Here is a 72,089-nt window from a genome sequence, read left to right on the forward strand (position 1 = left end):
CCCTCCCTCCCTCCCTCTCTCTCTCGACATATACCTTCGGTGGTCACCCCCCAGTCAGTTTTACAGGCTCCATTGGCTGTCTTGCTGGTGTTTCTCCTCACAGTCCATCCCGGTACAGGCTCCCTGGCGTCCTCACAGCTCAGTGAGATGGTTTCATGTTTGAAGAACTGACATCTTTCAGGGCTGACTTTCACTGACACTGTGAGGGGAAAAGGGGGGGGGGGCACAGGAATGACTGGGAGAGATCAAATACTTCTATCTGAATTCTACCTGTTCAGATCTGGGGCTTATTTCACGAAATAATTAGGGGTTAAGCATGGCTACAGGTGATCAAAATGTACTTAGAGTACCAAAAGTAGAAAGTAGTCATTATGCAGAATGTCCCATTTTACAAGTTTTCAAAATGTACAAATTGTATGAAAAGTGTTTTGAAAATAGCAGATCTACAAGCTCACAATTTGTCGCATTGCAACGCATTGTGAGCTTGTAGATCACAATGCTTGTAGATCAAATGGCCAAAATGTATATAGGGCTGAAGTGGTTAATGTATGTTTTGTAATAATAATCTAAATCTACAAAGTAACTAGTAACTAAAGTTTTCAAATAATTGTAGTGGAGTAAAAGTACAATATTTGCCTCTAATGTAAGTGGAGTAGAAGTAAAAGTACTGAAAACTAGAAATACTCCAGTAAAGTAAAAAATACCTAAATATTTTACTTAACTCATCCAGTGCCACATGACGTCAAAGACGTCACGAGGCCTGACGCCCTGAGTGCCAAGACGTCATTAAAAAAAAAAGTTCAGTTGTTCTGTATTTCTCATGTATTTCTGTTCTGTTTGGTTCTGGTTTTCTGTTACTGTTACTCTGTTGTTGCCTTGGTTTTGTGCATCTTATTTTGTAGTATTGTTCCCAGTGTTTCCTGTCTGCCTAGTTACTGTTACCTGCCTAGTCTTACCAGTCCTGTGATATTGTCAGTGTTTCCACCTGTGTCCTCTTAATCCCGCAGCCTATCCCAGTGTTGATTGTCTGTTGAGTTCACCTGTGTCCTGTTAATCCCTGTCTATTTAAACCCTGTGTTTGCATTCAATGCTTGACAGTTTCGTAGACCTATGTAAATGGTAAATGGTGCATTTATATAGCACGGTTATGAACAAATAGTTTGTGTGCGCGTGTGTGTGCAGGTACAGTGGGTGACAGGGATGGTCAAGGACCGGCGCCTCATGGTGTCGATCACGTCACCAGATGGTTTCCTCGTAACAACATCCAATGATGCTATTGGTACAATCAACTTTGAGACCAAAGAGACAGGTACAGTAGTACTAACAGCAGCCTCCTGTTTCATTACACCATGTTTAATGAGACCAAAGAGACAGGTACAGTAGTACTAACAGCAGCCTCTTGTTTCATTACACCATGTTTAATGAGACCAAAGAGACAGGTTCAGTAGTACTAATAGCAGCCTCTTGTTTAATTACACCATGTCTAATGAGACCAAAGAGACAGGTACAGTAGTACTAACAGCAGCCTCTTGTTTCATTACACCATGTCTAATGAGACCAAAGAGACAGGTTCAGTAGTACTAACAGCAGCCTCTTGTTTCATTACACCATGTCTAATGAGACCAAAGAGACAGGTTCAGTCAGGGATGAGCTGTAGGGGGTTATGGGGGGCTATGGGGGGTCGGCGACCCCTTAGTTCTGGCGCTGGCTGGGGGGCTGGGAGCTCCACATGCACGCGCGAGCACGCCACGCACCGTCAGCTGCGGTATTAACACCTTAAAGTTTAAACAATAGCCTCTCAAGGTTCGCGCCGTCAGCGGTGAGCCGTTCTCAATAGCGTCTACCTGGCTGCTTTGCATAACATTAGGCTACTCGAAAAAAGCCATGGACTTGAATTGAATGTGTACATTCCTCTCACAATGAGAGACAACAGTCTCTGCACTGCAGAGTGTGAAGGGGATCGCTTAGAAGAGGACCCAGTTCTCTGAGACAAGACAAAGACAAGTTGTCTGATTATTTTAACTCTTTGACTGCGGACGACGCGATAACGCGTCAAGTGCTACTTTGTCCAGTTGGCCGTCGACGCGCTCGACGCGCTGGACGCGCGTTCATTGTTTAATCTCTGATTGCGCTATGCTGCTTAATATTCAATGTTATTCTCGAGTTCCACTTACTTCACGGACATCTGCATCCGGTTCCATGACCTGGATTCCGTTTCCGGTTTTTGATTCTTTTCCCCAGTCATTTTCGTCCAAAATAGGTAAATAAACGGGTTTTCACACGGTATAACGGACAAACGGAACGGTTCTCTTCTATAATCTATGGTCTGGGTGACGATCAGTCATCGCCGTCGTATATCACAACGTAATTTTCGCCGATCAAAACAATGGGGGGGACGTCACATCCGTTTTCATGTTTTTCCTTGTCTAATCTATGAAGAAGGGTGAGAGAGACCCAACGACATGGATCAAGCTGTCATGTGCTGCGCTCTAGTGGCGGAATTGTGCTGGGTCTTTACATTATGTGTCCTTAAATTATTTTCATGAGAAAAATTCAAAATATAAAAATAAAAAAACACGAAAATTGCTGGCACTGGGGGAGTACTTTATGAAAATACTCTGGCAGTCAAAGAGTTAAGTACTTATGTGTGGGTGAGTCTATGTAAAGGGCTTTTATATAAAACTAAAAGGAAAATAAAATAATTAATTAATTGAAACAAAAATAAAAACAACAAATTAACAATGCAACTAAATAATAAGATATAATTACATTAAAAATCACATGTTGAATACAGTATTTCAACTAGCACTGAGCTGATTGGCTATGTGCACATGCGTGCGCGTGCACGTGACGTCAGAAAATATAGCCCCCCTAGTTCAAAAATCCACAGCTCATCACTGAGTTCAGTAGTACTAACAGCAGCCTCTTGTTTCATTACACCATGTCTAATGAGACCAAAAAGACAGGTACAGTAGTACTAACAGCAGCCTCTTGTTTCATTACACCATGTCTAATGAGACCAAAGAGACAGGTACAGTAGTACTAACAGCAGCCTCTTGTTTCATTACACCATGTCTAATGAGACCAAAGAGACAGGTACAGTAGTACTAACAGCAGCCTCTTGTTTCATTACACCATGTCTAATGAGACCAAAGAGACAGGTTCAGTAGTACTAACAGCAGCCTCTTGTTTCATTACACCATGTCTAATGAGACCAAAGAGACAGGTACAGTAGTACTAACAGCAGCCTCTTGTTTCATTACACCATGTCTAATGAGACCAAAGAGACAGGTACAGTAGTACTAACAGCAGCCTCCTGTTTCATTGCCACTATGTTGTATGTCTTTCTGCTCAAGGTTATTACAGTTGTTATTTTTATTTCATTTTGACTCTTTGTTTTCTATTACAGTTTAGTTTCAATTAGTTTTTTTTTTTTGCACTTCACTTTTATTACCATTTTTATACATTCTGTAATCACATTATATGGACATGCGTACATACTCAAAACAAAAACAGACACAAATAAAAATGGACAAACAAAAATTCAACATCCGTTTCAATTTGTTCTAAAGGGGGTTTTCCAGTTAATTTAGTTTTTCAAATAAAACAAATTGTCAAATATTTTCAAAAATTGTGCAACAAAGTATATATGGCTTAACACTTGAAGCCTAGCATCCAATAGCCAATCTACAAGAGCTTGTAGATCGGCTATTTTTGGCAAAGACATCTAGTGTAGAAAAAGGAGGTACAAGAGTCTGCACACTGCCAATCTGTGTCACATGCATTACTTCAGTAATGCATGTGACATTTTGGGATATTTTGAACCAGTCTCCTCCTTGACTGACGCCATCTTCCACCTTCCGGTATTGAGGTTAGTATGTGATTACATTGTTTTGTCACTGTGAACTCTGTATGGTAGAGTATTTTTTTTTATCTTATTGATTAAATACTTTATTAACAGTTTGCAAATAGTACAGTGGTACGATTATACAAAAGGATTATGTGCTAAAAGCCCTGAAGAAGCCCATTGTGGTCCTGTGTATTCAATTCATAGAGAATGTTAATGCAATATAGCCTACCTTATACAATTGGGGTGGTTGTGTTTGGTCTCCCTGCTCTTCTACTGAGACATTTAGATCCTGTGCAGTGATGTGTTCTACCGTGGTACGCTGTATACGCAGTATGCCCTGTAGATTTTTTTCGTCGCCACCGTCTACATCCAAAAACTGTTCAAAACAGCGTATCTGATACGTTGATACGGTCTGATAAGCTACTGCCCAGGAGTGGCTGGGGGGCAGCAAGAATGTGGGCTAACTTTGAGTTGATGGCTTATCATGTGTGTAGCTATTGTTCTTGAGGTGATAAGTAATGGCTGCGACGGAATTCACACATTAACTCAACGACGCGAATACTAATGAAGTACTCTAATCAGGCAGTGATTAGAGTACTTCATTAGTATTTGCGTATGCGCGTCATAGCACAGCATAAAAGGCAATGAAATGTTGGTTTTAGTTCAGTCTGCTCCTGACTCTTGGAAACGAAGATGGGACCACGACCACCGCCAAAAAGAAGCAGTTCTATCTGATAAGCCCAATCAGCATCTATTTATAACAATCCTTGCGCTCTTACATGGTAATAATCCTTGCTTTGCATTGAAAATGCATCTAAGGCTAAAAGCAGCTCGGAAGTGGTTGAGTTCAGGTGATTAACATCAGAAACACTAGAAAAACAGTACAAAGCATATTGCGTGTGGGCGCGCACGTGCACATTTTTTACATTAATTATAGACGCGCATGTGTGCATGCGGGAGGCAGGGAATAATCATATTATACCCACCAAAAAAATCTAGAACACACCACTGATCCTGTGTCTAGGTTGGACACAACCTTTGACACCATCCTGTTTCTGGTTTGACACAAATGTTGACCTGAATTTTTTGAACTTCTTGAACTAACTCGTTTTTTGTTTTTGTTTGCCTAATTGGATGTCATCTTTGTTCAGTTGAGCACCCTGAAGTTGCAGAACCAGATCATCCACATGTGGCGATACTACAACTACGCTCGAATGAGGAGAGGGTCCGACCACTACCTCCTGCTGTCCAACAACAGCTATGTGATGTGGTGGTCCGCGGCCCAGAGCGTGGCCATCGTTCTGTCTGGATGCCTGCAGCTCTTCTGCCTCAAGAGGCTGTTCCATACGGACACCCAGAGACCTAAATGCTGAGACCAGACACTGAAGTGGACATGAAGAGGCCTTTCTGCCCTTCTGGCCTTCTTCTAGACCAGTGGTTATCAACCTTTTTTACTTTTATAGTATAGTTTGTTGATTACTTTTGATGCAGTAATGGACTTTTTTTTGTGGAGGTATTAAAAATTTCTTAAAAGTCTTTAAATTGTCACTTCACTGTCATCTAGGGACCCCCCAAAAAATCATGTGGGGACCCCCCTGGGGGTCCCGACCCACAGGTTGAGAAACACTGTTCTAGACCAGCTATTCCCAACCTGTGGGCCGTGAGGTTGTTGCAAGTGGGCCCCCAAATAATTGACACAATTCTAAGATTTTAATGATGATATAACATTAATATTAAAAAAAGTAAAAACAAAAAATGCTAGTTAAAAAAAAACACTTTTAAAACTGAATTTTCATTGTGATGATAAATAAACTACTTGATCCAAGCTGGAACAGAATCGATTGATTGATCATTAAAATAAACAGTCTGTTATTGTGCGGCAACAGTCGGCCAGCACCACAATAACACTAACTGTAAGCTGTTCCAGGAAGAGTAAAAAAACACAAGAGGAAGTGCAGTTTCACACAGCAGATGCAAGCAGCAACGACGTGCTGCATGGAAATCTCCTTCAGCTGTAAAACTTTATTCAACATTTTGTTCAGCTCCTTTTTCTTTGACGTCTGTGATACGTCAAGCCTTAAGGTAAGATATTTTCTCTGTTTTGACTGATTTAAAAGCACATGTGATAAACACTACAGACTTGGGCCTATGCCATGGGTGTGCCATACGTAGCCTGTGTGTCACTCTGCTTGGTTTTATGCTTTATCCAACATGACAGCCATGTAAACAAACAAACAATGTCATTTACAACTAAACGTTGCGCTCAAGAATGTTTTTGAAAACATTTGAAGTGAGAAATGGACGATGCAAGAACCGAAAAGTGATTCTATTTGATCCACTGCACTTCCTTGTTTATCGTGGCACAACAACGGGGAATACCAAAACGCTCGCCCCAAAACACAGTCGCCCCGGGGCAAATCCGGCGGTATTACAGGCAAATCGGTGGTATATAGAATGGGGGGTGAGTGTGTTTTGGGGCGAGTTTTCCGGTTACCTTGTGGAATACTGTCCGCCCAGCCCAATACTTATGGAATACTTTCATTCCTGAAACCAAGGAAATACTTTGTTTTGTTGTTACTTTTGGGTAAATGCATTTATGTATAAGTAGCCGTGTAATAAGCGGGATAATGCATGGGGAGGTGGTCATTATTGAAATTTGAAGCCCTTCAGGGTGAGTATGCACCTCGGCTCCGCCTGGGTGCATACTCACCCTGTCGGGCTTTAAATTTCAATAATGACCACCTCCTCATACATTATCCCTTGCATATATTGGTAGTGAGCATAAATACTCTAATCCAGTTTTACCGCATCACTTAAACAGACTTTCTCGTGTCTTAAACATTTTTAAGTCTATTGTAGTTTATTATTTTATCATGACATACACTATGGGTCATATTGCTCCATTGAGCATGTGCACATATCCAAATATGTGTTGTTCCATATATCTATGTATAAAACTGAGACAATGTCGTTGCACTTGAAGTAAAAGTAGAGAAAAAGTTGTTTGGTTGACACTAAACAAAGTGAAAGTTTGGTTATACATCTGGCAACTGGAACAATGTAAATGAGTACATACTGCCATCTAGAGGCAAATCAGCACAACATTTAATGCCATGTAACCTAGAATAACACAATGTGGATTTTTGGTGGTAGAATATACTGTGGGCTACTGGTGTTGATGAATGGCACACAAAGAAGAATACAACCTCAAAAATAAGCTAATTGTTACCTATTAAATAACAGATTATTTATAAAATGATACAGAATTTTACCTCACAATTCTTTAATTAATTCCCCTATAAGCATCATTGGGTTATTAAACTACTGCCTACCATAAATGGAAATATAACATGTTAATTCTTGAATGGATGTAAAATACCAATCCCCTTATCTACACCACTTATCAAACACTCAGCATGTATTTACGGATGTATGCGGTATGCAGTTGTATGCACATACAGTACAAGCTGATTAGTATACAGTACGTACACAAACACATGCTTACTGTATGTATGTATTCCTAACTTTGTTCATCATCACAACAAGACTAAATTCCTTCTTTGCTTTTCAGCTGTGCCTCATCCAGAGAAGAAACAAACAATGAAGCATGCACATCCATTCACTAAATACCAGGTGCTGGACTGAGGTCAGAATCCACAAAGAAGAATAAAGTCTGCACACTGGGTCGTGTTCTAAGCTTAAAAATATATATTTTGGGTCCTTTTACACCATTGGACGTGATGTTTCGAGATATTTTCGTTTCATAATCCAGAGAAGACCATGGCTTCCACTCAGGTAGATACAAATAGCTACTCAAAATAAGGTGTACCTTGATCACATGTTATTGTTATGCTTTATACAAAAAACCTGCTACTCCCTTTGACAGGATCCCTCTGTGAGAATATTGAGATGGAACAAGGTGAAACTTGGCCAGTGGCTCAGCGCAGATTTCCAGTGCATTCTGCAGCATGCACACGCTAAAGAGGTCGTTGATGACAGAACGTATAAACGACTGAAGAATATAGTACTGCCAGAAGATGCTTGTATTGCCCTTATTGATTCACTGATGTTCAGAGGAGAGGAATCTTCATCTGCCTTCCTTGAACTTCTCAAAGATCCAGAGATTCACAGCACTTATAATACACAACTCAGGGACTGGATTCTTCCTCTTGAGCTGCCAGGTAATAATAATTAAAAAAGGTGAAATCTTTGTGCTGTCCGGCTTGGCCGTGTTCGGGGGAGGGAAGCCAGACTGGGAGGGTGATCTTTGTTGCAATGCTGGTGGTTATTTGGCAACGTTATTTGGCAAAAGTTATTTTATGCTTACACTCTGGTAAAAGTGAATCGGCCTGTTTATTTTATGGATATTGATATGGGTAATTGTATGGATAATTTTCAAAATAAAGTTTGGATCCCAAGGCTAGAATCCATAGGTCCTAAAGAAGCCTCATGCTAAATGTTACGCTTTTATCCACTTCGTATCATTAATTTTGCTAAGGTACCCCACTATACTGGGAGTACCAGTGACAACCAAGAACAGACTTAGTCCATGAGCCAGACAAGATTTCATTATCGAAAGAGTGGGCAAAACCAAACCTATATTAAATTGTTCATAGGGTCAATACGAGTAAATAAATATATGATAACCTTTCCACAGGAGCAGCTTTTTCATGGTTATCACACATTTTGTCATTTTCCCCATACGTACATGACAGGTGAAAAAATTACAAAATTTAAAAAAGAGTTATCATAATGAAACTTCCTGAGTTGATTACTTACATGAAGACAATGATTTATCGTATTACAAGTTTTCTGAAATTGTATATTTAAATATGCAAATTAGGCATTTAGTCCATGAGCCAGAGCCCCAAAATTGAGCCAGATATTGAATATTCCCTCGTTAAAAACCTTTGACTCCAACATCTTAACAAAATTAAATAAGTATGTTGACTCTGGCTTTGTCCAATGTTCCAATGTTGATTCTGGAAAGTTATGCAAATTTGGGCATATTTTCCTAATGCCTAATTTGCATATTTAAATATACAATTTAAGAAAACTTGTAATACGATAAATCATTGTCTTCATGTAAGTAATCAACTCAGGAAGTTTCATTATGATAACTCTTTTTTAAATTTTGTCATTTTTTCACCTGTCATGTACGTATGGGGAAAATTACAAAATGTGTGATAACCATGAAAAAGCTGGTCCTGTGGAGAGGTTATCATATATTTATTTACTCGTATTGACCCTATGAACAATTTAATATAGGTTTGGTTTTGCCCACTCTTTCGATAATCATTGCTCAATTTTGGGGCTCTGGCTCATGGACTAACTGCATGACGTCCACCAAGAGTGTGGTGACATCTGGAAACAACACTGATGATGTGTCCAATTTTGTGCATCAGTAGATGTTTGTTAACTAATCTTTCTCCCCTGTAGGTCGGAAACAGACTCACCCCTGTCCGTCCGTCCGTGAGTCCCTCCGTCCGTCCGACCGTCCATTTGTCTGTAAACCGCTAATCTCCGGCACCGTTGGCCCGGTCGCTGCGGGCAGGTGGGCAGGTAAGATAAAATCCATGATGTACTGAGTTCCACTGGATGCAATCAACTGCATCTGTCATTTTACTATGATAAAATAAAATGTAAATAATAAAATATATGTTTATTTGCTCTATCCCTTAAGCAACACTTTAATGCAATGTAACATTTTCACACTAGATGAACTTTCATTTTTATTATCTTCCATGTGCAGGTCTATATGAATGTATTTACTGTATGTGTCTTGTTCAAAATCAGGTTGTATTATGAGTTGCTGGCTGGAATACACTGGAATGTTTATGTTTTTGTTTTAATTGATGTGTCTGATAATCCTATGTGGGATGGGTCAAGAAATTGTCCGGACACAGAAATAAAATATTAATTAATTAATTGACTCATTCATACTGTAAGCTCCAGTCAACAGATTAAGAGGCCCTCAAGTGCAGATCAACACATGATTTTACTCTAATGTGTTTCAGTGATGAATCCGGTGGAAGCAGAGATAAATCCATTGGTGAATCCATCAGACCAGCCTATGTCATATTCAGGTAGGTCCTCTGTTTTATTTCCCACTCTGTATTCTGAGGTCCTAGGACTCAGTTCTACTGGTTGTTGTCTCCGCCAGGCCGAAAGGCATGGCGAGAGAGTATGTTTTACCCCCTGTCTGTCCGTCCGTGTGTCCGTCCGTCCGTCTGTGTGTCCATTTGTCTGTGAACAGCTAATCTCCGGCACCGTTGGCCCGGTCGCTGCGAAACTGTGCACACACACTCCCTGGAATGCAATCTGGCCCTGTTATAGCGCCACCAGGAGGCCAATTTGTGCAAAACCCATTTTTTTATATTACTCCTACAGATTTTATCCAAACATCACGCAATTCAGTACACAGTATCTCTATTGTCATGTGATCAACACGGATCTGTCTGATTTTCCATATTCCATCCTGATTGGCTAAGGTTGGCTTCCAAAGTTTGCAGGATTGGTCCGTTTTGAACTAAATGCCTCAAATCATGAATGCAGCATGCGATTTCCGTGAAATTTCACACGCACATTCCCACTAGGCCGAGGAAGAAATGCCACTTGAAAGTGTTCAAATCAGCCTCATGGTGGCGCTAAATAAGGCTGATTTGCGTTTTTAACTATAACTGCACCGATCTGCGTGAAACTTTGCACGCATACTCCCTAGAGGCCAAGGAAAAACCTTTGACCTGCATTTTTCACATTAGCCTTTTATAGCGCCACCAGGAGGCCGACTTATGTAAAACATTTTTTTTTAGATTAAGCCTTCAGATTTTATCAAAATTTCACGCAGATCTGTACACATGATCTCTATAGTCATGTGATCAAGATGGATCTGTTTGATTTTTCATATTCCATCCTGATTGGTGTGTGTGGCCCGTTTTCAACAAAATGCCGCAAATCATGCACGCAGCGTCCGATTGCGGTGGAACTTTGCACGCACATTCGCACTACGTTGAAGAACAAACGCCACCCTTTTAACATTGCCCTATTATAGCGCCACCAGGAGGCCGATTTTTCTTTTTTATATTACTCATACAAATTTTGTCCAAACATCATGCAAATCAGTACACATTATCTCTATAGTCAAGTGATCAAGATGGTTCCGTCTGATTTTTTATATTCCATCCTGATTGGCGAATTCCAAACATTGCTGGCCCACAATAACCTACCTGACCTGTCGGAGACCTGTGCTCCGAGGAGCACTTTTTCTAGTTAACCTTTAAGAGCAGGGAGATAGATATATAATAACAACCCCCCATGGGGAACAGAACCAAGCCTACAGGTGGTGCTGGGGTGGTGGTGGGAGCAAACGGCGCATGACAAACACCCATGACACACAAAGTGGACGGAACACAGATGTAAGTGAACTTAAATAACCCGCCCGATTGGACAGCAGACTGCCACGTCAGTGTATGACGTACTGTATGGATCTTGCGTGACGCTGTAAACAGCCATATAGAATGAGCATGCATGTAACCTCTCGAGTGTATACTGCCAGAACTAACTCGCAGGCTACGTATAATTTTTGGCCAATGTTTTTTGGCAGATGTATGCATCAAATGAATAAAATATTTGTCATAAGTTCCCTGGTTGTTTCTTTTTATAGATTTGAATCCATTTAGACCTGCAAAGCCTATGTTATACCTTTCAATCCAGGAAAGCATCCGAGTCATTTTAGATGATGTTATGTATATAGGAACCTGAGTTTTTCTGAAAACTTTGGTTAGGATTTAGAACACGTTTTTCATGTCTAAATGGGTTAATGCAATGAAACATAATGAATTCTATTTAATTGTAGTTGAAGGACCACACCTCTTTTCAACCTAGGTCTGTGTTCAATATGCTTACTTTAAATATATATATATATATATATATATATATATATATATATATATATATATATATATATATATATATATATATATATATATATATATATATATATATATATATATAAAATGGGTTATTAATTTAACCCAAGATTTTGGGTCAAATGAATTACCCATTTCTGTGGGTCTAAATTAAATAAGTTAGCTAAATAAAATAAGTATGAAATACGATGATAATTCTATAACTTTAAATGATGCAGCAATTAAACTTTCTTTCTTTCTTTCTTTCTTTCCTCAGATCTCATAACAAATGATGAAGACATTCGGATTGTGGTGGTGGGGAAGACTCAAGCTGGAAAGAGTGCCACAGGAAACACCATCCTCGGCCTTGAAGCATTTGAATCCAAGTTTGCATTTGAATCTGTGACATTGAGCTGTAATAAGGCCAGTGGTGTAGTAGCTGGTAGAAAGGTTTCTGTCATTGATACTCCAGGCTTGTTTGACACTGGGTTCAGTAAATATGTAACCCTTAAAGAGGTCAGAAGGTGTATTACTTGGGCTGCTCCTGGTCCCCATGTGTTCCTGGCTTTGATCCGACTGGGGACTGATGAGGAGAAGAACGTTTTGGCAAAGATTCAGAAAGAATTTGGACATCGTTCAGACAAATACACCATGATTCTCTTCACTCATGGTGACCAGAAACAGATTCAAAAAGCTGTGAACGATTCTCCGAAAATGCAAGAATTACTCAGCAAATATAATGGTAATTATCATGTCTTTAACAACGAAGCTGAGATTCCCTCTCAGGTCACTGAGCTGCTAAAGAAAATCAACAAGATGGTGAAGGAGAACGGTGGAAGCCACTACACCAACCAGATTTTCCAAGTAGAAGTAAGGAAACAAGGTGAGAGAAACAAGTTAATTATTCCTTATTAAAGGAGTTGTCATTGGAGGAGTAAATGGTGGGAGGGTGTTGTCCAGTGTTGGGCAGTAACGCGCTAGTTAATAATATATTACTGTAATATTATTACTTTACCCAATAACGAGTAGTGTAACTTATTACAGCTGCCAAAACAGTAATAGTATTACATATTAGGCCTACTGTAATGCTGCGTTACTCATTAAAATGAAAGTGTTTTTTTTGTGTTTCTCATCGAGATAAAAGCACTTTCTCTTCGCTGTATCGGTCTATGAGCCGCCGAGCCGGTGCCGCGTTGTGTCTGTGTCCAGCAGATAGCTGCAGATCCATGGAGCAGTACATTTAAACGGAAGAGCATAGGAGGTTGTCACATGCGTAAACAACGATTTACAAGCTATCAACACTTTGCGATGGTACAGGCTGTTAGCTTGTAGATCAGTTATTTTTAAGTATGCGCCATTGCGCAAAGTATATATATATTACAGTATATTGTATACGTGCAGGTCAGGGGTCTGACGCAGGACGCACAGGTCTGTGTTCCTCCGTGCGTGCATGGCTCTAAAACGAAGCCATGTACACATGGATACTTTCAACACTTGGAAATATTGGGCCTCATTCAGCCACCATGCATTCTTAAGAGGATTCTTAGACCAACTTAAGAAGTTTTTAAGAACATTTTGGTATACTTCAATGTTTTCTTAGCTGTGATCTGTAGGAACAGAATCTACACTCACTGAAGAGCACTCTTAAAGGTGGCCTTTGAGTTCTTAAAGGTGGACATACACTACGAGATAATCGGGCTAAAAAACAACCCTCACGAGTATCGGGGGGGCGTGTCTACCCCCCCTCCCCCCTTCAAAAATGTTTGATATTTCCTAACTGGATCGCTACTGTATGGAACACCTGGCGCGGGTCGGACCGAGAGAAATACGGCCGCTGTTCCAACACCGCAATGCCACACACACACACACACACACACACACACACACACACACACACACACACACACACACACACACACACACACACACACACACACACACACGTTGTTTATGTAGGATGGACAATCATGTGCAGCTGCGGTGGATCCATGTTTTATATTAACATACATTATTTTGATAATGATTTTATTATTTTCATTTTAAAATATGGACTGACAGTCCTATAGCTATAATGTCCATAGAGAATATATCCCCACCTGAAAGATGTGTAGCCGATGAAACACAACGGCTTTGCATTGATGACACCAGGTTTAAGAAACTCATGAGCGCACTGGCCAATACAAACTAATAGGCGAGTGCGCTCTGGTGCGCAATTTCCGAACGCACTGCTGCTGTCCAATGTGTCCAAATTCATCTTTAAATGCCCTGTTTTCAGCACTGTCACATATCTTTTACACATATCTTTTATACTCTTTATACTTTTGGATAGTGTCATTTCTCTTGTTAACTAGCAGATTAATGTTTAGCGATCTCAAGCAGTCTGTCTCTCTCAAGTAGCAGCTGCAATCCATCCAGTAACGACCAATTTATGCTTCGACGTACAACGGTCAGTGCATGGTGGGAAAAGTACTCAGATATTTTACCTAAGTAAAAGTATCAATACTCAGTTACAAATAAAAGTCCGGAATTCAAAATTGAGTAAAAGCACAAAAGTATTAGTATCAAAATGTACTTAAAGTACCAAAAGTAAAAGTACTAATGTTTGAAAATAGCAGATCTACAAGCTCACAATGTGTTGCGATGCGATGCATTGTGAGCTTGTAGATCGGCTATTTTCAAATAGCCTATGTAGGCCTATAAAATAGGGCTAAAGTGGTTAATGTATGTTTTATAATATAATAATTGATAATAGCAAAGTAACTAGTAACTAAAGTTTTCAAATGATTGTAGTGGAGTAAAAGTACAATATTTGCCGTTGGGGTGTAGAAGTAATACAATAGTACTGAAAATTGGCAATACTCCAGTAAAGTAAAAATACCTAAAAAATTGTACTTAAGTGCAGTACTTGAGTACATGTACTTTGTTACTTTATGACAACGGTGTTGCGCACCGAATATATTCAATCTGTGCTGCAGTGTGAGCTTGTGGATTTGCAAAGCGATCCTGATGAATCATGCTTAATAATGTGACGTGTGTAGCCTACGTCTGGCATTGTGGGGTATAATGAGAATAAAAGTAAAATCATTCAAATTATTGAATGACTATAATGAGGACGGTAGGCTTTGCTACTGTCAGTCTTGGAGGGGGGGGGGGACCGCTCGTTTACGGTTTATTATGCCACCTAATAATAGCTTACATTTTGATTCCTTCTCTGTGAGAGTATCACAAATGTGTGCCAAATATAAGGCGTTCTGTCTTGACTCTTGGAGTTCCAGTACATTTGTTAACTATCCATTTCTTAAATTAGCCTTTCATTATGTTCTGGCCCGCCATCTAATGCTTTAGAAAAAAAAAAATCATGTTGGTGCACCCTTCATAGTTCTTAAATCCATGAATTTTGCTAAATGTTGCAAGGGAAGTCTCTGTGCCAGCCAGGATTATTTTGTTCTTCGTCGCACAATGGTTTCGAGTGGTTAACATTATGCGATATTAGCTGTAGAATACAACTCTCGTAGACGTATTTATGATTCTGACGTTTTCAATCTACGAGAGTTGTAGGGTTCACAGGGACTTTCTGCACTATGCCCCGTAGACACTCCAAACATGTACAAATTGAAAATAAAGGTGCTTACCCCCACGCAGCAAATGTTAACTATCGCTACGGGGTAGTAGTTTAATGTAATAATCCATATCTTTCAATAAAGAAGTGTTTAATGCCGTCGGTGGCTGATTCTGTCGGAAGTTCCCAATGGGCGGTAGTGACGCGCCCGTCTGGTGAAACCCGGAATTACACTCAATGTAAACAGGAAGTAAGCGAGGGTGAAAAAATGGCATTCGGCCATAGACGGCATTAAAACACTTCTTTATTGAAAGATATGGATTATTACATTAAACTACTACGCCGTAGCGAGAGTTAACATTTGGGGCGTGGGAATAAGCACCTTTATTTTTAATTTGTACATGTTTGGAGTGTCTACGGGGTATAGTGCTAAAAGTTCCTGTGTCCATGGGGGGTGAACCCTACAACTCTCGTAGATTGAAAACGTCATAATCATAAATACGTCTACGAGAGTTGTATTCTACAGCTAATGCGATATACAAGACCACAAGTAGCCGGTATCAAGAAGACTCACTCCAAAACCAACTCACCCCATTGCTAGGAAAACTCACTCCGGAAAACTCACCCCACAGGGTAGGAAAACTCACCCCCAAGATTTTCGGGGGTAGGAAAACTCACCCCAGGACCGGAGAAAACTCACTCCGGAAAACTCACCCCAATGGGTTTTAACTTTGTGAGCTTTCCATTTTCACAGAATGCTTGGGGTAAAACTTTTTCAGTCATCCGCGGACTTCTTTTTTTCGCCGATAAAGTATAGTTTTGGACCATGACGGAGGCGCGCCGACTCAGCAGACCTTGAGGCTGAGGAGTTGCGCCCGAGCGCCTCCAGGCGCGAGTGCCCGCAACGACCAGCCGATGGTCTGCTAGTCGAATCAGCGCCGTCCGAGTTATGTACCGATAGGGACAGAATAGTAAATATTTTTGGTGGGGACTGCGTTTGCCCCACTGACTGCGTTTGCCCCACTGACTGCGTTTGCCCCAACTGCCACTCAAAGTGACTACTGGCCAATCACAGTGCGTCTCCCCCGGGGTGAGTTTTCCTACCCCAGGGGTGAGTTTTCCTACCCCCGGGGTGAGTCTTCCGGAGTGAGTTTTCTCAGGTCCTGGGGTGAGTTTACCCACCCCCCGGGGTGAGTGTTCCTAGCTCCGGGGTGAGTTTTCCTTTTTGAGTTGGGGTGAGTTGGTTTTGGAGTGAGTCTTCTTGTATTCCAAGTAGCCTACCGCGAATGAGACGCGTTGTGAGCTTGTAGATCTGCTCTGACGCAGTGCACCGTGTGTGTGTGTGTGTGTGTGTGTGTGTGTGTGTGTGTGTGTGTGTGTGTGTGTGTGTGTGTGTGTGTGTGTGTGTGTGTGTGTGTGTGTGTGTGTGTGTGTGTGTGTGTGTGTGTGTGTGTGTGTGTGTGTGTGTGTGTGTGTGTGTGTGTGTGTACGCGTGCTGCGCTGCTCAGGAGCGCAGCTGGCTGTCGGAGAAAAACACTGAATTGAAAATGAATAACTTTATTTAATATCAAAATAATATAGGCTACTGATATAATATCTTATATAATTATAATTATTAATAATTCATAATTATTATTTTTTAAATATATTTTTCTATTTATTATTGCTGTTCGCAAGCCCGAGAATCTGGATAGAATCTTGTAGTGTGGAAATAGCTGACAACAAGCTCACAACATGACATGTCGTGCGCTTGTAGATTACAAGTCCTACAAAGTGGTTAAAGCAATGATTTAATAAATGACTAATATCATATAGTGTTACCTCATGTACAGATCAATACATATGATTTTACTTTAAAATGAAGTGTCTCTGATGTTTCAGAGCTGAAAAAAATGATGGATTCATCGAACCTGACTGCAGCATCTTCAGGTGTGTCCTTTGTTTATTGAATTAACTGATATTCAGATAGACTTAGAATAAACATTACTGTTTACTAGTTCAGGCCACCCACATGCCTGTTTCGTTGGTATTGTGTTGCTGTTGTGTAGTTGTGTAGTTGTGTTGATGTTGTGTTGATGTTGAGTTGATGTTGTGTACTGTACTGTATTTGTGTTGATGTTGTGTTGATGTTGTATATTTGTGTTGATGTTGTGGAAAAGACAAAAGAATAAGACAAAACACCGCAATTGTGGGCATTTATCATTCTATCTTGACTTTGACTTCAGCGTACGGCCCGCTCAGATCTCACGTCAGGTCTGAGGGCGTGTAGACTTTGGCTACACCCACCAGTTTGTTCCATCGTAGACATGCGGAGCAGCATTGCCTGACCATCTGACAGGGATCTGGACACGTGTATCCACTCCAAAATGGATATCTAACACACTAATAAATAATCCCTGTGAAAATATAAGATTTTATAAAGGCATACATCATGGACATGCACGCCTATTTTATTTCTATTTAAATCTAACATAGCCTACATTTGCAAAGTTAGGTGCTGAATTATTCACTCATTTAAACAAACTGCTTTAACAGTCATTCAGATAAGATTGCAGATCTCGCTGCATTGGCTATTTAAAAATAGAAGATCTACAAGCTCACAATGCATCACAATGCGACGAGTGCGATAGATCTGCTATTTTGAAAATATACGAGCGCCTATGCGAGAGCATTTTTGGGAGTCGGGACTGGTGCCGCTGTAACCTTTTCATGGACAGTGAGGTCTCCAAACGTATATACAGTAGCGTGTCCTATGGAGTTATGTGAAACCTGGGTTAAGGATATAAACCTGAAGCTCAAACCTGTGCCCAGCGCAGCTGTAATTCTTCACGCTGTGGATTTATTTGGGCCACCGGGAGACCGGAGATATAACCATCCAGCACACACCAGCCTTCATCCATTAATGTTTATAATTCATTCTTCAATCACTCCATAAACGTTCAGATTATGACTGCCTTGCCAGGCTATCTCTCATTATCGTGGCGTCACGGCAGCCTGTGACTCATGGGAGAACGCGCACTGCTCCTAATGGGTTGTAGTAAGTTGTGTAGTCGGACGCGGACATGAAAGGCAGCGAGGCCGGCGGGGGAAACTCTTTCTTATTGGCTTTCCATACTTTGTTTGGTCGTATTCCGTGAGATGTATCAAAGGACAGACCAAATGTACGCTAGGATTGGCCATATAGGATCGCTTGATAAATATCTGGACGTGCGCGTAATATCGTTCCTGGGCTCAAATATAAGCTGGTTTGTACACTCCATTGATAAATGAGCTCTGGATGATTTTGTATTTTTGACAGCGACATATTGCTGTCTGTCCAAAATATGGAGACAGTTTTTTTCCGTCTGACTTCGACTGCGACTAATCAATGAAGGACAGAACAACTATCTCACCTACTTTTCATTGGTTCAATATTTGAAAAACCCACACACAGACATAAAGTGTGTTCAATAGCACTGATTCATTAAAACAAGTACAAAAGTTGAAAAATGGAGATCTGGCCTCTGTGGACATTTTTAAGAACAACCTTAAAACGCTACTATTTGAACAAGCTTTTGCAGATGTTACATGATTTTATTTCCACATTTGTGTTATTATTTGCTGTACTGCTTGAGGTGAATTGTACAGGATTTTTCTGTTTTAATACCTTGTTTTGTTTTTAATCTCTATATGTGAAGCACTTTGAGAGTCCTCTCTGTGAAAAGTGCTATATAAATAATATTTACTTACGGTAAGGTTCGACATAAGGTACATAAGGTAGGTACGTACATGAGGTTAGACGTAAGGTGCATCAGTATACTGTTCATGCTATTTAGATATTAAGTGCGTCTAATCATTTTTGCATCTGTTTTCTTTTTGTTATATTTCATATCACCACATGATGACCGAACAACATGTTGCCTGAAACAGATGAAGAAAAAGGTGAGCTTTTTCTGTCCCATATTTGAGGTAACCAGTGAGTAGGTTGTTGGCTGGTGCTTTTGTTTCCAGGATGTACATCCTCTATATCTCGTTCAAAAACTATAAATGTATCAGTTGTTACCAGAGCCGGCGCTCCATATAGGCGGCTGCCTAGGGCATATGGTGGTGTAGTATTCTGAAATGAATGATGACACTTGCGCGATCGGTATTCTATCACTCGTTTGAAAGTCACATCACTGTTTGCATGGGTTAATTAGTGTGGTTGCCCGAATAGGGCAACCAGACTATAATAATAATAATAATAATAAACTTTATTTGTATAGCACCTTTCATGACATGAAATGCAGCTCAAAGTGCTTTACAGAGCAAGAATACAATTACAGTTAGAACCAATTTAACAATAAAGCAAACAAAAATAAAATAAAATAAAATAAAAGCAAAGGCATAAAACAACATTAAAATAGGCAATACAGTGAGGAATTAAAAATCAACCAAAGAATCAGCTAAAAGCAAGAGTGAAGTAATAGGTCTTGAGCTGTGGAATACCAGAACAGATGTTGTGTTTGTCTGAGTCAAAGTTAGCTAGACTGACAAAATAGCTTCTGCCTGTTACTGTAGGTAAGAGTGAAACCAAGACAAGGCTGTGCCTGACAAACCAATCCAGTACTCCAAACGTTGTAGTAGAATTGTGTGATCAATCGTATCAAAAGCAGCGGTTAAGTCAAGTAGGAGAACAGATACATTTTTGTCATCAGTGGACACCCTAAGATCATTAATTACTTTTACAAGTGCTGTTTCTGTACTATGACCTTTCCTGAAGCCAGATTGGAATTTGTTATGAACCTTATTGTTCTGTAGGAACACATCCAGTTGATGAAAGATAGTTTTTTCTAAGACCTTGCCCAAAAATGGCAGTTTTGAGATTGGTCTATAATTACCCAGCACCAATGGATCAAGGTTGTGTTTCTTGAGTAACGGCCTGACTACAGCCGTTTTCAGTGAGTCTGGAAAGACGCCTGAAAGTAGAGAGCTGTTTACAATTCTTAGGATATCTCCAATAACACTGTCTAAAACCTCTTTGAGAAACGGGGTGGGTACTACATCCAGTGAGCAAGATGATGATGTCATCTGTGATATAGTTTTACGGAGTTCCTCTTCATTAATTGCGCAGAATGATATTAGGCTTCCTCTGGAGGGATCTACATTTTTGCACCATGCACCATTTGCCACATTTGCAGTGCTAGCAGCAGCATTCATAATACCAGCTCGAATGCTAAAAGAATTGTTTTCAAAAAAGGATGCGAACTCATCACACTTAGCTTTAGAAGCAGGGAGCGACTCTTTGTAAGCCTGGGGGGGGTTTAAGAGATGTTCTATGGTAGAGAATAAGACTCTGGCATTTTGCTTGTTGTCATTGATAATGCGTGAAAAATATGCCTGCCTTGCCAAGCGCAGTGCTTTGTTATAGGCCACTGTTGACTTCTTAAAGATCTCTAGGTGGACAGTGAGTTTGTTTTTTCTCCAAATTCGCTCAGCTTTACAACATTCTTTCTTGAGTGAGCGCATGTGCTCGTCGATCCAGGGTGTTACTCTAGAGTTAAGTTTCTTTTTAGTTTTCATAGGAGCCACTATGTCGAGAGCTGACTCTAATTTGAGATTAAAATGTTGAACCATATCATTCACTGAGGGAGCATCAAGTAGGGGGGGCACCTGCACACACGCCAGATGACGAGGAAACTCGTTTGCTGCAGATGAGCTCTTCCGACTTTATTCTTTCTAGATAAACTTTATTTTGACGCACAATTTCTCCCGCAGTTTATTTTTCCCACACTCGTGCCATATGTCAAATTGACCGTCTTCACCGGGACTCCACGGCTTGTACTTTGCTAAGAGATTGGTTACGTAGTTCAATTGATATTGATTTATTAGTGCATTAAATGTCCCCATCCACTTTAATGGGAAAATGAAAAAACTCCCATTCAAGTATTTTTTTCTCAGAAACCGTAAGGGCTAGAGTTACAAGACTTTGAGGGGAGGTTCATAGTTTAGTGCAAAATTATTAAAAAAAATAATTAAACCAGTCAGCCTCATGGTGGTGCTATAACAGCCCACTTTACCTTTTGGCTTATAACCCTTGAGCCGTAAGTCGTAGAATAAACGACTTTTCCCCTGGATTCCTTGGGTCATGACGCAACTCCCCGTAAAGGCCACGGCCATTTGCGTCTGGATAGATTTTCTGCCATTTTGAATTTTCTTCAAAACACACCTTTTCTCCACTTCTTCTCCTCCTCCTACAGATTTTGTCCAAATCTCACAAAAATCCGTACACACAATCTCTGGACCCATGCAATAAACATCCAGGTGGCATTTTCAAAGTTCTTACCGTTCGACCGTAATTGGCTTTTATTAGTGGGAGGGGCCCGTTTTACAAAAAATGCCAAAAATCACGAACGAAACGTCCGGTCAATCCCAAATTTGAAGCTCATGTCAAGGGTGGTTTACTCAACGAATCCCCAAAAGCATTTCCACTTTGATCCATAGGGGGTGCCACAAATGCGTAAAATGTAACCGTTTGATGCAAAAACATGATTTTTGGGGGGATCAGTTCTCTCAAAAAGAAAAGCAAGTGATCTCAGGAGTGACATGACGATGTCATTGGCCCGCTACATTTGTGGGAGGGGCCTGTTTCTTTAGTGGGAGGGGCCTATTTCCTCAAATCAAAACGGCACGTGTCACGAACGCGGGATCCGATCGGCACCGAATTTGAATCGCACGTTGTGCGGCCTCCGACGGTATTCCTCCAGGCGTATTCCTCGAGTCCTGGTGGCCGCGACCGGCGTCGGCGCAACCACACTTTGCAATTTCCCAGAATTGCGACGCGTCTAGTTAACCTTGTGATACTGCCTGCTGCCTGGAACTGGGAGCTGCAGACGGGAGAGGTGCAGGCACCTCTCCGCTCTCCACATAGTTGAACAGTTAATGCAAGTAAAACCAGTCAGTCAAACACACTATGAAATGCTACTACGAAATAAACATAATAATAATATGATGTATTATGATTTATTATCTTGTGTCCTTGCTTACTGTAAATCTCTCTGGATTAAGAGCGTCTGCTAAATGCCTTAATTGTAAACTGTAAACCACCACCAGTGCTACAGTTTAGAGGAAAGAAGGTGAGAAATGCGCGCTATCTTTTGTTATATAGTGATGGATCTGTTTTTCCTTATCACCCATATAAAGTACAGATAACTTTCAGAAAGACGACAAGAAAATCCAGACGGAGACAGGCAGCATTTTGGGTGTAATGAAATATCTTGTATTAACAGACAGAGAGAGTATTGGAAGGTTACATTATCAACAGGTGGCATCATCGGTCGACCTCTCTCTAACGAGAGGAAGAAAAAGCACTGGGTTTTAACATCACCCATTAACATATGACATCATGTCAGACTCATGAGCATCGGTCCGGTGGAGGTGGAATCCTCTCATTGGCGGAGAGTGATGATACGTTGATGAAGTCAGATGAAGATGATGATGGTAGATGATGATGATGACCCCGCGTCCAAGTGTCTGGGTCAACACTTTGACTTTGGTTCTTGACCGGTCACTCAGTGGCACTGAAAGAATTGTTATTGTATTGGAGGAACACACTGTTGAAGTGAGCTGAAAACATTCACTTCTAACTAGAAATATTATGAATTCCAGAAGCCGATAGATAGCAACACCAGCAGACAGAATGAGACATGTCTTCCTGTAGAGAACATATGTTATCAGACATTGAAGCAGGCACCCTGATATCAGCTAGTACAGTAAGCCCCTGGCTTACTGTATATGTGAAACATGTCAGGTTGACAGTGAGACGACATACAGTATGGAGCCAGGCTGAGTTAGGCTGAAATATGACACTAAAATATGCTATGATGACTGGTTAGATCTATTGTCCACAAAATACATTGTTTTTCACACCTATCATATAGTCCCCCAGGATTCTGCAGAGAAAAAGTCTTGATTCCACGGAGAACAATCCTTCATTCCGCGGCTTGATAGTTAATTTTCATTGAAAAGCAACCCAAAAATAGAATAAAAGACAATATGTCTCAAAACACTGGCTTACAGTTGAATTATTGGCAACTAAAGAAATGTGAATTAAGTTATTGCACATAGCCAAAATGCAATAATAATATTAGGCTTGCCATTCAGGATGTAAAATAAAGTTGTCCTTTTTGGGAGAAGTGGAACTTAGAAGTCACTTTAAGTTTAGCAAGAGGGAGAGGAGACCTATCCTCTACAGGGAATTATTTGATATCTAGGCTACAGAAAACATTCAGTTGGACAGCCTACACACATACACACAACATACAAGACAAGCGTTTAAATACAGCTGCCATTAATTAGTGCTGTTGATTGCCTAGTGGTCAAATCAAGGTCAACAAGCCATCGTTAAGTAGAGAGATTCTACTTGTTTTCTGTACTGTGCGGTGCCTTGTATTCCGTGGACGGCCGAGAAATCCATGGACGGACGAAAAATCCGCGGCAATTTACATCGCGGAATCTTGGGGGGTTCTAGTTATATGTATATACAAAATAAAGAGGGGGTGGGGGGGTGCGTGAGAGAAAGCTTGCCTAGGGCGCTAATGGGGCTAGGACCGGGCCTGGTTGTCACTCTACTATTTATCTGTGGCTGCAGAGATGCAGGAGCTTCATTTTCTGTGATGCATTTATCTCACCCACTCTTCTTTTTCTCTTCCTAACAGGACGTTTTGTGATGGAGCACAGGACTCAGTTGATTCAAAACGTTATACCTTCCACAGTCATGTATTTAGTAGACAGTCTAGGAACCAGGGTCCCTCCTGAGCTCTATGATGAGATTGAAGCTGCAGAGACGAGTGTGGACCAAATGAAGACACTGTACACATCACTGCTAGATGAAGGGGGAACACCTGTTAGAGCTGCCTTCTACAATGCTTTTGGTAAGATCCAGGTGTATTACTCATTTACTTATTTGTGTTTTTTATTAATATTTATTTCTTTATTTTTCAAAAACACAATAACTTGTACTGTAGTAGCATTTGAACACATTTGTGAGACTTAGGATGAAATAGCTTTTAAATAATGGCATTTTTAAATACTTTTTGTAATGATCTTTTTGATTTGAACCATTTAAAGTCAGTCACCCGAGGAATCCGCCAGGGGGCGTTGTGTTAGAGGCCAAGCAACATGCGAATAAAATGTGGTGCCGATCTGATCCTGCATTCATGATATATGATGCTTTGTTTTCAAGAAACCTACCACTAATTTTGCTAGCCAATTACAATGTCACATCACCCCTGAGATCGTTCGATTACGTAGTAACCTTTGTTCTCTGAGACTATCTCTCCACCCAACATTCATATGTATGGGGAATGACCCCACTTTGCTTGTGACATAGATATTTCTTTAAGACACACCAGTTGTACTGGCACACACGGGTAGTTAAGCACATACTGTATTTAACATATTTACAAATATGTTGAATTTTAAATATTTACAACCCCCGGGGCGGCTAGACAGCCAGACACCATCCGCCACTAAACGCTCAGGCGCAAGAGTCTGGCCAACCCAGAGTCTGGCCAAGGCCAGTGACCACAGGGGTGAAGGGCCACTCAAGCCAGCCTGCTGGACACAACTGACTGGTGAAGGTGACACCTACCGCTGGGTAGCACGCAAGAACGACTTCCCAAAGGGAGTGGATGCAGCCACGTTCAGTTGACCATGTCGCTGCTATGTAGATCTGTCAGAGACGCACCATTCCACAGCGCCAGGAGGCCACCACCCCACGGGTGGAGTGTGCCTGCACTCCAGGCGGCACTGGTACTCCCGCCTGCTTGTATGCCTGCTGGATCACTTCTGTGGGACAGTCTAGCCTTCCACAGTGGTCAACCCAAGCTCCTGCTTAAAGCACACAAGAGCTAGTCCCGCCATGTCCTGCTGTGGAGCCCAGCACACACTCAGTGAGAGGGGTGCTGGCTGCCACACTCATGCAGTAGAACCTGATAAATGTGGACAGCGTCGGTCAAGAGACCGTCGCACACATCTCAGATAAAGGGGCACCTTGTCATAAAGCCCATGAGGCAGCGAGGCCCCGTGTGGAATGCCTGTTGGGGCTGGCTTGCTTGCCCACCTATATGCCTGCTGGATTGTTTCACGACCCAATGAGGAAGCCCAGTCTTGGAGACCATTTGCCAAAGGCAGTTAGTGGACTCACCTCACTGATGGGCCCTGACAGGGCCCATCAGTGACTGCAACCCCGCTTCACCGTCCTGAGGAGGGTGGGAAGGGTGGAGCTCAATGGACTGACTGGCCTGTACTCCGATCAGGCCATCGTGTGGAATGCAAGGACTGATCCTAGCACCACCTAGGAAGCGGCAGCATCCCTCATGCACTGACAGGGACATTATTTTAACTACGAGGGGTAAGCACGCACATCCTAAAACAATTAATCGGGTGCTGGACAACAATATGTACAGGAAAGGAGGGGAAGTCCGCACACCGTTTTAAGCTCCCATGCATAGCAAGTGCTACCAAAGTGTTATTTATTTAGGCAACGTTTGACCGTAAATGGTCTTCATCAGGTCTGATACATGGCAAGGCATGTCAAATACAGGAGGAGAGGTTCGATACAATCAAAGGCATATGTGGTAATTAACCTACAAACACACCCACCAGATCTACAGGCTCAGGCTGAGTAGAGTGATGCCATACAGAGAGCTTGTAGATCTAGGGAAGAGCAAAGGGGGCGGTAACGCCAACAAAAAAGGAAATCATTTTTCCAAATAAGGGCATTCAGGGTGGACAGGTTAAAGGGCCAACACTAAAACGTTCATTTGCAATACATTACCATTCACGGCTACTGTAAATGGACACATGAAAATTTAAAGTACCTCTATAATAGAAAACGCCTAAAAAGTAACGACCACTAACAAAGTATGGGTGCAGCAGATGCAATGCAAAAAGTTAATAATAATAAAGAGCAGGGCCGGATCTAGGCATGGGCAAGGGGGGGCAATGCCCCCCCAAATGCCCTGACTGCCCCCCCAAAAAAAATCTTTAAATATTTTTTTTTTTTTTTTGAAAGTTACATTTATGTCATGATATGAAATGTGAGCTTACCATAATCAAAATAATCCTTAATCATATTCCATCATGTATCATTGCACAATTCAAATAATCCTCTGCCCTGATTTTCCATGGGCAGTGTTGCCAGATATTGCGAGAGAAAGAAGCCTAGGAAAACAAGCCCAAAAGAACAATAGGAAGCAGTAATACACAAACAGCCGAAAAAACTGGAAAAAAAATGAAATTATAGGTCTAACTGTGCCAAAATGCATAATTTCCTATGCATATTTTCCTACGCATTTGGGGGGTTTGGGGCCCCCGAAAACCCCCCAAATGGTTTTGGGCCCCCCCAAAAAAAATTGCGGCCAAAAGAATCACAGGAATGGCTTGACATCAAACTCTTCATTGAGCCCACAAGGAGACATATTATTGAGTGTGTATATATATAAAATGATTCTTATGCTAGTCTTGCCTATGTAAGCTAGCCCACACGGGCATTTGATGAGATAAACCACAAACGTGGTGGAGCATATGATCGCTCCCTGTATAGTTACTTCTTTACCACTGTGTGGATGTGTAAAAGATTTACATTTAGTGGTATATATCCACATTGTGCACAATTGGAACACTTGTAGTTACCAGGAGGAATGTCTGATAGGAAAGAAGAATTAGTGGGTGGTGTATAAGAGTGAACAAGTTGGTCCCTTGACCCTTAGATTGGGAGGGCGTCATTATTTTAGCTGACACAGTTAACAGCAAGAATCCTGTCTTTAAAGAAGCCATTGCAACAGTGTCCACAGGCTCAAATGGCTCATGCCACAAGGCAGAGAGTACCACCTCCCGTGGGGGGACTGCTGGCCTACCGTGCGAGGGACGAACCCTACAAGCACCCTTCGGAAACTGGGTAGTAAGGTCACACAACCTCCTGCCAGTTTCCGAGACCCAAAGCGGGCTGATTTCCATCTCCAGCCTTTTTATTCTCTTTTTATTTATTATATATATTTTTTTTTATTTTCACTGTTTGGACCGTGCTTAGAATGGGGAATTGTGCTTGAAACGTGAGATTGCCACAATGTATACAGCCTGCATTAACGAATCAAGGCAACAGGTACCCTAAGACATCCCCATGACACGGGACTCCCAGAGTGTCACTGGAGTGCTCCAAACGAACGTGCACGGATCCACAGCACAACAACACGATTATCTCGTGATGTAAAAGGAGCTTACTTCGTGGCTTCACACCGATAACCGTCAGCGGTATGCCCGTATAATGTGCTAATGACGGTTGAAAGGAATGTTCGACAGACCCCACGCGTTCTGTCTGTGTCACTGAGCCCAGATCCACAGACAGAACTACACCTGAACGCGGAAGCTGGCTGAGCCCGCCAGCAATACGCTCATACAGTAAGCCGAATGGACTGCGTCTGATTCCCAAGCTTGTTTGTTTACCTACAAACGAGCCGTGACAGCAACCCCTAGAGGAGGTACTCAACACCAGCTCTCTGGACTGCACCCTGCAGTGGATTAATTTGGCTGCCAACTCGTAAGTAGTTTACTCCAAAAAGTAACTTTCAAAAGACTCTGCTCTTTGATACTTTTGCTCTACACCTCTGCTAAGAAGACCCACGTGTTGGACTGCTCGGTGGAGATCATAAAAAAGAGTATTCACGCACACCTGGGCCTTATATACCCGTGGGTGCCAGTAGGACTGGTGTGTCTTCAGAATCAGAATCAGAATCAGAATCAGTTTTATTGTCACATCACAGGTTTACAAGGTAAAAAAGTGGGTGAAATTCTTTTTTGTACATCGTTCCCATCGCAACGTTAGTTTCCATAGAAAGAAGAGGGGGGGGGGAGAAGAAGAGGGTGGGGGGCAGGTGGGAAGGAGATCAAAAACAAGAGAGCAACAGAAGGCCAGACAAGTTATCTACATATTTACAAATTACCTGAGATAATAAATAAAACTAAAAAACTAAACTAAGGTGCCTGAGCATAGCAGCAATGTATTGTACTGTGCATGTTATACTTATACTGTGCATGATAGACAAAGGACGTTAGGGTGCTTAAGGAGCACAATAAACTTAAGCTGGCTCCAGACCAGACCGACTTTGGGCCGACTTGGCGTCGTATATAGTCGTCCAGTCGGTTAGGGGTCCGTCGGGTGGTCCGTCGGGACCTTTTCGGCCGACCCAGAGCCGACCGAACATGTTCAGTCGAATAATGACATGCCTTCACGGCCACAGTGGCCGTGGTGCCCCAGCTGCGCCCAGCAACTGATTTCACAGTTTTTCCTCTGGGCTTTGGTGCGCAACACAACCCTCGTTTAAGTGAATTGCTTTCACCTGCTGCTGCTGTGCGGAGTGTGCGCAACAGGGCATATCTCCGCCAAGCCAGGGTGACTTACCCAGGCCCATGAAATTCATATGCAGGTATAGTAGCCAATTAGAATGAAATCTGCAAAAACGGACTCATATACTGATACAGAACCATATATTGGCTATATATTATGGCTGTCGGGTGGAAATCTTGTATGTTCCTTTTTTATTATTATTTAAAAACAATTTAAAATCGTGAAAATAGCCAATCTACAAGCTGTAATTATTAATAATTAAGAAATACAATATTTTAAAGAGTGAAAAATCAACTAAAGTCATTATTAGTGCAAGTTCAATCACATTTCATTTGAATGAAAATAACTTGTGGGTAAAATACATTCTGTGAATCTATTTACTTGAGTAAAATAATTCAACATTTACTTGAGTAAAAGTACTAAAGTATTGGTATAAAAATGTACTTAAAGTACCCAAAGTAAAAGTACTAAAATGTTTGAAAATAGCAGATCTACCAGCTCAGAACGCGTGCATCGCAACACGTTGTGAGCTTGTAGATCTGCTATTTTCAAATAGCTTATAGGTATAAAATAGGGCTAAAGTGGTTAATGTATGTTTCATAATGATTTATATCTGCAAAGTAACTAAACTAAACATTTCAAATAATTGTTGTGGAGTAAAAGTATAGACAATTGGAAATACTCCAGTAAAGTAAAAGTACCTCAAAATTGTACTTAAGTACAGTACTTGAGTAAATGTACTAGTTACTTTACACCACTGCACGTCAGTGAAGAAAAAACGCTGGGAACATCCCTATGTACAAGTGACTTTGCAGGAAAACAAGCCCAAAGTCGCTTATAATAAGCAGACCTGGCAATGCTGGCAAGCTAATAGTCAAAAACAGCAGAGGGCGCTGTTTTTACTTTTTATTTCCCAGATTGGTCTGAAAGTTATAAATGAATTAGCACATGAATGGCCAGTCGGCTGACAGACTTAAATGCCAACTTTTGCCAACCAAATACCAGTCTGTTGCAGTCTGAAGTAGTCTGAAGTAGTCTGAAGTAGTCTGTTTGGTCTGGAGCCACCTTTAAAGAAATATCCACATCACAAGTGAGGTGGGGTCATTCCCCATACATATTAAATATGTTGGGTGGAGATATAGTCACGATACGCTAGAGAACTTTGTCCACACGAACGTTGGACCAATATCTAACCAAAACTTTGGTACAGATATGACAGTGGACCTGGGTGCTGCAAGTGCATAGCAGTGTTATAGCAGTGTTTAACACTTTAAATGGCCATACTTCGGTGACCATTGCTCTTATCAGTGCAAAATAGGACTAGCTTTGAAGGCTGTGTGCGGCGTGAAAATCGAATTATCTAAAATCCCAGTTGAAGAGAAGTTTGTACGCAAACAAATTAAGCCTCCATGAGCCAATAAATATTGCAGTTTTATGAAAATTATTCTACTGCCCCTAACTACATAAATTCAGTGTCATATTTTTTTCTTCGTATGGCAGTGTGGTAGAGAGTCATGCCAATAAGCGCTGAAACATATCTTCCTCCAATTGGCAAAGGGGGGTGCTATAGCAATTTAATGAAACTTGTTTACACATGTGCCATGACTAATGCCATGATTGAACACATTTGTCACGTTGACCAGTAAGCTCCACCCTTCCGCCATTTTGAGTAGTTTGAAAAACACTTGAATCTGTACTTCTTCTGGGATGTTTGAGCAATCTGTGTTAAATGTTCTACACACACTCTATGGACCATTATTTAATATCCAAGTTGAAGATAAAAAGATTAAAAAATTAAGCCTCCATGAGCCAATGAATATTGTAGAGGACATGGCTTCATAAAAAAACTGCTCGACAAGTGCTCCTTTCTCTCAATGCCAATTCTGGGCTTGCAGTAGCTCACTAAGTAGAGTGTCTACCTGTCAGTCAGAAGGTCCCTGGTTCAAATCTCGACTTATCCAGGTTTAATTTAAATTGCAACACAGAAATCATTACTTTTTTAATACTTTTTAAAGACAACATGAAATGACGTTTTGAAAGTATTTACTTGGCATGAAATTTTGAGTCATTGCAATTATGAGGATGTACAAAAGTAACTGGGTGTGGTAAAAGGCATGGAGATAGGAGGCAGTGCAGTCAGGCCAGCACAGCTGTGTGAAATATGTACAAAAATGTACGAAAATTCACCCAGACAAGGAATAGGTAGCCAGACAGAAAGGCCACAGAACCTTTACAGCTGGCCCACGCTGATTTAGCCGGTCCCATGAGAACCCCAAGCTTAGTAGGGCACAAATATGCACAGTCTTTTACAGACATCCAAAAGTGATGCAGTACAATCCACAGAGAGGTTTTTTAGACGGGTGACGTAGTCGCCCAGTCTCTTTAAACAAATTTAAAAGAATTCCAAGAATGCGGCTTTAGCCCCGCCCACCTATTTAGTTGTTTGGGAGTGAACGCCCACAATTCAACGTCACAGGCGCATTCCTTCCAAGGCAGCGAGAGAGGCAGTCGCATGTTTCTAGCAGAGAGGCGAACGGCCCTTTCTTAAGGAGTTTTTGCCAAGGGGGCGGGGGGGTGTTCTTTCATAACAGATAGGCTATACTCTTTAACCTTCGGTTTTAAAGTGAGGCCAATGCGTTGTAATTACGCTCCCAAATCCATATCGCCTGTGCTCTCATAGTTTAATGTTAACAGCCGATTGATACGTAACCAATCTCATGCGCAGCACTGCTGTTAAATACCAAAACACTCGCCCCAAAACACAGTCGCCCCGGGCAAATCCGGCGGTAGGCTATTCACCTGGCATTCAACGTAACCTCAGTAAACTAGCCTACTATGCCTAAACCTAACCTTATTTCTAAACGTAACCTCAGTAAAACGGTGCCAAAACCTAACCTTATTCCTAAACTTAACCTCAGTAAAACTATGCCTAACCCTAAACGTATTTCTAACCTTATCCTCAAGTAAAACGAATACAAGAAAATGGGGGCGAGTGTGTTTTGGGGCGAGTCTTCTGGAGGTTTTCTAGCAGGCGAAAAAAAAAAAGCCACCGGGAAGATTGGAAATTGGAACGTCGTCTGTGTGACTGTGGAGCATGTTTATGGATATAATCTGCGGGGACAGACGATATTATTTTCACCCGGTGCCAATTTCCTAAGTGATCCTGGGCGCTACACCAGCCCTACACCAGCACTACACCAGTCCCCCACAGTAGGGAGGCCAGGGCCGAGCTCATGCTTCCTTCAGGCATGAGAGCCAACTGACCTTCTTGTCACCTGACAGGGGAGAGTTTCCCTGGTTGGACGTAGCGCGTGGAAGGAACACGTTATTCCAACCAGTTCCCTTCCCCTCCATCAGGCGCCCCGGCTGTCATGGGGGAGGCGGTATAGCGACCAGGATTACTACATGTTTTTGTGAGGGTATTAACTACCCTAGGAGACACGGGGAGAACATGCAAACTCCACACAGAGTAGGCCCTTTCGCCAACCCCACCTAGGGTATGGGGGACAGACGATATTAAGTCGGCGAAATGTTCTCTGACTGTCTGCAACACAGCAGAATGCACACGACACAGTCTGTGATTACTCTGATGCGGCGGGGGGGAGCAGTGTGCTGACTGACACACATGGCTACCATGGTGATTTAAGCCATAAATGAGCTCCGGGTCCAGCACATGGGTATAATAAATTGGACAGTTTTAGGAAAGGTCTATATGTACTCACGTTGCCTGTTATTGTTCTATTAACGCGCTGCGTCATGTCGTGTCGAGAGCTTACAGATCTTTTGGGCATCATAAACAATGAGGCGCATGAGGCGTGCGCGCGCCACGGAGTAGCCTAACACTAACCCAAAAACATTACATTACATGGTCAACAACATACTAGACATGTAACTTGCTTGGAGCTTTTAATGCAGTGGTTCTCAACCTGTGGGTCGAGACCACAATGGAGCTCCCAACGCCTGGCGAGCTTGTAGATCTGCTATTTTCACAATATTTACAGCACGTATGGGTCTGAGACCCGGTCAGACCGGGTGTAGTACATTTGGATTATCCTCGGTTCGTTTCGGAACGGGTCCAGTTTTCCTCGGTCCCGTTTCGGGCCGGGTCCAGTAATTTAGAATGTTTTCTCGGTTCCGTTCGGACCGCTCCAATTATCCACGGGTCCGTTTCGGTTCGGATCCCATTTTTTGGACCCGTGCTACTTGCATCGTCTCCCTCGCGATTGAGATCATTTTGTTATTAACGAAAGCCTCTGCGCTTTATTAGCCCCCCCCCCCCCCCCCCCCCACACAAACACACACACACAACGCACGTACACATAACGTTTCTGGGTGTACTGCTTGCGTTTAAAACAAAGTCTGATTCACAACTTTTCACTGTTGATGCAGCTATTTGTCTGCTGCCCACAGAAGAGGGGCTATAGAGCTTACTTTATTCCTAAAATAGCAGACCTACAAGCTGACAACGCATCGTGGCTTGTAGGTCTGCTATGTTTTTAAACTACATGCCTCACCTCGCAAAAAAAAAAACTCCCACAGGCGTACAGGGACTGACCTGCTTCACACTGTCACCCGTCTACATATGACATCTTATGTCATACTTCCTTGTTACAGACTCAGCACCTTAAGACGTCTGCACCCTATTCATCTCACCAAAACTCCCTCTAACCCTCTGTGAAATGGGCAGACAAGCTGTGGAATTATGCTGTACAGGCAGCAGCCTACATAAGGAACAAGTGTTACAGTAGACGCACAAAGAAAACGCCATATGAGATGCTCACAGGCAAGAAACTAGATGTCCAAAGATGTTCAGAAATTTGGATCTGTGTGTTTTGCCTACACACAAGAGAAAGGGAAGTTAGATTCCAGATGTGAGCAGGGTATTTTTATTGGCCACGACAAACACAGCCCTGCTTATCTTGTGTACTATCCAGATACAGAGAAGGTCCAAAAACAAAGGTTGGTGTAATTCACAAACAAGACAGCAAAAGAAAAAGAAACACAGATACCTGGACCACACATTGAATGTCATGACAGAGAGGTACACCCCAGGGTCCTTGACAATGTTGATGAAAAAATGAGAAATGCATCAGGTCAAAGTGTTCAAGATGATGTTTATGAGGCTGAATGTGAACAGCCAAGCACTGAGAGTGAGGCTAGAAAGAACCCACCTAGATCTAGGAGAAAGCCAGTGTGTTTACAGGATTATGAGACTGAGGATACAGCAGACAAACTGGTATCCTGTGTAGACTCTTGTTATAGAGCAGTTTGTGACATACAGTACCACAAAATGACCAAGATGCCATAGGGTCAACCAAGTCACGGCAGTGGATAAATGCAATGAATGATGAAATGCAGTCACTTGAAGAGAATGACATTCAAAATCATCCAGTTGCCATCAGGCAAAAAGGCAGTGGGGGGGTAAATCGGGCTATATACTCTCAAAAGTGACACTGATGGGTCAGACAAATATTTAAGGCAAGATTAGTTGCCAAAGGTTACAGCCAAAAACAAGGTATTGAGGAAACATTCTCACAGCTGACATGACAACTGTAAAGGTCGTAACACGCGGCAAGCGTTTCACACGGGCGGTACCGCTCGGATCAGCGGTGATCGCGCCGCGATCACCGCTGTAGGTTGCCTCTCTCATGAAATGAGAGAGCTTCTTTCACTCAGACAGGCACAGTACCAGTACAGTAGCACCACAGGGTACTGTGCCTGTCTGAGTGAAAGAAGCTCTCTCATTTCATGAAAGACAAGAGAACAACCAACAGTTGTACTGTCTACTTGCGAGGCAGAATACATGGCAACAGCTACTCAGGGGTATTGATAAATATCAGTATGCTAAAACCAAGGTGTACGGTGACAACCAAGGAGCTATTTCACTAGCCAAGAACCCAGTAAACCGGCAACGGTGTTAACATGATGATATTAAATATCACTTCATACGAGAAACTGTGAATAGTGGGAGGATATGTTTGGTATATTGTCCTACTGACAACATGATTGCTGGTAAATAAGAACTGCCACTAAGCTATGTATTTGTTTACTTAAAGTGCAAGAAAAGCATGTAGTGTATGTGCCAATGTGTTTCTGTTTATTTTGTCAAGGCCAAAGAGGGAGATATTTTTTGTTTGTTTTATGTTATGTACCACTATAAGCTAAGTTTGAGTGGGGGTGTTAAATGTAGTAACATTATGTGCGCCCTTACTCATTGTGTCCTGTAGAGGGCAATGTTGCGTGCAGTGACGTCACTGACGCTACCTTTATACTGTAAAGTTGCTTGTAAATAATGGTAGTTGCGGTTGTGAGGTAGTTGCGGTTGTGACGTATATAGGTTTGAAGTGCTCATGTGACCTATAGTCGCTTCTTTTGGGCTTGTTTTCATAGACCTGGTTGCTTAATCCTCTTGCAAAATGTACGAGCAGATCTACAAGCTCTCAGCATGTCATGCTGCAAAGTGTTGTGGGCTTGTAGATCGGCTATTTTGATTTAAAAAAAAATTACATTCAAATCCCATGCCATCGAACAAAGCTTCAAAGCCAGAACCCCAGCTCAGGACCCCAACGGAAACAAGTCCGCAAGGACTTTTTTGGTCGGACCTTTTAGACAAAAGTATTATAAATGTAACAAACATAAATGTTCAATTAATCAATCAAAAGCTCCAAACTACTTGGGTCAGCTCTAAATATGTTTTTAAATGGCCATCGGCCTTCCGTATTCTCTAAATATACATACAAATAAAAAAAACACACCCAGTGTGAAGTGGGCGGTGTGGTCATCATAGTGGTCATCATAGTGATGGAAGCTCACTTCAAAAAAGAAATACATTTATTGAAAAGAATCTTTATTGGTCATCATAGTGATGGAAGCTCACTTCCAAAGAAAATTGATTTTTGGAAGTCCTTAATCTTATTTATAGGTTATTAATGTCATCATGTGTCTCGCTAGCCAATCACAGTGCTGAATAGAGTCAGCCAATAGAGTCAGCCAATCACAGTACAGCTAACTGGGCCAGCTGGGCCAATCACAGTGCAGGAAACTAATACTAATGAGATGTCCCAACCCCACTTATAGGGGCGGTTACACCGCCCAAAAAACACTAACGGCCACATTATAGTGTTTATACATAGTCTTTATTTTGTTTTATGTTAAACAACATCAACCTAATGGTTCTATGATTTAACATATTCCATCTCATCCATATGAGCACATTTTTACACAGACAATTCACTAATTAACTAACCCGGACAAGTGAATGGGAAATGTACTTGTCCGAAGGAAGGTTAATGTCAAGCCCTGACATTAACCTGTTCCGGCAGATGTTGTTGTGATTCAATACAGAGCGGCAGCACGGCCACATCTCTCCCGCCAGATAAAATAAATATGCCTATTGTAGGCTAAAGACAAACTCAGTTCTGTTCAATCTCCACCTCAACGCACTCCGCTTAACAGTCGAGTAAAACGGCATTTTAACACATTAAACACATTTGTTCTGTAAATCTTAATTAAACATATTTCAATTAGACAGTCATCAAAGGAAGCTAACGTCGGCGACAAGAATGAACTATTCAATATTATGAGACTGATTTTGAAACGTTATTTTATTTTGAAGTAACACGTATTGTCTCAAAGTTGGCTGAGTGGTATAATGTCAAAAGATTATTACCTGCACTGAATGGCACAGTTGTCAGAAGCACTTTTCATATGACTACAGTATATCATAGTTTTCCTGACCCCTCAATGCTTTTTTTTCCTTTTCTTCATACAGGTGCAAATATGCAGATCTATGTCAAGAGCCTCACTAGTGGCCAGATCTTCACATTTGAAGTCAAGCCAAACAACACCATTGAGAATGTGAAGGCCAGAATCTTTGACAAGGAAGGCATTCACCCTGACGAAGAGAGGCTGAAGTTTAAGGGCTGGGAACTGGAAGATGCCAAAACCCTGTCTGACTACAAGATTCGGACAGAATCCACCCTCCACCTGATACAGCGTCCGAGCGGAGGCGGAGGGGAGGTGCTCTTTGTCAAAGGCCTAATGGGAGACACCATCCATCTCTGTTATCAGTCAACCGACACCATTGCGAATGTGAAGGCCAAAGTCAAGGAGTGGAAAGGCATTCCCCCGGACCAGCAGAGGCTGATATTTGACTGTGAGGAACTGGAAGATACCAAAACCCTGTCTGACTACAACATTCAGACAGGATCCGTCCTCCTCACTGGAAAGACCATCAGCCTCGAGGTTGAGCCAAGCGACACTATTGAGAATGTGAAGGCCAAAATCCAGGACAAGGAAGGCACTCCCCCTCACCAGCAGAGGCTGATCTTTGCCAGCCAGCAACTGGAAGATGGCCGCACCCTGTCTGACTACAGCATTCAGGAAAAATCCACCCTGCACCTGGTGCTGTGCCTGAAGAGAGGCATGCAGATCTTTGTCAAAACCCTCACCAGAAAGATCATCCTCGAGGTTGAGCCAAGCGACACCATTCAGAATGTGAAGGCCAAAACCCAGAAGTGGGAAGGCATTCCCCCTGACCAGCAGATGCTGATCTTTGCCGGAAAGGTACTGGAAGATAACCGAATCCTGTCTCAACCACTCACTCACTACAACATTCAGACACTATCCACCCTCCACATGGCGCTGTATCTGAGAGGAGGATGGGAGGTGTTCTTTGTCACAACCCTCACCGGAGAGACCATCTATCTCTGTTATCAGTCAACCGACACCATTGAGAATGTGAAGGCCAAAATCCAGGAGTGGAAGGGCATTCCCCCGGACCAGCAGAGGCTGATATTTAACTGTGAGGAACTGGAAGATGCCAAAACCCTGTCTGACTACAACATTCAGAAAGGATCCACCCTCCTCACTGGAAAGACCATCAGCCTCGAGGTTAAGCCAAGCGACACCATTAAAAATGTGAAGGCCAAAATCCAGGACAAGGAAGGCATTTGCTGTCACAAGCAGATTCTGATCTTTGCCAGCCAGCAACTGAAAGATGGCCGCACCCTGTCTGACTACAACATTCAGGAAAAATCCACCCTCCACCTGGTGCTGTGTCTGACGGGAGTCATGGAGATCTTTGTCAAAACCTTCACAGGAAGGCCCATGGCCTTCGCCGTTGAGCCAAACGACACCACTGAGAATTTGAAGGCCAAAATCCAGGACAAGGAAGGCATTCCCCCTGACCTGCAGAGGCTGATATTTAACTGTGAGGAACTGAAAGATGGCCAAACCCTGTTTCACTACAACATTCAGAAAGGATCCACCCTCTACCTGGTGCTGAATCTGTGGGGAGGTGGTACGTGGATCTATGTCAACACCCTCACCGAAAAGAACATGAGCCTCACGGTTGAGCCAAGCGACACCATTGAGAATGTGAAGGCCAAAATCCAGGAGTGGAAGGGCATTCCCCCTGTCCAGCAGAGGCTGATATTTAACTGTGAGGAACTGGAAGATGCCAAAACCCTGTCTGACTACAACATTCAAACAGGATCCACCCTCCTCATTGGAAAGACCATCAGCCTCGAGGTTGAGCCAAGCGACACCATTGAGAATGTGAAGGCCAAAATCCAGGACAAGGAAGGCATTCCCCCTGACTGGCAGATGCTGATCTTTGCCAGCCAGCAACTGGAAGATGGCTGCACCCTGTCTGACTACAACATTCAAGAAAAATCCACCATCCACCTGGTGCTGTGTCTGACGGAGGACTTGCAGATCTTTGTCAAAACCCTCACCAGAAAGACCATCGCCCTCGCCTTTGATCCAAGCGACACCATTGAGAATGTGAAGGCCAAAATGCAGGTCAAGGAAGGTATTCCCCGTGACCAGCAGAGGCTGATCTTTGCCGGCAAGCAACTGGAAGATGACCAAACCCTGTCTGACTACAACATTCAGGATGAAGACACCCTCCACCTGGTGCTGTGTCTGACGGGAGGCGGTATGTGGATCTTTGTCAAAACCCTCACCGGAGAGACCATCCCGCTCGTGGTTGAGCCAAGCGACACTATTGAGAATGTGAAGGCCAAATTCCAGGACAAGGAAGGCACTCCCCCTGACCAGCAGATTCTGATCTGTGAACACCAGCGACTGGAAGATGGCAGAACCTTGTCTGACTACGACATTCAGGAAAATTCCACCCTCCTGGTATATCGTACTGGAGAACAGTAAATCATTCGAAACAAAGAGTCCGCCCTCCATCTTGTTGGGGAGGGCAGTAAAATTATTCCATAGTTTGAATTTTGTGAGGGGTTTTTTTTGATAAAAAATGTGTGCACGACTCAAAATAAAGAATTAAAATGTACTACTTATGTGCTTTTTTAAAAACATAATTGAACATGGTATTTGTTCTTTCTTTTTATTGTTGGTATGCTGTTGCAGGTGGTCTTAGATCCTGTAGCTTTTACATGAGGGACTCTGGGATATAGGCACGCTCCCGTCACTGAGCTAATCTGTACAGGGGCGCAGCCATGGGTGGGCCTGGGTGGGCCGTGGCCCACCCAGGCCCACAAATCATGATCACATATAAGAGACAGACATGGCTTTCAGGTCAGCCATTTCAACCCTGCTTCCCTTAACATTGGGTAACTTCGACCCCGTATGGCAGGGGTATTCAACTAGATTAGACAGGGGGCCAAAATTGTTAAATGAATTGAGGTCGGGGGCCACAGGCCTATGTAAACAAAAAAAAAATACAATTTTCATGGTTCATGGTTAACCGTTTAACCGGTAACTGTTAATACAGTTATAACCAGTTAATACCAAAGGTTAAATGGTTAATATATATGTTAAGTGGTGCCTGGAGGTGGTGCCATGTTTTGCAGTAAAACTATGATCTCAATTCTTCAATCAAAAATCTTGCAGTTTGATAACTGAGGCAATTATGTAGACTACTATGCATGATAATGCAGCATGGCAGATTAGTAAGGATACATTTCCTACCAGACAGAGTGGAGGATCCTCCCCAAAAATTCTGGAATACAGCTGCTTCCAATAATTAGGCTACATTGCACAAAAGTAGGTCAAATCAATTAAGCATGTGTCACTCCTCCAGCGCATGTCAGGACTGGGAAATGAATTGATAGTTGATAACAATACGATACTATTATTATTATTTTCCCAAAATTATCATCAACATTGACCATCATCTTCAGTTTAAAAGTACATAAACAAGTGGAGTAAGTTCTCATTATAAACCACATTGTTTCAGAGGACATATAGACACTAATAACAAATATAATATAAATTCTGACCCATAAAGATGAATGCCACTAATGTCATAGTCATATTCTTGTCATCTGGACTTTACCAACCAAGTGTAGCCTAGTTATTAACAACAGCTTTAACAAAATATCTATAAGCCAGAGAGGGTTGCTTGTAAAAAATAAATAAAAAAAACCTTTGGCTTTGATGCTATCTTAGACCTATAGACCCCTTAACAGACAACGTCACACTGATAAGAACCAGTATACACGCACAGGCCGGCACCAAATTCTGTCATGTCTCGCTAGGACGCGCCTCACTAGCCAACACACAAGAGGAGGTTGAATGAACTGAAACCATCGAAACCCCAAAACAACAGGTTGAGAATTGATTGCATGAAACAATCACCTGTGCGTCCAGTCTCAATGCTGGTAAACAAATAATTGGTCTATTTGACAGCAGAAGTTGGTTAGATGAGGAGATTTAGTAGGAGAGTACATAGCAGGTGTATCCTGTCCTTTGGGCAGGTGAAAGCAGATTACCACACAATAACACACAGGCACACGCGCACATATACAGTAGATTGCTTAGGGTGTGGGGGCAAGACTCTGCTGCAATACACACAGGCACATGCACACACGTGTGAGGCGCGAAGGCAGCCAGGGATACAGACACACACTCATATGGGAAAAGTACAAAATTACAAAACCACAGGGAGGTGAAGGAAAAGAATCTTGACTGTAATGAAGCAGAGTGGCAGATGTAATGCTGGACATGATGAAAATTATAATCATTTGAATAATGTAATTTAATCCACAGTATTGATCATGCTGAAGTATGAAACTAACTAAAATATATGTGTACAACATCTGTTCATGAACTGGAGATGTCATCTGTGATCTGATGCTTATATGAGTGATGTAATTACTTGTTTATTGTAATAGGAATGTGTAATTAATTATGACTGATTGTTTGATGTTAACAAAGGACATCTGCATTTCAGTTTGGTTAATACATTACCCTTTAGAGTGATGATGGGAGAACTAGACTAAAGGTCAGTCCAAAACTAGACATGGGGTCAGCCCAAAAAGTTTGACAAACAACAATTGAGGAACCAAATTGGGGGAATGCCAAAAAAACACAATTTGGACATATGAAAATTAAGACATGTAAAAATAAAGACATGTAAAAATAAAGACATGTAAAAATTGAGACATGTAATGTTGTAATTTACAGCGGAGTAAGAGTATAAATAGTCTGAGAGTCCCATAAGCAAATGGGACTCCCAGGTACCAGCAATTACACATGCATCTGGCTATGATAGGACTGCACAGGGACGCCATGGGTGTATACTCTCAGCCCGCATAGCAGTGGCTCCATCTAGTCAGTGGAGTTCAAACTAGCCAAGACATGCTGAACCAAATTGAAGAGAGTCCCCGATTTATCACTTTTTGATCAATCGTTAAGAGGCAGAACAGCGACTGATAGAGTTGGTCTCCTAAACTTTAAAGGGTAATGAGCTTTATTTTCATGATTCTGATCAAACATAACTATTTGAAGTTGAATCAGTTACATGCATCATATGTAAGTAGGACATAGGTGCTCTGAAGAATTTGATTCATTTCATCATTTATAATTTGGCTGTTATATTGAATTTGTACTGATTATTAATTATGCTTACTTCTTATTTTTCTGTATCGCATTTCCTATAATAAATGAACCTGCAGTTAAAGAAAGTTGTAATTATTTAACTATATCACCAAGATGGACTGAGGTCCACTATCGGGTATTTATACTGTGATTTGTAAAAACGTGGACTTCATAGTTAATGCTTATAATTGAAAATGGGTGTGGCCTCATGATGGAAATGTCTGTCAGCGAGCTGGAGTGAGTATCTTATGACATAGGCTTAAGTGCATTTCTCTGTGTGGATTTGTATTAATACACTATACTAGGAATATGACCTGTTGGACAGAGAACCTATACGGGATGAATGTATATTAATTTTCACATATCTACGACGTAAATTACCCGCTCGACAAAGTCCAGAATGTTTGGTGATAAGTGCCATTTCAGTAAGTACTGAGATACCAGATGATTAGTCTCCAGGCATTAACTCAAGTAAGCTTACTGGAGAGTAGGCTATTCTATTAAATGTTATTTAAATGATTACCTTTACATCTTTGTGAGCACTCATGCACATATATATAATGCATATATACATATATAATATATATATATATATACATATACATACATACGTTAGAATAGGACCCTGTTATTGTGCGGCACCAGTCGGCCAGCCCCGCAATAACACTAAGTGGAAAACAGGAAGTGGGAAAAAGAGGAAGTGTAGTTCCACACGTGTCAGATGCAAGCAGCAACCACAGATCTGCATGAGAATCTCCTTCTGCTGGAAACTTTATTCAACATTTTGTTCAACTTCTTTTTCTTTGACTCTTGTCTGTGATACGTCAAGTCTTAAGGTTAGATATTTTCTCTGTTTTGACTGATTAAAAGCACATGTGATAAAGACAGACTTGGGCCTATGCCATCGGTGTGCCGTAGCCTATGTGTCACTCACCAGGAAACCCCTTTTTATTGCCTATTACAACATCATATTTTGGTGACTGACAAGCATACATACTCATCCAGTTTTACCACATCACTTAAACAGACTTTCTCGTGTCTTAAACATTGTTTGTAGTTTATTTATTATGTTAACATGACATACAGTATGGGTCATATTGCTCTATTGAGAGAAGCATGTGCACATATTCATGTTGTTACATGTAGCCTATACAACACCGATAAAATGGCACATTCTGTGGTTTCACTTGAAGTAAAAGATTAGACAAAAAGTTGTTTAGTTGACAATTGAAAAACTGTAGACAGTGAAAGTGTTTAAGTGACACATCTGTCACTTCTGGAACATTCCCGTGAATGTAGATGAGTACATACTGCCATCTAGAGGCAAATCAGCATGACATTTAATGCCAGCACATAATATGCAACCTAGAATAACACAATGTGGATTTTTGGTGGTAGAATATAGGCTACTGGTGTTGATGTGAATGGGACACAATGAAGCCTCAAAACTAAGCTACTGTCGCCTTTTAAATTATTTATAAAAGAATACTGAATTTCACCTCACAATTTTTTTATTTAATTTATCTTCCCCTATAAGCATCTAAGCCCCTTTTCTACACCACTTACCAGACATTCAGCATGTACAGCATGTATTTATGTATGTATACGGTACATGCAGTTGTATGCACATACAGTACAAGCTGATTAGTACATACAGTATATATATAAACACATGCATAGGTATGTACAGTATGTATTTGTATTTGTAGTGTGTGTGTGTGTGTGTGTGTGTGTGTGTGTGTGTGTGTGTGTGTGTGTGTGTGCGTGTGCGCACGCGTGTGCGTGTGCGCTCGCGAGCGCGGGCGTGCATTGGTGTGTTTTACATGATTTCCACAGGTGAATGTCAGTCCTCCTGGACTACAATGGACTACACTTCATTAAAACAGGATGTGGGTCCATAAAACTACAATATTAATATTCTCTTCCCAGTTCATTCTCAATCCCTTTAGATATAACATGTACAAGAATTATATATATATATATATATATATATATATATATATATATATATATATATATATATATATATATATATATATATATATATACCAATCATATGCAGTTTATTTATTACAGTATGTTATATTTTCATTTGCTTAAAGACAAAGAGCTTTTCTTCAAAAAGACTCAAGAACTGTCAAGATTTGTGGTGCGTGAATGAGGGGCCCATCATTGATGACCTGCAAAGTGAGGGTACATGAGGAAATGGCCGCCAACGTCCATGCTGACAACACACTCCAAGCACTAGTGAGGAGGATCCTTGACAGTGTGAACAGCAACAGGGCAAGATTGCCTCGAAAGCAGATCTCGTCACCTAGTCACTGCAGGACCACAATCGAAACAAGCCCTCAGGGCTTATCCTAGTTTTAGCATTATTGTATAACTGTACCTATGTACTTTTTGCAAACTGTTAATAAAGTATTCAATCAATCAATCAAAGTAAACTTATTTTGATTATTTTGTTTCAAACAATTGATTTTGTTCGTAAATAGCTGTGGAATAATTGGGATTATGAATTGTGTGTCATTATTGGTCTTGGAACATAAAGTAACTCGACAGGTTGATTCAAGCCTGATGTTAAAGACCAAGACCACTTTGGTGAAGGTTTGGGTTGTGTACAGTAGTTACCTTGCCATGATGTAACTCCAAAGGTGGACAAGAAATAAAAAATAATTGCTCCAGTGATTAGAAATTGATCATTCAAAATATGCTCCTCATTGACTTACATTGGACTTGCATCGTACGTTGAAACAACTCTTGTTGATTTTGCCATTTTTATTAGGAAGAAAACCTCAGACATAATTTTTATTAAACAAAAAACTGTACTGGGTTTGGTGATGTTCTATAGTATCTGAATCAAATTGGTTTGTGTTTGTTTATGTGCTAAAAGAGTGACTTTGAGAGCTGTTTTAGCGTACAATGTAATGTCAATGAGAAGCATATTTTGAATTATCAATTTCTAATCACTGGAGCAATTATTTTTGGACCTTTGGCAAGGTAACACAACCCAAACCTCTACCAAAGTGGTCTTGCCCTTTAAGTGGAGCTCACCTCACATTTGTTTGTGGTACCCTATGTGTGTAACAGGTTTGCTATTACATACGTTTAAATTTGTTATCGTGTGTATAACATAATTTTGTGTATGGTGCGTTTCACAGATATGACTTGATTTAGTAAAGAACTTATTTTTAGTCTGCAGTTTAAACATGTAACTTCACATAAATGTAATTGAATTGGATTTCTGTCCAATCCATACTGCCAGGATTATTTAGATTGTAAAAAGGAGCACTTTGCTACAAATAAAGCCAGCCTTCCTTTTATGGACTTTTTGCTTTATTGTTTCATATTTAGTTTGTGCATGGAATAGTCAATTAACTGGACCAATAGCCAATTAAACGACTTTATTGCGACATTCCTGGTGCACAAAAATTTGATCAAATTTGTTCTACTGCTATAAGGATAAGGATAATTCCTTTTAACAGGACGTTCATGAAAGTCCTTGCGGGCTTGTTTCCAATGAGGGCCTGTGAGCAATTAGGGGTTAAGAGTCTTGCTCAGGGACAAATTTCATCGACACATATGCTGGCGTGGCCTGGAATCGTACCTGGGGCAACCAGGGCCTCTGGCTCCCTAGGCGGGCTCACTAACCACTCAGCTATGCCACCAGAATATGGAATGCCCTACCAACGGGCATAAAAAAGTATTACTCTCCTTCAAAACCGATCTAAAAGAGCACCAACAGGTGGCTGCAATTTGTAACTGGCCCCTGTAAAAAAGCCCCCCCCCCCCCCCCACCCCCAAATGTTTACTGTACATATTTTTCTTTTTTTTATTACTACTCATATATATGATGTTTTGCATATTATTGTATATTATTGTTTGTTTTTAAATGTCTTGATGAATTGAATACACAGGACCTCAGGAAACAAGCCCTGGACTTATTGGATAATCCTTTTAGCATTCTTTTGTATACATCTGTGCCACCGTGCCTTTTATGCAAACAAGAATGAAGCAAGAAGAGAGGGAGGGGCAGAGAGCATTAAACCAAGCTCTAGTTTCATTTTAGTTTCATTTTAGTAACAGTGTGACCAGGGTGTGTGAACAGGCGCGCTGCATCCACACTCACCACCACAGGTAAATGACTTCCTTAAGTTCTTGAATGTGTTTTATTGAAATCAGTTGAAGTTGCTAAGTCGCCTGCTTTCTTTTTATAATGTCCACAGGTTTGTCAGGGGCTTCAAATACGATATGAAGTTGTATTCGTTTCCTTTTTGCCGATGGTAGGAACGTGATTCATACGTCATCCAGTCAGGGCTATCTGTGGTATTCAACAACAGTGGTGGACAGTAACTAAGTACATTTACTTAAGTACTGTACTTAAGTACATATTTTAGGTATTTGTACTTTACTTGAGTATTTCCAATTTCCAATACTTTTACTTCTACTCCACTACATTTCAGTGGCAAATATTGTACTTTTACTCCACTACAATTAAACACATATTATTATTAATGTATTAAACATACATTAACCTTTAGCCCTATTTTATACCTAGGCTATTTGAAAATAGCCGATCTACAAGCTCACAACGCGCCGCATGTGAGCTTCTAGATCGTCTATTTTCCAATATTTTAGTACTTTTACTTTTTGTACTTTAAGTTCATTTTGATACCGATACTTTTGTACTTTTACTCAAGTAAATGTTGAATTCCGGACTTTTACTTTTGCAGTGTTGATACTTTTACTTAAGTAAAACATTTGAGTACTTTTTCCAGCACTGTTCAACAATACAAAATACCAGAAGCATTACTGTAGCCTATTCATAAATATGAAACGTGTAGTATGGCTTTTCATATGACCTGCTTTACCGGAGTCATAACTGGAGACATACCTAATTAAGCCTCGTGAGTTTCTTTCTTCACGTTCTCTTTAACTGGAGAAGCACTGTTATGCCTGTAACACTTTAATTACACGTTGTGTTGGAAAGGATGAGCTTCCAAAGACATTTAACAAACATCACAATATTCCACATGTCCTCTCTCATAACACATTTTGCTGGAGACCCCCTGGAACCCCCTCAAGGACCCCTAGCGGTCCCCGTACCCCACTTTGAGAACCACTGCTGCAAAGCTCCATTCAGGGCCTAAAATCTATTATGATGTGCACCCTTAACTGTCCCCAAATTAAATCCCCTTACTCTAGTGATACATTAAAAAAGCAACATGGCATTACGTCAGTAAAAGGAGTTCCTTTTTTAGAAGTGATTTCGACACGATGGTTTGACATCAGGGATTCCAGGGATCAGGGAGACGGCAGGACCAGTTTATCTTGTCTAGACTTGTCATGTTTATGCATGGTAGGTATTATGACCTGAAGAAACCTTTGTGCTGAGGATCCAGATCAAAATTATTGTACTCTTATGTACCTGTGTGCACAAGACTTACTGTAACACACATTGAACCTGAAAACACTGTTATGAATCTATCACAATATAATTTAATTTCGCTGCAATCTGAGTCAGGGGTAGGGCTTGATAAAGCATTATGCTTCTCCCTGTCCCCCCTTTCTACACTGAAGAATTCTCACTGTTATATTAACTCTGAGAGTGTAACTACACTGTAACTAAAGTAATAACGTCTATTACCGGGTGCACGGTTCAGTGTGTGTGTGTGTGTGTGTGTGTGTGTGTGTGTGTGTGTGTGTGTGTGTGTGTGTGTGTGTGTGTGTGTGTGTGTGTGTGTGTGTGTGTGCGCGCGCGCTCTGAGGAAGGCTCATGCCAAAACACGTTGTAGCTTGAAAACCTGAGTGTGTGTCTCTGATCCTTTTGATGTGTATGCTCTGCTAGTCCGCACCTCTCCAACCTTTGGGTGTGTGCTATTCTGTATAGAGATAATATGTGGGTTATAGAAATCAAGGACGCAGGAGGGGGGGGGGGTGGTTTGAACATACTCAGTTCCATTGGGGGGGGGGGATATCCCTCCCTCTTTTGGGATGAAGAAAAAAAAAATCTACACTTCATGGAGTAAACTTTTTATACCTAATTATAGGGTTGTAGTCGAGACCACCTAAAGCGAGTCCAAGTCAAGACCAAGTCCGAGGGGGGGCGAGTCCGAGTCAAGACCGAGTCCGAGAGGCCAGGGAGGGGGTCGAGTCCGAGTCAAGAGCGAGACCGACGGGAGGCAAGACCGAGTCGAGGCCGAGACCGACCGGAGGCGAGACCGAGTCGAGACCGAGACCAGATTTTTTTTTTTCTTATTCGATAGAAAATGTTCAAATCAGCCTCATGGTGGCGCTATGACAGGCCACAGGAAACTTTGCACACTCCCTAGAGGCCAAGGAAAAACCCTTGCCCTGCATTTTTCACATCTGCCTGTTAGAGCGCCACCAGGAGGCTGACTTTGTAAAACAAATTTGTTGCTATTACTCCTTCAGATTCTGTCCAAAAATCACGCAAATCAGTACACAGTATCTCTATAGTCATGTGATCAAGACGGATGTGTCCGATATGTCATATTGCATCCTAATTTGCTAACATTAGCTTCCAAAGTTTGCAGGATAGGTCAGTTTGGAACAAAATGCCTCAAATCATGAACGCAGCTTGCGATTTCCGTGAAATTTTCCACACACATTCCCACTAGAGAGGAAGAAATGCCGCCCTTTTCACATTGGCCTGTTATAGTGCCACCAGGAAGCCACAATAACCTACCTGACCTGGCGGAGACCTGTGCTCCGAGGAGCCCTTTTTCTAATTTTGTTTTGTTTTTATTTTGACATTTAAAAAATTCTTTGCATCTTTTAATGAATGGCAGAGCAATTAGCTATTTAGTTATTTTTACTGAATTAATTACATCTCAATGGTAAACCTAGACCAAACAACAATGACCAAATTGACCAATGAGCCATTATCATCATTTCACATTAATGTTCCTTACAGACAGAACAATGAAAACTACTCCCCTTTAATGACAAGGAGCCATCATTACATAGCACATCGATATGTGCTACTTTAATGACTGAATTACATGTGAATGGTAAAGTTATTGACCAATCAATGACTAAGTCTCACACCCCAGCAATTAATCAGTGTTTCAAACACTGGTGAGACATTCGATTTAAACGCACTGTCATTCAATATGCGTTTGCATGTAAACGTCATAATAACAGGCTACAATAGTTATATATATATTTTAAAAAAAGCAGATCTACAAGCTCACAATGCGTCCCATGACGCATTGTGACCAGGCCTGGAATTTCATCATTTTAGGCCAGGGGCAAGGCCACTTGACCTTTTGTCATTTTTTAGGGCACAAAGGCCAAATGCCAGGGCTTTTTTTTAAAGTCCACAGACATGATGAATTTAATTTGAAGGTTAAGGATGATTTTATTTTAATATAGTACAAGAATAGTATAACTATCTGTGTAATATAACCCATATTGGCAAATGACCAATATTTGTACTAAGTTATATTGGTCTCAATATTTGTCACATTCAGCCCTGGACTTCACTGACTGAAGTAGGGGTCATATGAATCACATTAGATTCACAGATTTTATGTATTTTCCCCACAAATTATTTTCATTCAAATTAAATGTGATTGAACTTAGTTGATTTTGCACTATTTAAAATATAATATTTCTTAATTATTAATAATTGAAGCTTGTAGATTGGCTATTTTCACCAGTTTTTAAATAATAATAATAAAAAAAGGAACATACAAGGTTTCCACCCAACAGCGACGGTTCTGTATCAGTACATGAGTCAGTTTTAGCATATTTCATTCTAATTGGCTACGATGACTGCCTATGAATTTCATGGCCTGGGTAGGTAAACCTGGCCTGGCGTAGATATGCCCTGTTGCGCACAGCAGAACAACAGGTGAAGGCAATGAACTTAAAGAGGACTGTGCTGCGCAGCAAAAATGGCTCAAACTATGTCAAACTGTCACATGGCTGAAATAAACTTTCCATTTAGATCATTGTTGACAAACAAACAGAACATGGATGTTGTTTGCAAAAGGATTATTTATTTCTTGTCCATTTGTTTGTGAGGTGAGATCACAGCTTCTCTCTACTTTTGTGTGATATTGATAGCCTATAACTTTGAATTTGTTTGCAGTTCATTTATATTGCTTACTGGATATTAAGACTCTAATAATTTTGGGATTTCGCTGTATTTTGTCAAATGTATTAATCTATATTTATCTGTTGATCAAGCGTCGGGTTTTGTGATCAGATGCGCACATGCGCTGTCAGCCACTGGCAATCAATAATGTGCGCAAGGAAACCTTACTGAAATTAATTTATTTATTAAAACAACCACAGGCTACACAGTGAACACACAATAAATAAACACCTGGAAAGCTTGCGCTGTTAGTGGAAATAATTTTAAAATAATATAAACAAGAGGGACATGGCAGAGTGTGTTCTGCTGCTGCTGCGCTGTCAACCACGAGATGATGCGCTCCAAGACAGCTGTCCATAAGCGCCAGACAGCTCTCTTAGAATGTTAATGTGAATAGGCTCCTCATAATATGGGTATAATAAAATTATTTCATTGCATTGTAGTGACTTGGTCTTGGACTCGAGTGGACTCGGTGGGGGCAGAGTCCCGAGTCCCTTAGTCCGAGTCAAGACCGAGTGAAATTATGGGCGAGACCGAGACAAGACCGAGTGAAATTATGGGCGAGACCGAGACAAGACCGAGTAAATCAAATAGCGGTCTCGAGACCGAGACCGGTCTCGAGTACTACAACCCTACCTAATTAACCGAATTAATGTAACAAAAACAAAAAAAAGTAACAAAATGTTATGAAAGTAATGTAACGAAATGTTCGTGCGCACACGCGAGCGCACACGCTAGGAAGTGGGAACACATGCATGCGTCCCCTTCGGTTCTACAATGCCCTCTGCATCCTTGATAGAAATCCAATCCAATCCAATTAGGCCTGCTCCATTCAAGTCCAGTACTGTCCAGTCCATGTTCTATTCAGTTCATTTCCATCTGGCTCATTTCAGGATTCAGTCTATTGCATTTCAACCTGTGTCTGTCCCCCTTTCTACCCTCTCTCATTTCAGTCGTCATGGATTTAGAATGCATCTTCGCCATAGCAAAGCAACTCTACGCTCTCTGCGAGAAGGTCAAGGCCAACAAGAAACAGTGCCGCCGCCTGGCCTGGCGCGTGAAAGGGCTTGAGGAACTGCTGCTGAAAATCAGGCGAAAAGAAGCTGCTGGTGAGAACTCTGACGAGGTGGAGACGGCCCTCAAGGAGCTCAAGATCACACTGGAATCCGCTAAAGAAAGTGTCGAAAAATACACCTCTGCTACTTTCCTCGCGCGCATGTTGAAGGTCAACAGCCGCGGGGACGAGTTTGTGAGTTTGAACGAGCGTCTCAACGACGCATTCCAGGTGCTGTCCCTGAATCTGCAGGTGGACATGGATCATAATCTACACAAGCTGTTTGACGTGGCCTTTCGGCAGAAAGAGGATGAAACAGACAGGGAGGAGGATCATTCAGAGCTCCAGAAAAGTGAGAGGAGGGGGGTATTACCATCATTTGTGTATTTAGACACTGGTTCTCAAACCTTTTTGTGTCAAGGACCCCCCCAAAGAAATATTTTCATTGGGCCGCGAACCCCCATCTGAAAATGTTTTGTGCCAGGGAACCCCAGAAAAGAAGATTTGTGCTAAGAAATGCTAAATTATTCAACATTTTCCTCTTTTTTTCCCCAAACAAAATAGCAGATGTACAAGCTCTCAGAGCGGCACTAAGTGTAAGCTTGTATATCTGCAATTGTTTAATAGTCAACCTATAAAATAAGGATAAAGTGGTTCAAATGGTGATGATGTATTAACACATTTATCTGGGGGCTAAATTTGCTAATTTAGCCCCCAGATGAATACACTGAGGTTACACTGAGGTTAGCCCATGGTTAGCCCCCCCCCCCACTTTGAGCCAATGTGCTACAGTATATAGCTCAAATCTAAAATGACACAGATGCTTTCCCGGATTGACTGGGTTATGACATCTATCATTGTACCTTTGAGCCCAATGTAGGTCTTACTTTTTCCCTCTGTATGGGAGGGTGTACCATGTCAAACTACATGCCCGAAATACAGCATTTTGATATAAAATGTATGTATTGCTGTAGCAGAGATGCACTCTTTCACTTGCATGAAAGAGCACATGGATCAGTTTCGTCTTATGAACGTAGCCGTGATTGTGTGATTGGCTTTAATATCAGAATGTGTTTCACAGTGCTACAACATATGATGGACCAACAGGATGCTATGTTGGAGAAGCAGGATGCTATGTCAGAGAAACAGGATGCTGCGTTGGAGAAACACGATGCTATGTTGGAGAAACAGGATGAATCCCATGAAATGCTGAAAATAATTGGTAACATGCGTAAGTAAACAACAATAACGTCTCATTAGTACTTGGGCCGCTTTTTTCTGTGTAGCCTACACCAAATGTCCTCGCCAAAAATAGCCAATCCACAAGCTCACAACGCGTTGCAGCACGTTGTGAGCTTGTAGATCGGCTAATGTTCCCCCCAGAATATGGATGCTGGGGTTTGATGAAGCTAAATTATATTGCTTGGCATGGATCAGTCTGTTTTGCTAAAACTTGAGAGCTGTGAACAGAGGGCCTAAAATGCTATAAGGCCGGAATGCAAGGAGTTATGGTCGCATGTCACATCTGCTACAGTATAGGGAGTAGAGTGCATGGGAGAGAAGTTAGCGCTAACAAGCTCAGTAGAAGAGATCAAATGTTTGATTGTTTTTCCTTTAGCCAATTATGAGCTGACAGTCAGGGAAGAGCAAGTCAGTCTATCTGTGTGCTTTGCTGGTGTATGATGTACGTGTTTGTTGTGTGAATGTTACACAGTAAATAAATCATTCTATCACCATTCAATATTTCATCTGAGTCAAGGAATGTTCTGATCTTTTGAGAGTTTCAATTCCGTTATATAATATGAGACTGGAGTCCATAAATTATTAGCAAGGATTTGAATTTCCATGTCAGGTTGGGGGGGAGGGGGAGCCAGTTTCGAATAATGGATCATGTTTCACTGACAGCTGTCTGATGATTTATTTTTCTATCCCATTCATGGTTTTTCCATCATCAACAGTATACAACTTGAGTATCACTGCTAAAGACAGCCGAGAGATTAAAGACATCCGAGAGATTAAACCTGAGGAGCTGATCTTTATTTCCAAAGAGCCTGTCATGAAAACTGACATGTCAGAACTCTACAAAGGAGAATACCAGAAATTTACAGTGGCCATCAAACACTATCCAGCCTCCACTAGTCCAAGGTTTGTGGCATATATATTTTAATTGATAAAATGGTTATAAGGGGTCTAAGGGGTCCTTGACCTGAAAAACATTGAAGACCCCTGCTAAGTGATATGATAAATTATCACATGGGCCCAAGAGTTCATTTCGATTGTCTTAATTGTCTTTAATCGTCTCCCTGAAAGCGAGGTGAGGAGGATATTCAACAGGGAGATCCGAACCATGAGGCACTTTGAGTCACCAAACATACTGCGAATGTTTGGCATCTGTGTCCAGAATGAGAATGGTGAGTGAACTTTATCATTTTGTGTTCTATTTTGCACTGGAACAAAAAAAAAATGGTGGTTCACATGAGGTGTCCTTCTCCCTGCCTGTAGGACCCAGTCCGAACTACCTCATAATTACGGAGTACTGTGAGAGGGGAAGTCTTAGAAAAGTGTTGGACTCGAAGCGCAAACTACCGTGGGACAGGAAAGCTCGAATGTGTTTGGATGCTGCACTAGGCATCTACAGGTGAGTTCTCAGTGGTAGAGAAATCAATTAGATTAATAAGTAAGAAGGAGTAAGGGTTGACGTGGTAGGCTGTATTTTGTGCTCAGATAAAACACAGCCAAGATAGTAATAAAGGGGCACTCCGCAGAGCAGCTGGAGAGTGTCAACCATCCATACTGCAATGGGTCGACCACTCCGTCCTCGCATTTAATCCTCTCCAGGGGTGGGGCTTAGGCGCGAGTGGAGGACACGAGGAGAGTGAGCGAGTGACCGACTTTGGGGGATTGGAATTCAGCTTATGGGAAAAATGCATTGTCTTTTTCTGAGTGGAACCAGAAAATGGCCGCTACTGCTATGACCTATAAGTGTTCCAACTGTGTTCCAAAAATAAACAAATTAGTCTGGCAATTTTACTCATATGGATATGGAGCATTAATTGACGGCAAAAGGGTACACATTTATCCAAATAAAAATAAAGTAAATAAAGAAAATAAAGTATTTGATGACAGTGATACTGTATGAGGGCCTTGTCATGAGGCATGACTTTTACTTTTTCTGTTACAATTTGGTTCTGATGAATTACACTGATAACTATTTTTTCATCTTAGATTACATCAAGAAGAACAAGTCAAATCTACTAAGACTTATGTCCATGGAAGTCTCAACAGCAACAAGTTCCTGGTCGATGAAGATTTCAGAGTTAAGGTATGAGGGAGTTAAAAACAAATTGCATTTCATATTTGTGATATGAAGGGATTCATCATATGTTCTTGCATACTTCTTTTCTTTTGTTCCTGGCTCAATACTTTTGAAATGCATATAATCTTTTAAAAGTCACAATGTTATGTATAATATTCCTTTGTGAGTTTTGTTTTCTAGACAGAGATAAGTCATCACTTTAGTACATCGGTATATTTTCTATATGGTAGATATTATATCATATTTAGTAATGATTCCCCCTCATTGGTTGTCTGTTTTGTGACTAGCTGGGTGGTTTGGAGCTGGTACAAACAGAGACGTCCTTGAGAAGGAATAGAAACCCAAAGAAGAGCTCCCTGCGCTACCGATCACCTGAACAGCTGGAGAGTGTCAACCATCCATACTGCAAGATATGTGAGATTTATAGGTCAGTCCTCTAAACAATAAGAAAAGAAGAATAACATTTGAAAACAAATGTACAAAAGAATATAATAAGTCACAAAACAATACAATGCTGCATGGGATAATCCATTAACTATAAGTGGACCTATAGCCAATAACGTAACTGAATGAACCAACCCACACTGTGTTTTGTTTGTTTGTTGTTTGTTTTTTCCAGTCTAGGAATGGTCCTGTGGGAAATCGCAACCCGGAAGAAACCCCTTGACGGTGTGTGTCCTGAAAAGTGAAAACAGTGGTTAATGCAGACTGTACCTTTCTTGTACACTTTACAATTACACAATCACCTGTACCTGATTGCTTAATGTATCATAACCATTTCTCTCATAACAGATTGTACCACCCATATGGAGATCCATAAGAGAGTGTGTGAGGACAAGCAAGTGTTAGAACCACTTCCTGACGACTGCCCTGAACTGCTGGGAGAACTGATCAATGCCTGTCGTGCGTATGACGCTTCTCAAAGGCCAACGGCTGGAGGTAATTGTGTTTTGCTTGTTTTTTTTTTAAAGAAGGAGAGTAAAACCTGCGTGTGACTAACCCCAGGTATGATCTCTAATCAATGACTAGATCATACCTCATATTAGATGCTAATGTTCTAAACATCATGTATGCTGTATGCCTGGCCTGCTATCTGTATAGGTATATATATCTTTATTTGTTTTATGTAAGCTGATCTCTTTCCCTTTGCTCTCGCTGTACCTCTCTCTTCTCACTGCCCACTACAAAATGATGGAGCGTTCACACATTTTTCTTTTCATCCCATTGTTCCTTACACCTGTAAACCTGTTATGTGACAGATAAAGCTGATACTGATTCTAATTCTGATCGTGTGAAAACAATAGATATAGAATAAGGCCTTGGCCAAACTCAACTCACCCCTGGGCAATTTATTTCAGTGCTGGTAGAACTCAAGTCTGTAGAGACAGACACTTGTCACATGCTTGTCTACTCACCCCTCATTACTGTTTCTGTTATTGTTTCACATCAATAGTTTTATGTTACCTCATTTCAACTTATGCCTATTGATGCAAAATATCCCCAAAATGATATTTATATGTGTTCTACAGTGCTGGTGGACCAGCTACGCAAGGTGGTGGAGCAGGTGGTGAAGGATCTGGAGGAGGAGTAAGAAGAAAAGAAGAAAATGTTTTTGATAAATGGATTATCATTTATGATGTTCATTCAGAACTGATGTGTAATTCTCTATTATGTCCATTAGAAATCTTGTATTATTCTTCAACTGTATTGCATTATTTTCTATCGTCTCTCTCGGGTGGAAACCTCCTATGTCCTCAACTGTTAAAAAAAATAGCAGATCTACAAGCTCAAAACGTGTCGCTTCACGCTGCATTTCGAGCTTGCAGATCTGCTATTTTTTATCTTTTGTGTGACGCTGTAGTATGACCAAGTAGGGCGTTAATTTACGAAACAAACACAAAAAGTTAAAATATGGAGATAAGAGGTTTCTGCCCGACAACAATTTGATTGATTATCTTACTGTAGTCAACCGACACTGATTTGGGGGATTGAAAAGGCCCCTTGGTTGCTCTTCCCACTCAGTTCACGCTGGGCAAGTTCTAGCCGGTTGAGTGTCTAAAGTTTAAACCGAAGTACCGGAATGTGGCGGACGTACCGCCCAAGGAAATGACGTTAACGCTTTACAAATCTGTTTACAGTCGCTGTGAATTAAACGAGCATTTTGATTGGTCAAAAGACATAGTTTCTGGGGGAAATACGTACGAGGGAAGTCCCGCCCCTATAGACACTCTCTGCATTATTTAGGTCAGGGGTCTTCAACAGGGGGTCCGGGACCCGTAGGGGGTCCTCAGAGTTACTATAGGGGGTCCGCCAATCTTGAACCCTAGCATCCCTATTCTGAGGGGAACATTAGCCAAAAATAGCCGATCTACAAGCTCACAACGCCTCGCGCTGCGAGGCGTTGTGAGCTTGTAGATCGGCTATTTTTGGCAAAGAGGTATAGAGGTGTAGAGGGAAAAAAGAGGGGGGGGGAAATCTGAAACACAATTTTATACAATATAGAGGGGGTCCCTGCTTCATCTCTCTCTCAGCTAGGGGGTCCTTGGGCTGAAAATGTTGAAGACCCCTGATTTAGGGCGTGACCAGGCTGATGAGTAAGACAAGGAACGAGGCTACACTCAGTTATGATTGTCTGGTCCCTTTGTGGGTGTGGCCACAGTGTCTGTTACACTGTGGTGTGCGTTACCTTTTCTACTATACTAGAATTACCTCTGGGTTTATGAATGGGTGTATTTTGTACCATGTAATATGGTTCAGGATTTTAAATACTTAAAATAAAAAATATACTATTTTATATTGTATATACTTAAAGGAGAATACCACTCATTTTCAACATTGAATTATGTCTTTATTACACCTTAGAGCTGTTGTGTGTGTAAATAAGAAAAAAGTCTCTCCCCCACTGATCACATCAATCAATTATTCAGTTCTAGGCAACATAGAAGGGGGGGGGGGGGCTTTTTTCTTATTTCCACAACTCGGTTCTATGGTGGATTGATACAGTGCATAACGCTGATCCTTGAGCAACGTTCTCCAGATGACTTTATTTAGGACTCCTTGGGCAAACACATACCGTCATAGGCCCATGTTGGCTTTAACAACTGTTGTGTTAAACATTTTCAAATCAGTCATTTATGTTGGGGGATGAAAAAAGCCTGTCTGTCTAATGATCAAGCTGGATGGTGAGAAATAACCTTAATTAAAAATGTAAAATAAATATAATATAACATTAAGCTGTATTGGACAAATATCTTTGAAATCATGTCTGAAATATATGAAACTAAATATACAATTATGCCCCCTTGTGGCTCTATTTGGAGTGACACCAGCAGAAAACCATTACACCTACAAACAAAATGCCATGGCTCTCGCAAATGTACTTGCAAGGTAAGGCGGTAAGGCCATATGTGACATATACTGTTACAGCGGATGCAACCTATTGTGAGCTTGTAGATCAGCTATTTTTGGCACACGGCACTGTCGCATGATGGAGCATAAATCAAGCAATAGGTGCAGTGGCGCGGGAAGGGGGGGGCTATGGGGGCTGCAGCCCCCCTGGTGATGGGAGCAGCCCCCCTGGTGATGGGAAGAAAAAAAAATATATATATATATATATATTTTATTTAATTTTTTATAATATATATATATTTTATGGATCATAGCAGTCTGTTACGGTCATGGATGAACTTCAACCTGGTGTTTGCACTGTCTTTCTGCCTTTTTGTGTGGGGAAAAACACAGAAAACCCCCCAAAAATCGCAAAAAAATCGCGCGGGCGCGAGGAGTCCCCCCCGACGCACAGCCCCCCTAGGTATTAAGGACTTCCCGCGCGCCTGAATAGGTGGAAACATTAGAAGATTGTGTGAACCTACAGTCGGTCTCGAGAGACTATTATGACAGTAACCTCTGTTTTGTCATCTGGAACATGCATTCAAGTACCAACCTCAGGCTGTTATTAACCCTTTGTGACCAACTTGAACATCATTTGCCACTAGTGATACAGCAAATGAAAACATATGTTAATCAGAGAGGAACCTGAACCAACCCGCAAATATAGAAAAAGGAAAAAAAAGATATACATAATACAGTAACACAATTATCAGGACTGATTTAAGTAAACATACAAATTGTTCCAAACTATTCTTTATTGCTGATTGGCAACAAAAACCCGACCCCAGATGCCGCACCCCCAGGAGGTTAATAATGAAGGAATATTGATGTGTTCTTGTACCCTGTTATTATATCATATTGTGTTTTGTAAAGAAGAAATTAGTCGATGCAGTTTCTACTGCAGTTAGGCTATTTGTTTGTTAGACATTTGGTCATTGATGCTATTTATATAAGTGTGTTACGACTCGGCCTAGGGGAGCCTATTGTCGCAACACAAAAGTGGACTCCCTCCTTCCCAGTCCCCAAACAGCCAGACAACACATGTTCAAAATCCCAAGCATTGAGAATTTATTTACTAATTTAAGATAAAAGTCATGACAATATATACATACTACCTCAGGGTGGGATCTACAAAACAACTACTAATACATAAGAGATTCCTCACCCCTACACGCACATCTTTAACACATAAACATTACAGCACACTGGTGTTTGGAGGCTGGCTAGGAGAAAGACATCTGAACTTCTGGCAGCAGGAAGCTTTATAGTGACGCCCAAGAAGATAGGAGCCAATCACCTGCGAGAATCTACATACTAGTTAGTCACTCACACTCAGCCACCATTCACACCAGCTGATACTCAATCACTCACTCCTCACCACTCATTCACAAACACACCAATGAGGGGGAAAAACACAGGAAAATACATAATATGACCCTAGGGTCATAACAAAGTGTAAGAGAGTTCGTTCTGATGAGGGCGAGGTGGACAGAATGGACAGAACCAAATCCAAATCCAGAATAAGTTTCCAAAAAAAAAATCAAAAACAGTTTTTAAAAAAATATTTAATTCTAAAAATACAAAACAATAAACGTACATGCTTTCTAGCAATCAAACAGTCTAGTCTAGACAGTTTGCTTGCTAGAAAGCATGTAAACAGACTAGCATACTGGGTTTAGGGCAGAGCTCCTCCAGCAGCATTGTGCCCATGTTCACTCACTCATCACTGAAACCAGACTGACTCAAATAATCAAACCTGGACCTCTGCTTAGTGGCACCAACTATCTGTCTTAAAGGGATAGTTCACCCCAAAAAAAACGTATTTTCTGTCAATCACACACCCCATGAAGCCTTCAATTCATGGAGATTTTTTTGTTTTTTTGTCTCATCCCTGAGCCAATGATTTGATGAACGGCAGAAAGATGCTAATGTCTCCGGTAGGAGACTCAAAGTTGACACTTTGAGTCTCCTACCGGAGCAGCTGCCAGTCATCAAATTATTGTCTTAGAAATACTTTAAAAATCTCCATGAATTCAAGTCTCCATGGGGTGTGTGATAGATAGAAAAAAAGGCATTTTGGGGGTGAACTATCCCTTTAAGGACAGGTTCCCTCAATACATTCACCTTCATCACTAGTGAAACTCAAGAAAACATTTCCCAAACCTTACAGAAATCATTATAATCCACAAGGTACTGTAAGTTTTACTCATGTTTTTAGCAACACAACTATTTTCATCCATAACATATATTACACAGAAAAAATGCACACCCCCCCTGGCAAGTGGTATGTCCCAATTACCATACCCCTCTATATAAGGAGCACTGTGGTTACGTGTGACTCTTACAGATCCTCAGACCAGGAAGAGAATATGGCAGGTATGTGTGTTTGTTTAGTAATGATGATGAGCTTTAAACTGTTGAGATTAATATATGTTTCAACCAAACAATTCTGTTTGTAAAATGAATATGAAATGAATATTTATGTATTGAACTGGGTCAAGATTAAAATACAAACTCCCTGATTACCATGTAGCTAGCGTCGTAGCAAACAAGTGTTTGGTGCTGACCATGAGGCTGTAACAAAATAATCTTTTTCTGTAATAAAAAGTAATGCTGAATATATTACAATGGTAACATATGGGAATGGTGAATATGCTGCAGCATGAAATGAGTAGTATGATAAGAATGCATTATGGTAAACAGAAAATAATATGTAATCATGAGAAATATAATAACAAGTGAGGCTATAAAGGAAAGGCAGTCTGTCTTTTCCACAATAGGCTTTTTGAATTAAAAACTAAAATGCTGAATGATTCAGTGATTGATTGTAGTTTCACTGACCGCTGATGTTTTCTTTTTCAAATCCATTGACGTTTTTTTTTTTTAACCATTAACAGTACAAAAGCCCAGGATAATTCTTCAAGACATCTGATAAATCAAACAGGAGGAGCTGGTCTATGACATTCCTAGCCCTAGAATGTCTGTGATCTTACATACATTTCATGTATTCCAAATACACAGTCAAAGATCACCCTCGTCGACCCACTGTGTACTAGTGACGATCTGCGCGGCCATAAAAGTGCTCTAAACTCCGTCTGTACTCACCCAATAATTAATTCCTAAGACTTGGAGTCATATTTTGTCCTCTAGTTTCATATCCATTTGAAAGTTCTGCCAGAAAACGTGTGTTTAGTCAAATATCTCCACTTTTCCACGAGCTGCACACGGACGACTTTCTGTACGGAGCTAGGGGGCGGGACTTGAGTGATGGACCGACTTTACTGTACCAAACTTCCTCTCATGACCACAAACGTCATCACAAATTGACAGCTGCGGTGGCGTTTGCTCCGCACCAATCGCGACGCGCTTCTGCGTACGCTGAGTTGATAAAACAAGCACCCTCATTCACAGTCAACCTCTCTCACACCCCAAACGCATCTTTGACCTTGAGGTTTGATCAATTGACAGAACTAATAGATTAGATAATTAGAACGAACGAAAATAAAACATATATAGGTATAGGTAGGTATAGGTAGGTAGGTAGATATACTGTGTGTGTGTGTGTGTGTGTGTGTGTGTGTGTGTATATATATATATATATATATATATATAATTTTTTTAATTTATTTTTCTGTGTGCTTAAATTGTTTTTGAAAATGAATGCATCTGAATGCTGTAATTGCCAAAAAACATTTGAAAGGAAATGCAAGGGTTTCAAAAGGACAGATTTGGAGTGCCTTGCCAGTCCAAGGACTGTTGGGCTAACATTCCCAGACCTGGATCCAAGGAGCCACACTTTCATTTGCTATGAATGTGAACACACATTGAGGAGCAAAACGGTTCTAAAGGGCCAGGGGAGAAAAATAACTTATCCATCGTCCTCTGGCACATCTGCCAGTACCCTACTTATACAGGAATGAGTATCTGAAAGCTGTAAAGATTCTTTTTAGGACAAAGGTCAGGGAGTCCATGTTGAAGGTGGTTTGCCAAACACTCATCCAAGAGGTAACTAATCCTATCTACTTTTACCAATTGATCTGTTGTGGGTCACATGATTATATATCTCATTCATATTCATAAAGAGCTCTACTAAAATTTCTAAAGCATTTATATCAGTGATATAATATTATTTTATATCTTGTTTGGTTTTCAGAGAAAAGCAATGGTCAAGGACAAGAATAGTCCCCTGCAAAAAGAACCCTCAATGGAGAACCTTGAAATGTTCTCCTGGGGAGAGACCATGTCATGGCTTGCCTCAAAGGCTCCAGTAAGCGATGCATGCCTTACATCCATGTTTCCTACCCCAGAAAGCATCAGGTCCCACAGATCTGTTGGACGTCTGAGATGTAGACGGTATGATACAACATTTAATTCAGAATATAATTACTACCATAAAATGAATGTTTCCAAAATGTGGAACCCCTGTGCAATCCTACTCCCCCAGTGATGATGTTGATGAGTTGGAAATGTGCCTAGGGTGAACTAAAATCTGAAGCATCCCTTTAATTCCAGACATTTTTATTCTTTCAGTATTCAAACAGAGGAGGAAGCTTGTGATTTTATCAACAAGAGGAAAGGCATGACAATTGCGATCATGCAAAACACTGCATGCATGTCCAAAGTTAAGTTTATTCAGGGCTGCATAGGCATATCTATGTGGAAACGGGGGTGCCCAGGAAAAAATATGCCAAACCCTTAACTCCCTGGGTGTCTGCCAGTCCAAGGTCTCATCCAGGCGCCTCGTAGATGAGATGAGAAAAGGTCTTGACGCAACATTACAACTCTGGAAGAACAAAATAGTTTGTTTTTATGCATTGTAAGCACTTTGAGATTTCTTGTAAATGTAAAGTGCGTTATAAATAAAATCCATTATTATTATTATTATTATTATTATTATTATTATTATTATTATTATTATTATTATTAAATAGAGGTGAGAGGCCTACTCTAAAGTTCTATGTGGCATGTCAGCATGCAAAGCCACTGATAATAGGGTAGCATTAATAGCAGTTATTTAGTAAGTTATTACATAGTGCTTCTATATTATGAAGGTCACAATAGCAGCACGATTAGTTTCTGAACTGGTGCGAGAGAGAGAATATTGTACTACTGTATATTCAGGATTGGAACTATATTTCCACTTTCAGAGACCATCACCATCGCCTGAAAAGGAAATGACATTTTCTCTGACTTGGGACAATGTTCAGGTGAATTATACAGTTATGCCTCCAAATCAGTTCAGTTTTAACATTTCCTTTGTCAGACGTAATTTGATTGTAAATTAAATACAATTATAATTATGAGTTTGATGGTTGGTGCAATACTTCGTTGCAGTCCACTTACACAATTATGACTACCAACTGTTTCATTATCTACTAATCCTGTTCTCATATTCTTCTTAGACACAAGACAGGTAGCTTAACTAAGTGCTGCATCATAAGACAATATAAATATCCACCAATAAATTACAATAATAATATGATAATTCTTTGCAGATATATGCACAGGAAAAACACACCTCAAGGAACAGCCCGGGCAATAAAGTCCTTCTATGGGCACTTTCTTTTACCAACCTCAACAAGGTGTCTTTCAACCACTTAAGTGGATCTGGAATAAAGGCAATGGAAGTGTCCCCTTACCACATATTACCATCAAAAGAGGTAGATAGCCTGTTACAGTTAATGACAGTTTAAGTAATCTATTTGAACACATGTTAAATACAAATCTTAATCATTCCATTGTTAATATTTGGGTCTGCTGATATTCTGTTGCTTGTAGGATTACAGTGCCATCAAAAATCGGATGACCATCTTGGTCATGCGGGTGCTGGCAGACAACCTGACATCCTTGCAGCCTGTCAAAGACAGAGTCATAAGACACATTGACCATCTGCATCAACAGGAGATCTCCCAAAAAAGTGAACTAGTAAGCAACGTAACTCACATTATTCACTATAATTTCGGAAGATAAAAGACCATTCTTTGAATAATATATGATGAAATGTTGTTCCATTAATTCCACCTCTAGGTGAACTTGGGTGTCATTGAGACAAATCCCAGCTCACTTTCCGGTGTCATCGAAATAATGGAGGCATTGCATAAGCATGTCCCCATTGTAGATGGCAAGCCATTCCCTGTACTCTGCTGTGGGGATGGTCTAAGTATTGAGCCGATGACAGATGCTCATCACACGAGGGTCACCCATGACACCCCAGAAGAGAGACTTGAGGGGCTTGTTGAAGCTCCTCAAGACTTTCATGAAGAAATGATCCTTCTGCAGGTAGACCAAATGAAATGTACAAGTATGCAATCTATGTTATCACATCTGGTTTGTATCACATATATACTATGCTTCTGTCTTCTACAGGATGACTTTGATTTGCTGTACAGTGACAAGAGCATGGCAGCACGTGGCACTCTTGGTCAGCTGAAAATAACATTTGACCACAGGTCACTGAAGCAGGAGGTGAAGAAGAACTACCAACGTGCTGCAGACATGATGGTGGTAGGAGATTCTATCAAAAGAATAAGCTTTATAATATTTGTACTGTGTTATCATCTGTTAGGTTTTTAATTATTCATCACTCTTTAATTTTCAGTTCAGTTGCTCGGCATACATCACTGCATGTGCAGCCAACTTCCTGGGCATTGTGAGGGCAGATGAGGATGTCCCAGAATTCCACCGGGCTGCTGACAAACTGCAGTGGCTGCATGACCTTGCGGAAAAGGTTGTGCAGTTCTGTTGGTTTAGCACCTAGACAGGAGGAGATAGACTTGGTGGCCACAATTGCCAAAAAGGATAATGGTAGCCAACAGATATATCCTTTCTGTCATTGCCAGGAAGGTAAAGAAAATGTTACACCAACAGTGCAATTGTGGGTGGTCAAATCATGGCTTGATAAACTGGAAAGTGTCCCATTTGGAGGCTCTTTTACATTGTTGTAGTTGTTGTTGTAGCTGCCCTTTATTCTGCAGAATATTATACTAAAGACAGCAACTTCAGGTGGGGGACAAGTTGTGTGTGATTCACCAAGCCTGTTACGTTTCCTCAACAGAGAAAGGTGGAGAGATGCTGCAGTGCTGTAGCTACAGCTGTCCACACATTTGGACCCACTTGGCCTGTACAAATCTCAAGTTGGCATCAACAGAGGATTGGTACTGCAGTCCAGTGTGTGAGGACAGTGGTAGCTATATTTACTGCACATGCCACACAAAAAAAAGGAGGCAAAAATGGTGCAGTGCCAGCTTGAGGAGCGTTGCCTCCACAATGAATGGTACCACATACGTTGTTTGAGGCCTGAGGAGCGTAAAAAAACTGGAGGTATTATAGTGTATTTAACTGTGTCTATTGCTTGACCTCTATAGAAGTTAATCATCAATGAAACCGTTTACTGACATTATGATCTTATCCAAAACGTATTATGTGTCTTACTTAAGAGTAATCTTTTGCATTTCCCCTAAAAGGTGAATGGTACTGCTCACCAGCGTGCCATCAGGACCAAAGTCAGGACAAGGTCCTGACTTACACCAAGGCACTGATGTGGAGGGGCCTTTGCCATATGGCCAGGCAGGATTGCGTCAGAGAGGGGGATGGACCAGCATTAGTGCAATTCTGGAAACATGACCTCCTGTCCTTTTGGAAAAGGAACCACCACAAGTACTTTATACTTGGCCACAGAATGCTAACTGGTATAATTATCATATTGGTAACAATTCGATTACAGTATGATGCAATAACATCTATAGTGGTTTATGTGTCTTGTAAATTTGTTAAGCCTTGGTATATGTTATCCATTAGGAATTGAGGGTTATTTGCCCGAACGGCTCTGCATGGAGATGGTGTGGGGTCGAGTGGCCAACATGACTGGTGGGTGTGGGAAAAATATACCTTTAGATCTGGCGAATGAATTTATGAACAATGAATTCAAAGGTATGCCTTCAATCTATTAACAGAGTACTGACTTTTTTTAGCCAGTTAACAATTTGGATTATAAAGTACACAGCCAACTTTGTGGTGTTGTTTTTTCTCTCTCAGAAACTCTCAAGTGGTCCCGGGGCCGCTACACACCCGAGCAGGTGGCTAGGTGTGCGGAAATATCTGGGCCGTTTGGGAAACGGTTTGACCAATTGTTCCTGTCCTCGGGCATAGGGCAGTTCTCGTCATCCCACACAAGCCAGACGTCCAAAAAACAAGAAGCAGACATTGCTGCCTTTGTAGAAGAGTATAACAATGATGCCCTGTTCTCCTACAAACCAGGACGACACCACAAGGAGTTTGAAAAACTCATCTATCCACAGTCCATCTCAAAGCCAGAAAAGATAGGGAAAACAATAAAACGTCTGGCATTTGAGATGGATCTGTGGGACCAGAAGAATTACATGTAACGTGAGTATGATACTTACTTACAGTACACTCCATAAGTAATGTGAAAAACCAACAAAAAATAGACTATGTCAACAGTTAAATTTCTTAATGGAAAATATTCTTAATAGTTAACGGACCAGATAAACAAAAAACATAACATGCCCTGTAGAGCTTTTGGAATTGGGGTTTAATTAAACATTTTCTCTGTCACTCTGTTTCCATATTGTCACACACACTGCAGCAGCCTGGCATCATGCACACATCATGTATAACTGACTTGTCTGTGCCCTCGACAAAAAGATGCTCAAGGACCCTCTTACGGAGACAGCGTTTTTGTCTGAACTGATCCACCAGGGACCGCATACAAGGCTTTATGTAGAGCGTAATCACTGACCCTGGGTATATGTACATTTGTGCCTTTCCAGGCAAACCATCCCGTGCACACCTTCCTACCTCCTGCCAGTATGACAGGAGGTCATTTGATGGTCCCCAGTGGACAACATGCCTCACATCCCCTATATCAACCTCTAACCCAAATGCCACAGTGGCCAGCACACATCTCATTGGGCTGTTATGTTTGGCAAATGTGGAAAGGATTGCATCCTTTTTTCTAGGGGATATGTGGCTGTGAAACATGTCCACAAGGAGATGTGTTGTTTTTTCTTGGTCAACATGACACATGGCACTGCCAAGGCTCTCCTTGATCATGCCAAAGGCTGCTGTCAATTTTGAAATGGATCTGTAAGACAAAAAAGAAAGATACTTTGTGGTCATAAAGCTTCTGCAGAACCAATCATTTACTTGGTGCGGTTTTACCAATCTAGACACTAAATCTCAATTCACAATATGAAACCTGAGCCTAAACTAATACACTTCTGTTTATTCGTTTAGTATTGTATTAGTATTTGTCTATTCACTGAGATAAACTTTGTTTCACAACCTGAAGTAGATGATGGACTTTTCTGCATCTGTGCCTTTATCTTTCAGATCCTGCACCAGCCATCCAACCTCAGCAGCGATGTTTTTACTGGCGGTTTCCTGGACCGTTATATGGATGTTTGGCCTGAAAAACATGGTCATATGTTGTATATATTGTATATATTGTTTATATTGTGTGTTGCAGGTCAGTGACCTTGTGGTTAGAATGTGTCTGCCCTGAGAATGGGAGGTTGGGGTTCAATCCCTGGCCGAGTCATACCAAAGACTATAAAAATGGTACCCTATGCTTCCCTGCTTGGCACTCAGCATTATGGGGTGGATTGGGACAGAATGTTGTCCATGTACAGCTCGTAGAAAAGTGGAAATATTTAACAAAAACACTTTTTCTGGCAGAACTTCGAAATGGATATGAAACTAGAGGACAATATCTGACTCCAACTCTAAGAAATTAATTTTGTATATATTGTGTGTTGCAGGTCAGTGACCTTGTGGTTAGAATGTGTCCGCCCTGAGAATGGGAGGTTGGGGTTCAATCCCTGGCAGAGTCATACCAAAGACTATAAAAATGGTACCCTATGCTTCCCTGCTTGGCACTCAGCATTAAGGGGTGGATTGGGAGTAAGTCCCTGTTGATATACTAGCATCATCATGTCTAGGGGATGTACTTGTACATCAAGCTATCTCACGCTACAGAAACAGGAGATATGTTCCTGACCTATGGGCCACATGGCTCGGGAACTGTTGTTTCCCAAGGCTACTTACTTATTGTGTGTTGTAAATTGTACTTCATGTAGTAATCATGATATTACATACAGTATAGGAAACACATTAAACTAAGATATACCTGTTACAGCTGACTGATACAGTTAACACAGATTCCTTCTCAAGATTCATCCGATTGATGATGTCATCCACCATCTCCTGTGTGGCAGTGGCGGTAAGCATCAATACAGGGCATTTTAGGATGACCCCTGACCTCTGGCACTCTCAAATATGCCGCTCTAAATCCCCTACAAATATAAAAATGGCAAAAATGGAATTTAACAGTAAGGAATGTAAGTAGGCTACGTTATGTATTTTATTGTGTCTTGAAATGTCAAATAGCCTAAATAATCTGGGCTACATTATGTGTACAAAATGTGCACTCAATGTGTCTCAAAGAGGGAATGTCTTTGGAGCAAATAAAAACATTTGGTGGCATTTGTATGTTTTTGTTTACTTATTTCATTACTTGATCAAAAATAAGCTTTTAAGTAAATACTGTACTATACCATGAAGTGATACAGTGAGCCTCGTCCACAGTGACGAGACATATTTGAGTTTTTTTGCTCTTCAACCATTCCCACCAAGGCTCCACAAACAGGCTCTCAGGTGAGATGAAGAGCATCTTTATGTTCCCAGCAAGAATCTCTGTCACAAAATGTATCCACCAACATCCTTAGCGACACCCACAGTCACAATACCAGAGGGAGCGTTAACAACAATTTGGTACCACCCACCCATAAAACAAACATGGGCAAATTCTCCTTCTACAGCACTGCCACCCAGGATTGGAATAGTCTAACTCCATCCCTCAAAAAATGCAGTTCGCTGGGCTCATTTAAAAGAGCCTTAAAAAAATCACCTTTCAGGAGGCCAAAGGAGGAGGTAGTACCATTTTCCCGTTAGACAGCAGACACCCCCCCCCCCTGTTCTTGTACATATTTTTTTTTCCCCCTCTTTTTTATTTTTTTGTTGTACATAGTGTTATTTTTTTTGCTGTTTATTTTGTAATGATATTTGAACTGTGGTGCCACTATATATGCCTATGAATTAAATACCAAGGCCCTCATTGGAAACAAGTCCGCAAGGACTTTTATGAACGGACCTGTTAGACAAAGCATTTTAAATGTAACTGTGCTGTTTTAAATTTTTTTGCCTAATAAAATATGCAATCAATCAAAAAAAAAAATTAGCACACCAATGGATCTGTATTAGAACAGGGGTATAAGGTTGTATATAAGGTTTACTCACCAAGTTTGATGTCATGTGGGATGTCACTATGGATGGCTGCAGCTGGAACCCCAAGCTCTGTCCAATGTGTCACCTGATCTGACATCAGTGCCTTAAGAGGGCTTATAATGAGCGTGTAGCGCTCACTACCTGGATGTAGCTTTTAGATGTTGCATAATCACATTATGTTGATAGCAGGTCAATTAGAGACTCACTCATTATTACATGTTATAAACCTACCTTGTCCATTAATTGACCAACAAGCCCAAAACAGGCACTTTTGCCAAACCCTGTAGGTAAAATGCCCACAACATCCTGACCCTTTAACAGGCCTTTAATAATATGCTTTTGTTCTATTTTTAAGTGGAAAATGTATACTCAAAAGCTAATTCTCCATCTGTGAGTGCCATTGTGCACACACACACACACACAGAAAAAAAATGACAGAAAAAAAATGAACAGATTCTTACAAATATAGGTCTATAAATGATCTAGTTGTATTACATGCACAGTGCACACAACCACACACAATAGCCTACGTCTAATGTGAGTTTGGTGTGTGAGAGAGGTTGACTGTGAATGAGGGTGCTTGTACAGAAAGTCGTCCGTGTGCAGCTCGTGGAAAAGTGGAGATATTTGACTAAACACACGTTTTCTGGCAGAACTTTCAAATGGATATGAAACTAGAGGACAAAATATGACTCCAAGTCTTAGGAATTAATTATTGGGTGAGTACAGACGGAGTTTAGAGCACTTTTATGGCCGCGCAGATCGTCACTAGTACACAGTGGGTCGACGAGGGTGACCTTTGACTGTGTATTTGGAATACATGAAATGTATGTTCACATATTCATATGTCTGCTGATTGTTTAGAGTCTGGGATGTTGGTCAGGTCAAACGTCAGAGCTGTGTATCCATCCCACCCACATACCGTATACGGTACATGTAGACAGTAATAGTCACCCTCAAGGCATGTCTGTCGACCCTCGAGAGACAACTACAGTAACCTGTGGTTTGCAGTGGTGTAAAGTAACTGAGTACATTTACTCAAGTACTGTACTTTTGAGGATTTTTTACTTTACTGTGTTTTTCAATTTTCAATCATTTACTTCTACTCCACTACATCTCAAAGGCAAATATTACTATAATGATTTGAAAACTTTAGTTACTAGTTACTTTGTAGATTTTGATTATTACAAAACCACTTCAGATCTATATGTATACTTATTAGTCAATCTACAAGCTCACAACGCGTCTCGTGAGCTTGTAGATCTGCAATTTTCAAAACATTTTTTGGAACAGGTTGGACATTTGGAAACTTGTGAAATGGGACATTCTGCATAATGAGTCATTTTACTTTCAGTACTTACGTATATTTTAATGCGAATACTTTTCTACTTTAAGTACATTTTGAATACTAGACTTTCGTATTTCTACATTGTGGTATTGGTACTTTTACTTAAGTGCAAAATGTGAGTACTTCTTCCACCACTGGTGGTTTGTCATTGTGTAACATGCGTTCACGTAACCTCTGTGGCTCATCATCAGCCCCCTCTGTGTCCTCCCCCTTCACTGTAGCTCTACTCACAGACAGTCATGGAGTGCCCTGAGTCCATCGATGGTGAAAGGTCCCCCCCCCCCCCCCCCCACTGACAAACCTGTACACACGAGATAAGATGACCAAAGGAATGTACGACCCTGGAGGAATGCCTTCTACAGACTTCACAGTGTCAACCACCAGCTGACTCTAGGATTTGGGGGAAGAACAATGGAATGTGAATAAAACGGCTTATGTGATTTTGATTTTTTTTTTTTTGGTAAAATTATGAATATTTCCCATGATAAACAGCAGTTATTGCTACAATTGAATGCCTTGAAAAGTGGAGGGGACAGACCACTTACAGAGAGAAGTATTTAAACTTCTCTCTTGATTGTGGATGTTCCCTTTTTTGATTGTTTGTTCATGGATCTGCACCTGTCATTAATCTAGGTTTTATGAGTTAAAGTTGTCATACATGTACAATGCTAATATGTGCAGTAGCAATGTTAGTATTGCCTGGAAGAATCAAACACAAGGTTAAATAAATTATACAGAATTCTTTAGGGCATTATCAGTTGATTAAATTAACGTATTTAAACAAACTCTTCTGATACATTAACCAAATACAGGAGCACCTGTAATACAATTTGACGACCTCGTAACGGTCAGACCCACGCATTTCTGGCCACCAAGTCCACTGGCCCCAGTCAAATCCAGGACCTCGGAACAGTCGGACCCACAAATCCGGCAAACTCAGAACGGTTGGACCCACCAGGTATCTTCGGCCACCAGAACCTACTGGGCCACGTTTGACGTCTCTGGGGTACTGAGACTAGGGGGAGGTGCGATGATTCACGATTCTGTCCCTATCGGACGGCGCTGAGTCGGCTGAAGTGGACTTTGCGACGCTTGGCATGATGACTCACTGGCCTATCGGCTCGCTCGCCGGTGCCTCTCCTCTTCAAACGGAGCGCCTCCGTCATTGTAACAGTTTTTTTCTCCCTAATTTAATACTAGTAGTCTCACCAAGCGGGCCGAGTTGTCCGTCTCGCTGAGGCCGAGTGTTACGCTTCAAGTGGGGCGAGTGGTCCCCCACTGGGGGGCGAGCATTCCGCAAAGTAAATGGGGGCGAGTGTGTTTTGGAGCGTTTACCCAGTGTTAACCCATTAACCGATTAAACACATTCCTATTCTGGGAGGAACATTCAGCGAACATAGCAGATCTACAAGCTCATAACGCATTATGGGCTTGTACATCAGCTAATTACAGCGAAGAGATTTGGAGTGGAGGGGTAAAAAGGAGCCAAGTACAGAGCCCTGGGGAACCCCTGTCAATATATATTGGGTTTAACTGTTTAACACCTTCTCTGGTCCCTCGCTATTAATTCATTATTTAATTGAGCCAATCATAGTAAGTCAGCAATCTGTGCTTGGGGGTTATAAGCAAAAAGGATTTCCAAAGAAGTACTGCTTGCCAAAAAGGTGTGAAATGCAGACTTAAAAAGAAAAGAATTCCAAGGCACTCCGTCTCACGTGAAAAAATATTATACATTTATTTAGAGCAAGGCAAATGAGTATGACCAACCCGTTTCGACCTAGAAGGTCTTCATCAGGGTCTATCTGGCATTCTGGCTAATCAGTCACTTAAATACAGCCATGGATGATGCTTCAATCAATCATGTTAATGCGTTATTACGTCATTAGTATATTTAAATGACAGTTCAAATGAGCACAATTGCCCCAATAAATTAAAATCTAATCAAATCAAAAAACAACACCCAGAGTGACAGACACCAAAAATAATCTATAAAATAACAAACTGGGAAAACAGAGTAAATA

The 72,089-nt window shown here is 41.1% G+C and overlaps 2 protein-coding genes across 2 annotated transcripts; both read left to right on the forward strand.

The window, feature by feature from the left end:
* Positions 1-5,803: 5,803 nt before the first annotated feature.
* Positions 5,804-38,985, forward strand: LOC308091253 (polyubiquitin-C-like). The gene is made up of 10 exons (XM_080436710.1): positions 5,804-5,932; positions 7,422-7,645; positions 7,737-8,031; positions 9,290-9,412; positions 9,868-9,936; positions 12,035-12,640; positions 17,198-17,245; positions 19,226-19,237; positions 23,992-24,207; positions 36,454-38,985. The coding sequence occupies exons 2-10, from the start codon at positions 7,631-7,633 to the stop codon at positions 38,850-38,852; spliced, it is 3,783 nt and encodes a 1,260-aa protein (XP_080292836.1). The 5' UTR covers positions 5,804-5,932; positions 7,422-7,630; the 3' UTR covers positions 38,853-38,985.
* Positions 38,986-45,622: 6,637 nt separating this feature from the next.
* On the forward strand, positions 45,623-56,341 carry LOC308091700 (mixed lineage kinase domain-like protein). Its single transcript, XM_080437377.1, has 11 exons — positions 45,623-45,668; positions 50,610-51,062; positions 51,792-51,941; positions 52,669-52,855; positions 53,021-53,121; positions 53,213-53,348; positions 53,936-54,032; positions 54,314-54,453; positions 54,646-54,695; positions 54,819-54,965; positions 55,556-56,341. Exons 2-11 carry the CDS (start codon positions 50,615-50,617, stop codon positions 55,615-55,617), a joined length of 1,518 nt encoding a protein of 505 aa, XP_080293503.1. The 5' UTR covers positions 45,623-45,668; positions 50,610-50,614; the 3' UTR covers positions 55,618-56,341.
* Positions 56,342-72,089: the final 15,748 nt, after the last annotated feature.

Source organism: Gymnoscopelus braueri (genome assembly GCF_963280865.1).
Source record: "Gymnoscopelus braueri genome assembly, chromosome: 9".
Taxonomy (NCBI): domain Eukaryota; kingdom Metazoa; phylum Chordata; class Actinopteri; order Myctophiformes; family Myctophidae; genus Gymnoscopelus; species Gymnoscopelus braueri.

Coding starts and splice junctions, on each gene's coding strand:
- LOC308091253 (XM_080436710.1), top strand. Junction 8,032..9,289: donor TCTTCCTCTTGAGCTGCCAG/GTAATAATAATT, acceptor TCTCCCCTGTAG/GTCGGAAACAGACTCACCCC. Junction 24,208..36,453: donor TGCCTTCTACAATGCTTTTG/GTAAGATCCAGG, acceptor TTCTTCATACAG/GTGCAAATATGCAGATCTAT.
- LOC308091700 (XM_080437377.1), top strand. CDS start 50,615: ATGGATTTAGAATGCATCTTCGCCATAGCAAAGCAACTCTACGCTCTC. Junction 51,063..51,791: donor TCATTCAGAGCTCCAGAAAA/GTGAGAGGAGGG, acceptor TGTGTTTCACAG/TGCTACAACATATGATGGAC. Junction 53,122..53,212: donor CTGTGTCCAGAATGAGAATG/GTGAGTGAACTT, acceptor CCCTGCCTGTAG/GACCCAGTCCGAACTACCTC.